Source organism: Cupressus sempervirens, chromosome 5 (assembly GCF_028749045.1).
Source record: "Cupressus sempervirens isolate cs-2001-9-10 chromosome 5, ASM2874904v1, whole genome shotgun sequence".
NCBI classification, from domain to species: Eukaryota; Viridiplantae; Streptophyta; class Pinopsida; order Cupressales; family Cupressaceae; genus Cupressus; species Cupressus sempervirens.
In genome coordinates, this window is record NC_143122.1 from 701,155,200 (window position 1) to 701,227,288 (window position 72,089).

General features: G+C 36.2%; 1 protein-coding gene across 2 annotated transcripts; it reads right to left on the reverse strand.

Moving 5' to 3' along the window:
* Positions 1-28,513: 28,513 nt before the first annotated feature.
* On the reverse strand, positions 28,514-38,054 carry LOC149557924 (disease resistance protein Roq1-like). Of its 2 annotated transcripts, none has more exons than XM_089832378.1 (6): positions 37,366-38,054; positions 36,081-37,278; positions 30,829-31,023; positions 30,515-30,706; positions 29,617-30,411; positions 28,514-29,271 (listed from the first exon to the last, which is right to left on the reverse strand). In XM_089832378.1, the coding sequence occupies exons 1-6, from the start codon at positions 37,875-37,877 to the stop codon at positions 28,759-28,761; spliced, it is 3,405 nt and encodes a 1,134-aa protein (XP_089688504.1). In that variant the 5' UTR covers positions 37,878-38,054; the 3' UTR covers positions 28,514-28,758. The 2 variants fall into 2 exon arrangements, with proteins under 2 accessions (XP_089688504.1, XP_089688505.1); XM_089832379.1 differs by having other exon boundaries at positions 28,514-29,391; positions 37,366-38,048.
* Positions 38,055-72,089: the final 34,035 nt, after the last annotated feature.

Here is a 72,089-nt window from a genome sequence, read left to right on the forward strand (position 1 = left end):
GTATAAAGATGATCTTTTGTCCTAGTGCAACTGTTGCTGAATGTTTTCACTTGGTGCTTCGAGTTCCAGAATATGCTTTCTTGTGATTTATGCTTTCATTGGAATGCTTGTATATCATGTTTAGATGATGTTAGTGATTGTTACATTTCATTATTATGATGATTAGCATATGATAGCTGATGTTATCAGGATTCATAGGATTACTTATGTTTTACTCCTATCATGTTAGATTTCCTTATGCTTATGTTGTAGCATGTTCTAGTAGTAACGTCCTTATATGATAGTACCAATGATTTGATTGGTAGCTTGGGATGTTATGCCTGGGGGATGGCTAGGGTCCATGATGGCTTATGATTCCATTATGGTTGGGAGCAACTAAATATTTAGTTTAGTTGAATTGTTCATTGCAATACTATTTCTATTTATTGCAATGTTTCTTTAAGTACAATGCAATGTTTCCTTTTGTACTTTCCCTTTATGCTTGGTAGATGGTTATATTACATTTTTGTCTTTCTATAGTATGTTTGAGTGCTCTCACCTCAAATTGTGGATCTGGTATTCCCCAGTGTCGAGGTTCTGAACCCTATTTTACCCTTTTTTTTTATCCTTAGTTTTCTTTCTTATTGTTCTAGATGACCATGTGTCAGCATGGTGTGATACAATAAAGTGTCACATGCACATTAAGGTTCTGTCATGAGCTCCCTTATTGTGTCACATGCCTCTTTGAGAAATATCATGCAATACTTTCTAGTATCACACACCCTTTGAAGAAGTATCATACGATACTTGTATTGTATCATATGCCCTTAGATGGAGTATCACCCAATCCCTAAAAATGTTGCCCCTCTTCGAGTAATATTGCATGATACTATAAAGTATCACCTAGTGCTGATTTAAAGTATCACTTGGAAATTGTGAAAACTTGTGCAGGAAAATAGTGGGCACTTTTTGGTAAGACCCAAACTTTTTGGGAAGTGTTTTGGGTACCCTCTTTGGTGTTCTTCAATCCTATGGTGTCACATTTTGGATTTAGAATGTTTCTATTCGAATTCACTTCTACATCTTTTCATTGTCAGTTGTTTTGGTCAGTGGTGGCATTTGGAGATCCATTGGTGTTAGGATGTTTGGTTAGTCTTTTGTTGTGATCTTTATGATCCTTGTATGTTGCATGTCGTGTGCATTCTTCTAGTTTAAATTTTTTTTATCTTGGCTTATATTCATCCTTGTTTCCAAGGATCTTCAAGCAGGGCATTACAATGTTCATCTTAATCTCACCTCCAAGATCTCTGCAGAAACTCCTACTCAATAGCATCTCACAATTGGCTAGAATATCAGCAACCAAAATATTTAATTTTAACTTCTTTTCAAAATGTGAGGCAAGAGATAATTGAGCATCTTTTAATTGACAAATAAGTGGGACTTGTTTTACCTCCATTGAATACACTCTTCTAGACGATTTGTTCAAGGGAAGCCACAAAGAATGAGCAACTTCAAAATGCATCACATTATCAAATGCACTTGAATCAATAATACAATTTCTTAATGTGCAAACAACCATATAGAGAGAAACATAGAATGGGTTAGGCTTATCTGATAAAGAGGCTGCAAAAAATTATTCTTCTTTGGTCATGAAACCTTCTAAACTTTCCCAAAAACTTGAATCAATTTTTCTAACTGATGTGGATTGGCTTTCAAGTATTCCAACTAAGAAATATGCACTTTAGTCCTCTTTTAATGGTCAATAAATCAAAAGAATCTTCAATAGCAAGGGAATACTTGGCTTTATCTATTTCTTTTGATTGCAACGGATCTTCTAGACTGTGATTTTGGGAATTTCATCAGTAGCCTTTTCTTTTTCCTCCTTTCTCCATTTCTCCTCTAAAATTTGTCTCCAATTTTGGGTGGATGCTACATTACAAGAATGGTTGTTGATATCTTCATCCTTTTCACCATCTAATTCATACTCCAAAATATTTATTGAAGATGTTCCAAAGGTCAACTTTTTTGTATCTTTAGGGGTCATGTACTCTTCAATCTTCTCTCATATCAAATGTATTTTCATATATATGGTCATCTTAGGGCCGCTTGCTCCATCATGATTTTTTGTTAGATGAAAATCAAACATAGTTGTTTGATGGATGGATGAAGCGGGATGTTCAATGACTTGCCTTTGTATTGACAAAAGTGACAAATTAGGTTGTTTGTTCTAATGCTATGGCATATAATTCCTCCATGGAACATCTTGATATAAGGAAGGTGAATTTTGAGGCAACTACTTCTTATAGCCAACTTCTGATATAAGGGTTAGTGTCGGTAATGGAGACTACTTGTCTTTTTCTTTTCTGCATATTTTGGCTCTATTTACCTTATCTAAGCAATTCATCTTCTACTTCAATAGCTAAATTGTGTACAATGTCTAAGTTAGGGACTCTTGCTCTTTGTATTTGGAAGCTCACCTCAGAAGGTTGGGTGATGATGAAGAAAGACATTTGATTTTCCTCAGTGGATCTTTTATTGACAAGAATCCAATTCATAGTCTTGTTAAAGTAAGCAATGAATTCTTGCATCAATTCATGGATTTATTTCTTCATTTGAGTAAACTATGAGAGAAGAAAATGTTCATCTTTAGTAGTCTTGAATCAAAATCTTGAATCAAAGTCACTCATGAAGTGACTAAACTAGGCAAAAATTGACCAAACCACTTAGCCACAGCATAAATGAATGTCTCCCCAAAGAAGCAAACTGAAACATTCTCATATTGAATTCCAAGAACTCTACTTGATGTAAAGAATGCACTGGTGTGTTTATTAGTGGTGACTTTCCTATCTCCAAAAAAATTAGGGAGAATTTTATGAGATCTAGCGAGCATATCATGTAATTAATTTCCCAAAGGTAAATGACTAATAGTAGCTCCCCATGAAACTAGTGGTTGTGCTTCTTGATGTGCCATGGTTAGAAGGATGATATTCAAAGGTTGTAAATTGATGGTTATAGGAACAAGCATTCCCGGTAGGATTAGAGCTTGAAAAGCTAGAGGAGGAACAAAAACCTTTGGTGGAGAAGATGGTCTACTGATTGAATTAGTCTTTCTTTTCTTTTTAGGGGTTATAGGCTTGAAATCTATCTTTCGAAGAGCCACAAAATTCTCATCTAGTAGACCTTTATGTCTATCCACTTGGAAGTACATTTGTCAGCCAACTTATTAATTATTGTTCACCTGACCTTGAGTACGACAAGGATTTTTTCTTGTGACCCAGACAAGTCTTTCTACGGCTTGTTCTTTCTGCCCAATAGGTATTCCTCTCAATAATTTTCCAAAGTCTTCTTCTTTTTCTAAGACTTGACTCACTTTTTTATATTATTAAACATTTCTTCTACACCTTCAAGCAAGTGTGTTCAAATCTAGAATTATGTCTTCTTGGGTGTCTTGAAAGCCAATATTTGGTTGGAGAACTGGAAACATGTACTCATGTTGTAGCATCATCTTGCTTCATCATATGCAATTGTTAATCTTTCTTATCTAGGTCCTCAGTGGAGTCACCAAAATCTATTGGTAAATAGATTTGTCACTTTAAAATGATGTAACTTAGCCCAAAAAAGTGCATGTGGTAGTTTTTTTTTCTGACAGTTGGTTAGGACCTTGATATGCAACCTTCATATGTGTTTAGAGGGCAAGCTCATGTTAGAAAGTAAAGTCCACCAAGATAACTAAGAGGTGAGATCAAGAAATTATCAAATAAATATAACTTTTATCAACCTTATTAAACATTAAATATGTGAGAAATATAATCAGCAACCATAAGAAGATACACACACATAATAATACCAAATATGTTAACTAGGGAAACCCTTGATCAAAGGGAAAAACCCAGTGGGCATGGTATCCACAAAATGATGTACTAATATAAAATTTCCTTGTAATAGGATGGACTTTGTTAGGAGCCAATGAAATACATTCAGTAAATATCAGTCCTTATTAGGAGACTTTGAATCCCTCTTAGGGGATTCCAACCTTGTTAGGAGTTGTGCCAATCCTATTAAGAGTTGTAGAAGGAAAATGGACCCACTATCCAAATAGCTTCAAGGGAAAGATTAGGAAAGACCACCAAACTCATTGTCCAATTGGCCTCTATATTATTCCTTTCAAAATAATAGAAATGAAATTGATCTTTACAACTCAAACTCTTTCTTTTCCCTCTTATTGTGCCAATACCGCACCAAATACCTTTCAGATCTCAATACCATCTTTTCAAATTTGCATCACACTGATCTCTTTGATCACTTACTGGCATTTATCAATTTCAAATATTCAACACAAGTTCACTTTCTTGCATTCATTTCACACTTTATCACAAGGACTATTACCTTTCTTTGTAGAATGTCCTCAAAATAATTCTTTGAATCAGTCTTGAGGCTTTCCTAATTATTTATAATAGGACCTCATTATTACAAAATACTGTCAGCTCACAGTAATTGAAAATTTTGTACATGTACAAACTCAAATCTCACACACATGGTGACATCATCATCAGGTTTTCTACTATCATTATTTAACTTTTCTCATCATGATCTTATCCTTGTTAAGAGATATAATCCAAACACCAAAAATAACTTATCAGGTAAACTATCTACTCATTGTCTTCTGTAAATCATGAATAACTCTCACATTTCTTCAACTTTCTATACATGCACTTGTCTATGCCATCAGGGCATACTATAGAAAGTATCCTCAATTACACTTAACCTCATTATATATACATAGTATGTATGACCTTATTCTCTATCTACTAATTTGTCAAACTTTACATAAACAATACTATTTTAACATCAATGAAAAACATAGTCATGAATGCAACATGGAAATCATGCTAAAAATCTCCACAACTATTCTAGAAATGCTTAGGATACTCCCCCAAAGGAACACCATCAAAATTCATGCTAACAATCCCCCCATTGGCATTAATGGAAACACAGATGAAAAGCATCTAAATTTCAAGAATACCAAATCCAACTCTACTCTCGTTGCTCTCATATTTTCAAATCCTCTTCTTCGATTGAATCTTAAACTCATAGGAACAACTCTTCTTTTGTGCTTCCTCATGCTTACATGGATGGCATCAATTTTTCACACTTCTCTCCCATTGATATAACTCAATGTGATCATCTTCCTTTGGTACGTCTTTATCCCATCACACACTCCCTCATTCATAAGAGATGTTTTTCATGCACTCTCTCCCCCAATGACATCAATGACAAAAGCATAATTATGTCAATCAACTACTCAAAGTCTTAAACTAGCTCAAGTTTCTGAAGACATTGTTTCATACCAACTACCAATATTTTTAGTTGACTCTATTGAGCCACAAATACTCCCCCATATAGGAAGCATCAACATTCAATCCAGATAAATAATAGTGCTATGTACTACTGGATTGATGCAATTTATGCATCATTTACTCAGAAGTAGGTAGAGGCATAACCCCAAGCATACCTCACAAATACTCAAATGTATCCTTAGGCAAATTTTTTGTAAAAATATATGTAATCTAATTTTTTGTATTAATGTACTCTAATACGATTACTTTCTCTACAACTTTCTCTCTTAGAACATGATACCACATGATTCCTAGACATACTCATTGTACTTGTGTTATCATAATGTATGATAACATGTTCTAAAAACTCTATCACGATATCCTTTAGCATCTATTTCATCAAAAAGGTTTGTTTTAAAAAAAAAATTATTGCTATATACTTTGCTTCTATTGTACTTTTTGAAATACAATCTTTCTTCTTGCTCAGCCAAGAAACTGATCTTCCCCCAAGAAAAAAATGCTTCAGCACTTGTACTCTTTTTATCATCCATACTACCTTTCAAATATTTGAATATTCTTTTTAATGCTACATAGAGTGATTCCTTAAGGTCTACTTGAAATCTTGCTATTATACCAACTACATTTGCTATATAAAGTCTTCTGTGAGTTAGATATTACAAACCTCCAACCATGGATCTATACCTTTTCAGTTCAACTATACATGTCTTATCTTTGCTACATAACTTGTGACCAATTATCATAGGTGTACCAATAGTCTTATGACTTTCCAAGACAAATATCTATTGGCAATATGGTCAGTTGGATGTCTAGTGAGTTATCATTTATGACAACATGTATTCAACATTTCATTTATGCAATTACATATAGAAAATTGTCTAAGTGTTAAGTAGTTTGTAGCAGTATAGAGATAGATGTGATGTGTACGGATCACACACTTCATGTAAGCTCACTCACCATTGAGGATAGCTTTATGACAATGGCATGATGACATAGGTAAGTGTGCAGATGTGTACAACTAGTATGATGCAAGTTACAGATAAAATATAAGTTTAGGTATTTGATAGAACAAAACAAAGTATATCAAAAATATGAGTTGTACAACTTAAGGAATTATTTTGGTAACAAAATAATTACTAAGTCATGATGAGCCAACTTTGTGGATATTAATCCATAAGTGATTTTATATTATGTCAAGTGTGTGAAGACATGAAGGCTAACTGAGCAGAGAATTATTAATGTGTGAGATATAAGTAAAGATCTTATCTTGCACAGATAATGTGTAAGTGGTACAATATGCAAACTATTGTACAGATAGCTTGAAAGATATATGAGCCTTATGTGATATGAGATCTAATGATCAAAGAAAGTGTGAATTATGACAGTGAGAAAGTATTATATGTATACCTATACTTGTGAAGAACTTAATTGTATAATTGCATGTTATGGAAGTGGGCTCTTGCATACATTGTATTTGTTCCACCAACTCCTAATAGGATTGACGCTTATAAAAAGGCCTAGTCCTCTAAAAAGGATTCAAGACACTATATGTAATTCATAGACTCCTAATAGGTTCAACATCCTTAACATAATTCTTTTGTTTAGTGGATCATCTAGTGGGTATCATCCCCAACAGGATTTTCCCTTGGCCAGGGTTTTCTAGTTAACAAATAATGGTGTTATGAGTTCTCTTTATGCAATGTTATATTTTTTGTTCATCATTGTTGGTTTACTTTCATATGCAAGTTATAAAGTAATTAACAATATTTAATTATGGACAAAAGTTTGTAGAATATTGATTCACCCCCCCCCCACCCCACCTCTTGGTATTATCTATTTCTAACAATTGGTATCAAAGCATAGTTACTATGAAGAGGCTTAATAGCTTGAGTAAGATCTCTATGGATATGGAACAATTAAAGAGGAATCTTGAAGAAGCTCTTGAATAGATTGACCTTCTTATAAAGAAAGAGATAACCTAAAAGATAGGTACAAAGATGCAAAAGTTTATATTGGCAAATTGAAAGACAAGATTGATGATCTAGAATATGGTAAGGAATCAAATGTGCAGACTAGTGACAATGATGAAGTAGGAAATCTCAAGAAAGAGAATGATATCTTGAAACATGAGTTGAAAATTGAGGAACTTAAGTTGAGTCTTAAGAAAGATGGTAGTAAGAGTGAACTTGATCTAAAATCTAAGAATATAGACCTTAGATCCTAGTTGAGTCAAGTAACATTTGAGTTAGATTCTATCAAGATGGAACATGCTGAGTTGGAAAAATGAAACACTATTATCAAAGGAGATTTGACACAAGCTAAGAAAACAAGAGAGACTTTATTCTAGTAGTGAGAAAATTGATGAATAAATATTTCACTAGAGACCTTCTTATGATAAGACAGGTCTTGGTTACCTTATTGGAGAGAAATCTACCAAGAAATTTGAACTTAGAAAAGAACCAAATCTAGTTGTTGAATCCCCTAAAGAGTCTGATCTGAGTAAGATTGAATCAAGCATTACTACCGAAGTATCTAAAGAGATTGAACTAGTTGATTTGTCTACAAAACATGATGAGCTTAAGAAAACAAAGAAAGTTGATAAACCTAAGCAAGATAAACAACCCATTGAAGTTAAATATGATTTTAGAGGTAGATGTTTCATATGGAATGAAACTGGTCAGAAAAGAGATTGCACAAGTAAGACTTTCAAACCTATTTATAATTTCTATTGCTATAATTGGCATGATTATGGACATTAAGTAGTAGATTACAAGAAACCTAAGTTTGATAGTAATAATGAAAATAGTAGAATTTTTAGGAGCACCAACCCTATAGGTAATGAAAGAGGAAGATCACAAAGCATTTCTAATGATGGAGGAAGATCTGATGGAGAAAGGAAACAGTTTGTATGTTACAAGTGTCACAATCCTAGACATATTGCAAGGAATTACAAAGCACCTAATAGTTAGAATAGAACCAATCAAAGGAGGAATGCACTTATGTGTCAATTATGCAGTAACTTTGGACACATGGAAAGATATTATAGAATGGACAAAAGAAATTTCAATAGGAATCTGAATCATGGAAGAAACAATAACAGAAATGAGAGAAGGAATGATAATAGCAATGATAACAATCAAAAGGAAGAAAATAAGAAATGTGTTGATGAATTCAAAGAAGCATTTGTGAAAGATAAGGATCTAGAAAGCTCTTATATGGTTTTGGAGGAACAATATTTTGATGTACCTAATGAGAGATTGAAGTTAGAAGTTGTTTGTGACTCATCCTATTTGAATTAAGTAGTTTCAAAAGAGGCAGAGCATCAGTTAAATTAGAACTGATGTCACAAAGAGAGTTAGAAGTTGTGTAGTTAATAGAAGGTAAAGGACATAGAGAGAAGGCTATGGTCGAGTGTGCAAGCATAGATATGGTTGTAGTAAGTTGGAAGACAAAAAATAAGTTTATTGGTGAGAAATGACAATATTTGAATTTGTGGTGGATACACATTTAATGTGGAGTCTAATTTGAAGTGATTTAAAGATCACGAGAAAGATTGTATGTACCATTTGATCATGCAAAGTTTCTAGAGTGACTTGAAGATCGATTTGATAGCAAATTGAAGTGCAAAAAGAAGTTCTTGAAGCACAAAGTTACAGAAGCCCTAAAATACAACTTTTAAGGTATTTTACAAAGCTCAAACTAAGTTTTTAGTTCATACAGTTAGAGATTCAATCACCAGTTAGACAGTATATGATGTTACTGAAAGACCAAGGTACAAGTTCACGAAGCATTCATTCATTTCTCTTATGGATGACCTGTTAGGTGCATTTTTGCAAATCTTGCATAATGTGTTTCGCATAGAAGATGTAAGGAGTTATATCCATTGAAAAATTAAAAGTATATTAGATGAGGATATACACAAGGACTTCGGATTCATGTGTAATAATGATATATCTTTGAAATTTGAGTATGCACCTAAATGAGTTAAACCTAGTCAAGTATGTGTTTATACTGAGTTTGACAATCATGACTGGACTAGAATCATTCTAAGTAGGGTTCATGATGAAATGTTGTGGTTAGGTGATGCACATGTCACAATTAACAACCTAATTCATAAGGTCACAAGTCTAAGTAATGAGGGATGCAACCCTATAAATGATAGAAATGGAAGGAAGTTGGTTGAGAAAAACCTATTTACTAGCTTTGATGGAAGAAACATGAAGGTGAATACAATCCAAGATAAAGGGATCAAGCTATTGAGCAAGATTTTAGAGTACAAGTTCAACCATGGTTCAAGGGTTAACTCAGTACTAACCAATTTTTTGCATACAACCTATGTAATGGCAATTGAGAGGAGAAAATTGAACTTATGTGAGATAATCAAAGTATAGTTATTGGATAACATTGCAAAATAGAAGAAGACTAAGAAGGAAGTCTTCGTGTTTGATTCCTTACTAACTCATTTTTTTTCTATGCAACAAAGAAGTCCTTAGGGATAACAAATTGGGAATGTAATGAGTGCACAATGAAAATGGTAACACAATGCTATAAGGAAAAGCTAGAAAATATCAAATATAGTGACATGAAAAAATGATGAAAAGTTTTCAAACTGAGATGAAACAGAGGTATAGAACACCTACTTCCATGATAGAGAAGTACAAAGATGATTTATGCTTCATGGTGGAAACTAATAACACATGCATGGAAGCAATAGAACCCAAGGTGAAATTCATTGAGCCCATGGGATATGAGATGAGTGCATAACTCATAGAAGGGTATGTGTAGATCATACTTCAGTCAAAGAAGGACACTAAGTGCCCTAGATGGGGTACTTATGAAGAGAGAGGAAGAGAAATTCATTTTGAACTTCATAGAAAGGAAAGAAAGAAGAAAGTGGAGAAAGTGATCGATTCTATTCTTAAGGAATCTGGCATGACTGGAGAGGATTTCAATGAGGTTAAAGGAATTGCACTAGAAATGAAGGCAAGTGGGAAATCTAAGGTGATAGAAACAACTCCTATTGTTGTTGCAACACCTTGTGAAGGTGTAACTATTGCTAAACCAAGTGCACAAGAACCATATGTAGCAATTGTGCAAGTCCAATTAGTAATAGTTCATCTACCTAAAAGGCAAGCATAGGTTATCACACTTGTTGCATAGAGGAAGTTAGAAAAATTGGTAAAAGTAGAACAAACACCCACACCACCTACCAAGAAAAGAGTCAAGAAAACTACCAGTGGACCAAAAAAAGAAGAAAAACTCTACAAATCAATGATTATGAGGAATCAAAGGATGAAACTGAGGATAGACTAGTAGAGCAAGTAGCACAAGAACAAAGAACACCAATAGGGGGAAAATGCATAGAAACCAAAGGTAGAAAACCTTAACATGAAAATTATAAATGATGAAAATTTTATACAGTTAAATAAGTATTATAGCTTGTATAATAATATTGATAGAAGGCAATGAGAGAATGCCATAGTGAGGAATATGATTTTGAGGAACAAAAGATTTCATGAAATTCAAAATAAGATTCCAAAGGACCTATATAATAGGTTATTGAATAGGAAGAAAACTGTGACAAAAGAGGACACTAAGTTAGAGAAACAATGATTAACAAATTGTGTGAAGTTAACTCTAAAGAGGACATGGACAGAATTTTGAAGGGTATTAAGCCCTTGTTGAGGAACAAAAGAAGATAAATTCTTCTCATTGGAGGTAATTATGAGGATATAAGAAAAGAAATAGAGGGGGCCATAGTGAAACATATGACCTCAGTACCTTCATTATTAAAGGAGAGCATGCAGCCACAACCAGAAAGCTCAGTTTATGTGGAAGCCAATACTCCCACTGATGATGAAGAAGAGGTTGAGGAGACATAACAAGCACCCTCACCACCTCATATAGTTATAAGTATTGAATAGATGCAAGTGGATAGTACAAATATAACAGTGGATACAAAGGAAAATCTATTTGTAGGTTTTGGCACATCTATTGTTGGCAATATCATAGCCTACACTAGCTTTGATGAAGAATATGAGGAAGAGGAAAAGAAGAAATAGTAGAGGAGAAGAGGAAAGAAGAAGTAAAAAGGCAAGAAGAAGAAAATAAAGAAACAAAGAGGTTAGAAGAGGAAAAGAAAAAGAAATAGGAAGAAAAAGAAAGAGGAAGAGGAAAGAAAGAAGAAACAAAAGGAAGAGGAAAGGAAGAAAGCAAAATAAAATTCAAAGAAAGAAGCTAAGAGACTAGAAGAAGAGAGGAAGAAGGTTGGGGAAGAGAAGAAGATTGTAGAACTGAAATCAGTTACACTCATTCCAACAATAACTCTAGTAGCAATAGAAACAATAACAATAACATCTGATGATGATGAAAATCAAAAGGGATTGATGAGTTCTTTGAGTAAATTACTCCAAAAGAAAAAGTCAGTTAAGTCTTTGGAGAAGATGTTATCAGAAGTCTCAGATAGGATGCAGAAGATAGTTACTATAACTGTAGCTAATCAAGACTTGTTGTTGAAGGCTAAAGAATTGGTGAAATTCTTTGATGAAGAATTTACAACCTCATCTGAAGTAGCTTCAGCACAAGCTCAAGCAAAGCATGATGCAACACTTTTTGACACAGTGTGCATGAATGTAAGAAAGGATTTGAAGGCACTTGATGTATGCATCAAGGACTTGAGGAAACATATTGATGAGGAAAATAAGTTGTATGGGTAGTGTGTTTTTTCATACAAGTACTTAATAGATTTTGAGAATAAAAAAAAGGATCAAATGAGTGAACTTCATACACTCACTGCAAAGTTACAGCTCCCTAAGGCTAGCATTGAAGACTGTGGAATAGAAGTGGAGAAGATCCATAATACAATAAGAGGTTTGGAGTCTAATAAGGAAAAGGTAGTAAAGAGGTTCTCTACTCTTAGAGAAATCCTATTACCTAAGATCAACATTTGGTAGAGGCAACTAGAGGAATGTCTTGTAGTAAAGACTTCCCATGATAAGTTTGCATATATTGATTTGAGCATAGTCGAAGTGCCTCCTATGCACTATGTGCATTGATTAGTATTTATGATACAATTAAGGAGAACTAGAAGAAGGAAGTGGAAATATTGAAACTTGTATGTGCATTTTATTTTTCCAGGATATCAAGTTGATCAACAATAGGCTACATAGTTTTTGTATATAGTTTTTGACACCTTTGTCATTGATGTCAAAGGGGGAGTAATATATGTAAGGAAAATTGTATGTACTAAGGAGAAGAAATAGTATATGTGAAGAAAATTATATATGTACATGTAAGGGGAAGTACACTTATCTATCAATGTAAGGAGTGATAAGGAATGTAATAATCCATCAAAACATGAATACAATGGTTTTTTTTTAAGGTAACTTTTTGTAGTTACTTTTTTTTTTTTTGTACGACAGCATTTTGGGACTTAGCCAATTTTTCCAAGTATTGCCATCAATTCCAAAGGGGGAGATTGTTGGCAATACAATTAGTTAGATGTCTAGTGAGTTGTTATTTGTGGCAACATGTATTCAACATTTCATTTATATATTAACAAATAGAAAATTGTTTAAGTGTAAGACAGTTTCCAACAATACAAAGATAGATGTGATGTGTAAAGATGACACACTTTAATTTAGCTCACACACAATTGAGGATATCATTATGACAATGTCATGATGATGTAGGTAAGTGTGCAAATGTGTATAGATAGTATGGTGCAAGTAAAGGATAAAATACCAGTTCAGGTATTTGACATAACAGAACCTAGTATATCAAAAATATGAGTTTGACAACTTAAGGAAATATTTTGGTAACAAAATAATTACTAAGTCATGATGAGCTGACTTTGTGGATATTAATCCGTAAGTGATTTTATAGTATGTCAAGCATGTGAAGAGATGAAGGCTAACTAAGAAGAGAATTATTAATGTGTGATGTATAATTAAAGATCTTATCTTGCACAGATAATATGTAAGTGGTATGACATGTGAACTATTGTATGGAAAGCTTGAAAGATATATGAGCCTTATGTGATGTGAGATCTGATGATCAAAGAAAGTGTGAATTATAGAAGTGAGAAATTATTGTATGTATACCTATACTTGTGAAGAAATTAATTGTATAATTGCATGTTAGGGCAATGGGCTCTTCTTGTATACATTGTATTTGTTCCACCAATGCCTAATAGGGTTGAAACAACTCCTAACAAGGTTGGGGCTTCTAACAAGACCTAGTCTCTAATAAGGACTCAAGACTCTATATGTACTTCATAGACTCCTAATAGGATCAATATCCTTAACATGATTTTTTTTTTAGTAGATCATCTAGTGGGTATCATCCCCATTGGGGGTTTCTCTTTATCAGGGTTTCCCTAGTTAACAAATAATGGTGGTATGAGTTCTCTTTATGCATGGTTATATTTACTTTTTAGCATTATCAGTTTACTTTCATGTGCAAGTTATAAAGTAATTCTTATTTTGTCATTTGTGCCTACATTATGTCATCTATGTTTTTACTACTGATAGATTATTGATTTAAAAATTAAAATTAAAAAAATTAAAAACTATTATAAAATAAAATTTGACTTTTAGTGGTTCCATAGGATATGGGTTATTCTAAGTTGATTTACGTATATAATAAAAAAAAAAGTTAAAATAATTTTTTCCATAGTCAGGCATTCATTTTGGGGATTTTGGTGATGCTAATCAAGTTGCTTATTTGTGGCATTAAAAATTGGAGCTTGCTAGAAACAACTAACCATGTGTCTTGCATATTTTTCTTAAAGTTTTATTATTCTTGGGAATAAACTTGAATGCTTAAACACTTTTCTTGGAATGTATGTTGCAATTAATTTGATAAATCCAACACACTCTTGAATGTCTTGAAGCTAAAACAATCCAAATTCAATCTTGAATGCCTTAAGGAAATTCACAAATATTTTTTGGAATGAATGCTTAGAAGTCAAATACAATCTTGAATGTATAAAGGTCAAAGAACAATTCTATGACACACATTTCAATTTGGGTTTGCAAATAATCTCATCAAATCTTGAATGCTTAAGGTTCAAAGATCATTGCATTTTGATTATGTGCTTAAAATGAAACTAACTCAATCTTGAATGCAATAAAGGAATTTTACTCTATCCCTATCAATTTTTTTATGTTGACGCCAATGGATTTTTTTTTTTGATGAACTCTCAATTTATTATGTTGATGAAATTGTCAAGTTGAAAAGAACATTGTATGCTATAAACACAAGTGTCTTCAAGAATAGATTACAAAACTTGAAGCTCCATTGCGAAAGAACAAGTGTCTTTTAAACCCAAGACCACTTACATATTCACTCCTCTTGTGCCTTTGGGTGATCTTGAGTGCATAAGAAATAAGTGGTCTTATTTTACACTTTTTAGGAGGTCTACTTGGGGATTTCATCACCCCTTGTTACGACCTCAACTCTAGCATTCTAGCTGAGTATAAATATCGGGAGGTAAATTGAAAGACACCTCTCTTGGAAGTAAAATCTTGTCACTATTGGCTAAGCCCCAAAGAAAGTTATACCTTTGGGAAGTGAAGATGGAGATTTGGGTTACAGTCTCCTCCTGACTATGTGGCATTATTTTATTTCATTTACAGATTTTGGCCCTATGTACCTTGCATATATCAAGGAGACCCCTAGTTGAGCTTGTATATCCTACTCAAAACCTTATAGGATTGTTGGTGTGTTCGATGTGTTTGAGTATTCAAAACCCTCCTCATTTGAAGGGGACACACCATCTAAACTTTTCTTTTATATATTTAATTGTATGGTTTGCATGTTATGTTTCAAAAAATCCAAAAACATTGAATTTTTTCAAAATCCAAAAACAACATTAAACTTTTAAAATCCAAAAAAGCATAAAATTTCTTAACTCGAAAACATTGTAAAACTTCAAAATAATCCAAAAACATCATAAAAGTTCAAAATTTAAAATAAAAACATTTCAAAAATAAATAAAATAAGTTTTTGTTTTCCACATAAATTCCAAATCACTTCTTCTAACCATTCATCTCATCATCATCATGCATCTCTTGTCTTAATCACCTTCTTAATCATTCCTCAAAATCTTAATCATCTCTAATCATCCAAATAATTTCCTCATCTTCTTAATCATTCAATTAAATTCGTAATCTTCATCCTAGTCATGATTTGTAATCCACATCAAGATCCAATTCCCTCATTCAATGATTCATCCTCATAATTCTTAATCTAATCCCTTGTCAAAGTCATTCCTTTCTAATAAATTCCTAATTCAATCCATTTACATCTTTATCCAAAATCAATCTTTCTAATTTCATCTATTCAAATCTTCTTATATTTCAATTTTTCATAAAATATTCCACTTTGGACATAGGAGCACCATCATAAATATTGGACTTCAGTCCTAACTATCTTGATTGACTCAAATCAATATCATCAATCATCTTTCTCATTCATCAAGATTCAATCCAATCTTTAGGAAGAAAGATTTATGCAATGTGTGATATTAGAGCTTCATACTTAAGAAAACTTATCATAGTTGTACTCGCTCGCTTGGGATCATTTGTCCATCACCAAGTATTGAGTCATTAATTGTATATCCTATTCCAAATTGGGATCATTTGTCCATCTCCAAGTGGAAAAATATATCAACCTCCAAATCCAACATCTAATTGTTTGCAATATCATAAGTCTTTATCTACATCAAAGTTATCTAAAACCTTCACCTAATATCAAATAAAATCAAGTCCAATCAGATCCAAACAAAAACCAAAATTGCACCTAGTCCTAAGGTCATATTTCATCCATCATCAAATCTTTCACCACTCCTCATCTAAGTTCCATAGATACAAATTGTCTTAACCAAATAGTTGAAGATCTTCAAAGGCAATCTGGAGTTATACCTCCCATTCAACCTACATACCAAATCAATCCTTAAAATTGCATGTCCAGTCCTAATCTATCTCACATTCCTTATTCTTCTACCTTTAACAAGGGAAATCCACCTCATTGTCCTTCATCTACATATTATTCACCTCACAGCCCACATAATTCCTCAAACATAAATTTCATTGCCCAAGAATTTGAGGAACTCAAGAATTATGTCTTTAGCCTATCAAATGGGGGTCAAAAGAACAAATCTAACTTCCAAAACATATGTCCTCTTCCCACATGTTTCCAAGTCCATAATCCTCATGTTTCATCCAACCCAAATCCTCCATGTAATTCCCCATACTTTGAGCTTAATGTCCAAAATGATCATCTCAGTCCCCTACCTAATGCACCCAATTGCCACGCAATCCTAATCCTCCAAAGTCAACATCATCCCCACCTTGTAATAATTATATCTTTGTCCCACAATCATTGGTAGAAAGCTTGTCTAAATACAAAACTAAAAATGCAGTGGTCCAATCACCTAGATTCATACACCCAATGCCATGTCAAGAACTTCTTCCAAAGCATCCCATTATGGATTCCTACTCTTCTTTAGATCCAAGCAATTCCCTATACCATTATTCGCTTATCCCTCAAGATTCATTTATCCCTCTTAATCCATCTCAAGATCCCCTTCCTAATCAAGATCAAGACATTCCCTCTACCACACCCATTAATGATTACATTCCATCTCAAGAGATAGCATGCATAAATCCTCCACTTCATGAAGATGTTCCTTCCACTCCATCCACTAACACTCCTCCATGTCAAGATAAAATCACTCCATCTCATGGTTCCATCCCCTCCACTCCATTATATGATTCTATTCCATCTTGCGATCCATCATTCAACCACATAATCCTCTTATAAGCCAAGATCAAAGTACCCCTTCATTTGTATTTCATGATCACAATCCATCTCAAGATCCTATTATCCCTCATGATCCCCATCGTGGCCATAATCATTCACGTGAGCCTATCACACCTATCCAATCCATTCATGAACCCTCTATACATGGACTCACAACTTGCATTGAAGAAATAATGTCTCAAGATGTTGGTACACCTTTAACTCCTTCCAAATCTAGAATCCCTTCATCCAAATCTAAATGTTCCCATCATCCATATTCCAAGTCCATTTTGGGCCCTTATATCCATATTCCCATTCCTTCCTCATTTCCATCCATTTGATCCAAATCTAAAGCCTTTATACCATCCATCCATTTTGGGTTTCTACATACATCCATCCACCATATCCAATTCTTCCACTTCATCCCCTCATGGTCCTAGTAAAGATCAACAAAGGCACACATCCTTGAATTCCTTCCCATGTTCACCATTTGTAATTTCATCCATAAGCTCTTCATCCCATTTATCCTCATACACCCATGCCATGGCTAATGGAAGCCAATTGGGTGCCAAAGATAAAGTGAATCAATCAAAAAATCTGCAAAAATCCAAGGATCAATGTGTCCCCTCTAAAAGACATTTTCAAGAAAAGAAAAAATCAGAAGGCCACAAAGGTTGAAAATAAAAAAAATCAAAAGCTACTTAATGAAGCAATGAATCTCAAAGAAAACTTCAAAATGGCATCCAATCTTACTAATTCAAAGGTTTCCTTCATTCGTAATTTTTTCAAACTTTCATTTTCCAAATCTATTTTGGGTCTTTATGTACCCAAATCCACTGTTCTAAATCCATCATCTCATTCATCATCTGTATATCCCAAAATTCAAACTTTCTCCTACATATCCTCCAAGATTTCCTCCTTTCCATAACCCTTCAGGGTGTGTGCCAATGAAAATCTTTCCACCTCCTTCATCCACTCATTCACAAGTTTTTCGACCTAGCATCCATCAATCATGTCTTCCTCCCAACCACTCCACCCCCTTAATCCAGACTCTTTCATAAGTCCTTGAGCTCTATTTACCAACCCATTTCATCCTTCTTTTCACCATCCTACCAACATCTATGAGAAAATAGTTAAAATTTCTTGAAAATATCAAAGAGGAAGAAATATCAAGGGACATCATCCATGTAAATAGATGCTCGATTCCTCCCTCCATTTCCCTAACATGTATCCACCATCTTATTGAATTCATATATTAAGCCATTCACTTATCCTTCCACTTGCACTCTAAATTGGGGGCAAGCTTGATCCATACCATATGCATTGCCTTACATATCTTCCATATTTCCATATATTGTTAATCACCCTAAGAAAAAATGATTTGAGAACCTTGTTCCTTTCACGCAATTGCCAGTGAACAATCATAAACATTTCAATACAATTCAATCAAACAGTCAATTTTTTCCTTATAGGATGCATCCTTCCTACATAAGCTTAACACATTCACCATCAAAATAACATTCATGGCAAGAACTGTGGGTTAAATGAATACTTGATCATAAGGTCTTTTGTTGATTTTATCTTTGTGTGTCAATAATAACATCCCCAAGTGTGCCTCAATCTTCAATATATTGGTATCATTTGAACGACTTAACCTAATTACATGGTTCATTTTGCAATATGATCTATTTTCATGATTCTTTAGCACATCTCTGTCAGTTTTTGAGTTATGGTTATACATTGCTCACTGGGGACAACGAGTTAGCACACTTTCCACCAAGATCCCTAACAAGACTTTAGGTGTGCCCATACCTCTCTAGTGTGTATCTATCATTTGTTCCATCATAGTTACGAAATCTACATTGTGTTTTAAGAGTCTAATCCATGCAAAGGAACCTTTTCATCTATGCTACTATAGCATTGATGCATAACTCCTCTTGCAATATCAAACTAGGGTGTGCTCTCCCATATGAACACAATTGAATCCCATGAATTCATGTAGTCAGGATGTATTTAGATTCATTATCTAGTTAAATCATTATCCAAATCACCCTGTTTCATTCTGGTCTTACCAACAAATCATGCAAGTTCATCTTTTGAGCCTTTTTATTTCCCTTTTCCTTCCTGTGTCTATTTTCAAGAAAATGGGGCAAAATATATTTCTTTTTTCATCCCATTTCCTCGAGGGGGCACCCTCCTCCCTTGACGTCACAATGGCATGACTCTTGTGACTCTTCTCCTTGCTAGGGCAACCTATACTTTTTTCTTTGATGCAATGTTGTCCTAACACTATGTCAAAGAGTGACAAAATGTAGACACTTAAAATTGTCCTAAACATTGCATTAATTGATTTAATATCTCCCTTGACACTATAATTATTTATTTATTTATTTATTATATTTTGTCATATTCCTCTACTTTTTTAATTAAATTTATTTAATTAAATAGGTTCACATCCCTAATGTATTTAAATTTAATTTGAATACTTCCCCCTAATTCAATAGTTGGTTGTCTACCTATGTAATATCACTTAGTAATATCTCGGGAGGAGAAAAATCATCAGGAGAAACTACTATCCAAGATGAAGAAGCAACTCGACCATATTGTTTACAAACTCGAGGAGAGTTTCGAATATTCTCATTGGGTCCATTTTCTCCCTAATTCACCTTGTTAGTTTTACCTTTCAACTTTGTTCTTTTTGTCTTAACTGTAAATTCAACCTCACATGCTTTAGATAAATTAACTGGTTGATTTGGGTCTTCATCATCACCATTATCATTTGCATTTAGTTGTTGCATTTTCTTATTTGAGGTCACTACAAGGGTCATACGAGATGATTCTCCTTGATTGTTGTTTCTTCTAGTAGGATTACCCCCCTACCTTGAGGTCTAGTAGTTGTATTTTCTATCCTCATTTTACTCACCCATTATTTTGTTCTTTTGATGATGTAGCCATTTCTTTCCCTTAGATTTTTTAATTCCTGAATAGATCAACCAATGGAAGTTCCAACAGCTCAATCTTCTTGTGGTAGAAAGGATCAACCAATGAACATTTGTCATCTTTTATGCCTGTCACATCAATATCCAATTTGAAATATATCACTTGTCTTACAGTGAGCCTCATCTAGTCTCATTTCTTGACTTCAAAATCACTTTCATAGTCTTCCCAAAAGTCTTCTAGAGATGGAAAGTGACCAAGGTCAAGAGTTAGCTTTAGTTCGTTGACAACATAGCCTTTCCTATCATTAGAGAACTACATGGTATAAGGATATAAATTTATTTTGGAAATGGATCTCTCTATATTTTTTGTATCCACTGACGTATCACACCTGTAATGCTTGATGCCAATAGGAAAGGGGATTTCATCTACTCTCCTATTTCTACAAAGCTTATTAATTTGACTAATTTATCTGCACATTTTGATCATCAACAAACCTAGGTAGCATAAGGGGGGATCCATCATAAGTTGTCAACCAGATGTAAGTGAATTCAGGAACTCTATGAAGTAACTTCCATATTTTTGAATGGCTACTACTGCTTTTAGTGAGATTATGAGTCATATGTTTCCTTGAAGTTCCCTTGTTGTCAACATCGTGAATGCATCATTCACTCTCCTGAAATGGTGTAGGCTACTTTTGTACTAGAGTTGAGGGAGGTGATTATAAATGATACTTGCATCGTCATATATACCCTATATGTTAATCCCAAGCTAATTGTTTGTACTCACCATAGAATAGAAGAGGTAAGAAGACATATAGAAGTAATCATTAGCTTTAATTATGAGTTGTTTATGAAGGGTATCACTGATAAGGTCTACCTAATCAATGTGTTATTTCCCTTCATAGATCATGTTGATAAACTAAAACAACTAGCCTTCAAACTCATGCGAGTCCCTGAGTCCCATAATTCTACATAGAAGGATTACCATATTTGCTACATATTCCTTCAATGATGAGTTGTGGATGAACTTCGCTAATTGAGATTTACCTTTCTTCGACTACAAGAACCACGACCTAGAAACAATGTTCAAGCATTGAGTTTGATTTGCAACATAATACTCCCTTACCATCCTTATGTCTATGTCAGCATATTGTTCTCTGATAGGAAACCGAAAAGTTATGATAATAGAAATAGGATCCAACCAAACTATCACCTTATTACTTGGTGTAATCACTTCTATGGTATTTGGGCGGTAAACTTTCATACTTTCCAACACCAGATCGGGACATTGTGCTAAGACGGGATGACCCCTTGGTCGAGCTAATCCACTTTCTAGTATCTTCGTAACTAAGGGGGTCCTATCACTACTTTCAAGAAATGACCAAAAATCTTGTAGGTTGAAGCTTCCTATGATGGTGTCACCAATATTAGAAAGAGTACTATTTAAAATAGGAGCACAATTGAACCTCTCATATTGTATTTCATCTTTCAAACTTTTTAATCTAATTTCTCTAACCAATGGGATCAACCAAACACCCTCTAGTGTACCTCAACTAGTCAAAAATTTCATATTTGTAACTGTCACTGTATCCATTGGACATGTTGGGTGAGTGCCTTTATTCTTTGGACAATTTTGTCGAATAATTCATGAGCACACCTGGTAAGGAGAAGTATTAAACGATTCTGCACATATCATGCAGGTTCCCTTGAAGAGGCATTTGAAACAATAAATTTTCATCTAGGCAAATTCCATATCTGTCACCACTTTATATTTCCATTGTGATTTTTACCATTCCCATAAAAATGTTATCAATGACTTGGAGGTTAAGTGGTTTCTCTTAAACACTCAACACCCTCTTACTAATGTCAACCAAGATACACCTTATTGATGCACCAGGTAGGAAAAAAATGAACATGTCTCATGCGCATTTTGTCAAAAAAATCACAGTCGATGTTGTCTTCATACTAATAGCCTCCGAAAATACCTTCATCTTTGTGGTATTCGCTACAGACAACAGTCACTGACTTCTCACAAACTGATTGAAGGATTGAAGGTCTCAACTGCCACAAACAACGATACCAATCTCTTAAGGATTGAAGATTTTATTTTAACCTTTTCAATGCTTGTAAGTTGTGAATCTTTGCAGGTGGCCTTTGACATATTTAAACTAACAATGCATGTATCCTTTCTCATTTGGCTCGAGCTCACCATTCGTTGCACTCACATATCATCGAACTCTTTGAAGAAATGAGTTTCAAGTCTATGACATCCATTGAAGACTTTAAAGACTTTGAAATTGCACTTTTCTGCCATTAGAATGGCATTGGATTTGTAATGGCTTCTGAACTTTAAACCATTGATTCCATTCTTTCATGTGATATGTGATTTTTCATCATACGCAAGCCTTGGAGATGATTCACCTTTCAGTCTTTAACCTACTTTCAATTCTTAACGTTTATCAACTAAACAAAGAGGTTGAAAATTGTCTCTAAAACATGTGGTTTGTGCTTCAATTTTAATCCTTTTAGGTTTTAGAGGTTAAGGTTTAGTTTGTAGAGGTTAAGGTTCAGGGTTCGGAATGCGTGTTTTGGATGTTTTGTTTAACTCTTTTTTGGGAGGAGAGGTTAAGATTCTAAATGGAAAAATGTATTTTGAACTTCTAACCTTAACCTCTTAAAATTTTGAAGGTTAATGTTGCCATTGAAAACACGTGTTTTAGCACCTTTCATTAACCTACCACAACTTTTGACTCGAGAGTCAATTTCCAAAAATTCAAAGTGTTGGATGGAATTGGGAATGAGTCAAAGAAATTGGAATTGCAAAATCAGTAAAATTTTGATAAAGATGTGACCATTTTAATGCTCATTGTGAGGTATGTTTCGGCTCATTTTAGCTTCAAAATGATGGAATTTCATACACTTGATCTATACAGACCACAAGACATATTAGCCACAACTCAACTACTATTTCTCCAAGACTAACCTTAGCTAACATGATGAAAATTTTAAAATTTTGGTGTAAATTTGATACCTAGGCAACAAAACATAATGATAAAATAATTGTAGGAATCCCAGATTATGTAAAAGAAGGTAGGCCCAAAATTGATAGTAAAAATGGACCTTTAGCTCATATGTTTCTTGATTCACATGCCAATGAAAGGTGTGACGGTGTTCCAACTAAAGCAAGTGATGTGGAAGCTAATGGGATTGTTCTTGAACCTCATATATATATGATGTTGTTGATGAATGAATTGATGAGTGTTATAACTTTATTTCTAATGAAGAATTCATTCATAAGCCTAATTTGAGTACATTTCTATATTAGTTCAAAGGAAAAAAATTGAGAGAGAAATATGGTGATGAAAAAGATAAGGAAATCTTCCTTAAAGAGATGTAGAAAAATATTGATAAGTAAATAAAAATCATGACACCACAATGGGGTAGATAATTGTTTAAAGAGGTAGGGACATTGGTTTGCCCTGGATGAAACATTAGAGGAGCTCTTTTTTTTACCATTTTTCTAAGAATTATAGCCTTGCAAGTTTGAATCTACCTAAAAATATTGAGGATGATTTTACTAGATCTGAATATGATCTTAGAAAACAACTATATTGCAATGGCCCATCTATTCTAGGGATCTAGAAGGCTCATCCCTACTGATATTGATAAAGCATTTGGACACATAATTATTCAGCAAGTTTGAAAAAATGGCCTCGTGGAGATTGCACTACTGAATATGGATGTAGCAAGAATGAACATTGACCAAGTGGATATCCTCATAAGTAATATGAATAACATTAAAACTTGTATGAGAGTGCACAAAAAGGGAAAAAAAAATAGAGATGTAAGGATATAGCTTTCGAATCCTGATCCTCTTAGAGACTAGGCTTCTATGAAAAATCAATTAAAATTGAGGACAAGTAGGGAGTCAAATCGACTTCCCCAGATGTCACCTACTGGAAATATTAGGCAAACAAGTTGGAAAAGAAACTAAAGAATGATATTAAGAGAAAGGAACCTTATCTAAATGAATTAGCCATTGACATAATCAAATTCAAGTATGATTTAATGATAGTTAAAGTTATATTGTTCCAATATCCTTATAGAGGCACTTTCTCAACCTTGGAGAACCACGAAGTCGCAACAAAAGTTGACTGAAAAAATTGGGTTGTAGGGTGATATTGATGTTCCAAAAGAAAAGAAAGGTTTACTTGATGGAAATGAACACTTCTATAAAATATTAAAGAAAGATGCAGATATGTTGGAGGAAATAGATACATTACGAAATCTCATGACACACACAGACACACACACACACACACAACCTCTAGAACAATGGAAGATGCAGCTAGGTGGGAACATGAGCAATGCCCTTTCAATGTTGAAGGAAGGAGATGATCTAGCCCCTCATTATTCCATAATTACCAACTTAATATATTAATGTCCAACGAGAGACCACAATGCGAGTCTATGGGATTGGTAGCTTACAACCTAGAAGAAAACAACAAATGGAACACCAAACGATGACAACAAAAGAGAAAGCACATCCCTAAAAAAAAGGAAGATGAAGAAGAAGAGAGTGAGAATCGCCCCAAACATGAAAAGGGATCTATCTTTGAAGCGAAGAAGAACAAAAATGAATGAGAAGGATGGGGGTGACCTAGGGCTTTGTTTTGTCTCTGAGAGTTGTTGGAGGCATGCCATTGGCAAAGAGGAGCACTGCAGGGTTTCACTGATCTAGAGTGGTTGGTGTCAAGGAAACTAAATGGTTGCTTCATGCCCCGAGCAGGAAGTGAGGGCAAGAAGAAGGTTGTGATAAGTTGTACCTAGGTTTGACCCATGGGGAAAGATAGTTGCAATCTGTGGTCGTGAAGCTATATAGATTCACGAAGATAGAGTGCAAGACAATATTGCTCTATGTACCTAAAGAAGTCCGAGAGGGATCTACACTCTCTAAACAAACAATAGAATCTACCTCTGATCTCATAACAAATGGGGCATCTGAAAAGGAAATGGATCTCACATTCAACCTCAACCATGGTACGAAGTCTACAAGTCTGATCCTCTCTATTGATATGGTGGTTGGTCTAAATCCGCATTCGATGAGAGCCCACTCTAAAGGAGTCAAGAAAGATCCACAGGGCATGGGTCCACTATTTATGCAAGTATTCAAGGTGTCTAATGATCCTAGCTCGAATGTCTAGGATGTGTTCAAAATAGAATGTCATGCTCAGGCGTAAACCCCCTGGAGGATCAACCCAGGTTCAAATAATATATTGCCTATAGATGTCAAGTCTGACATACTTTTTCAACTCCCATTGAGAGGGGAGGAGGTGAGTTGGAGCATCCAATGAGAACTAGTAGGGAGGGAGACAACTGATATCTATCCCAACCAATCTCAGAAGGATAGTAGCCTAAGCATACCAACAACAGAGAGGCAGAATCTGAGACAGTAATAGTGACTGAAGAGTAATATGCCAAGTAAGGGTATCTATGTTGGCCTTCAGCAGAGTCTGCAAAGCCATGAAGGCGATGGAGGAACCAAATCAGGTCAAAGATGGCTACCAATCTGAAAGGGTGGGAACCAAACTCAGCCAAAATAACACTGTGGGGGGTGGATCTCTGGCATCTGATAATCTAATGGAGGAGCAAAATCTAGATACGCTTAATCGAGGCCCAATTTGAGTCTAAAAGGGATTACGCTATGTACAAGGACCCTAAATTTGTGGAGCATACTAGGTTAGTTCATATCACGAATACAACATGAAGAAACTTTGTCGAGATTATGTTGTGTACAAGGACCCTAACTTTGTAGAGCATACTAGGTAAGTTCATCTATTTCTTAGAGATAACTAACCAATGTTCTTGCTTGTGTGTTAAGAAAAAATAGTTTGTTTATGTTTCCAAATGAAAAGATGTAAATTTTGATTGTAAAGGACATGTCTATTCAAAGTTATGGATTCTAATGAATATATAGAATCTATCGTTTGGTAATGTAAAGGACTAAATTTTATTTTTTTTAAATTAGTTATAAATAGACATTTTCTATCTTCAACATAATGTCATTATTTTTCTTCTCTTTGAAAGTTGTTAATTAAAATTTTCAATTTGATTACTTCACTTATCTATCTGAGTCATCATATGAAGAAATTATTTTGATTGTAGTGTAGTTCAAACATATAAATTGTATCAGAAGTATTCTCCATGTCAATTCTGTCTTATTGTTCTTCTCAAGCATTAGTTAAATTTAATAGGCCTAATTGTGGTACGATTTAATAAATGAAGGAATAGAAGGTCAAAATAGTTCACATATCTATTCAAGAAGTGGGAGGAAAAAAAATCTTGTAGGGGTTATACGTAGGATCAAGAAGGAAGTTTGACTTTGCTTCCCAAATAAGACAAAGGCACTGATCTATTATTGAATACTAAAGTTTTTGTTAAAAAGAATAATCAATAAAAGAATTCAAATATAAAGAAATCGATACCATCAATAAAAAATTAATATAATTAAATAACATAAGTAATAATTGTGAAATACATAATTTTATCTTTCTCAAGATATCATTATCATCTTGATAGATCACTTAAGATTGAAGTTCAATTATAACTAAATCTACTATTACAAGCTTTAACTAAGAAATATAATTAAAGTATAGGCTTAACAACTTTGGTTTTGTAGAACTTGAAGAGCGGGAGAAGAGGATCATATTGGTGATTCTCATTAGTTGGCCAAATCATTTGGAAGATTTGAGAATTGAGTTAAGCAATCTTATAGATAGATAAGATAAGATAAAATTATTAAATTTTTCAATTTGTTGATTTGGGAACCAACAAGGGCCAAGTGAAGAAATAAACTATTGGATTAGAGGAAAAATAAAGAGGAACACACAAAAAGATAAGAGATTGCCTCATTTTTTCACAACATTGAAGTAATAGACAACTTATATTTGAATATAGGTGTCGATTAATGCCATAAGAAGTCCTATATTGCATGATAAAATGAAAGCATGTAATAAGGCGTGTACTATACAATCATGAAATTATTCATGCATTTAAGGTACTTACAATTTATGATAGTACAATATATAATAGTGTTTGACACATTTTAATCTTTATGGAAATTGTTCATGCCTTACCACACCTCTGTTTATAATAGGGGTGTCTATACTTTGTGTTTATCCCATTCATGTTTATTCACTTTTGGTGATATAACTTATCTCTCTCATGTTGCTTCTCTTGGTGATTGTAAAGATTTATTTTGGTCTATAGATTGTTTGTCTAGTGCTCTAACAATTACTACTACTATAAAATAATTTATACCTAGATTTTTAAAATTTGGAGAATGATGTTGCTTCCATACTAGATTGAATGCTAGAAATGGATATAACAAAATGACTGGCATGGAAAACGTGTGATGTTGCTCATTTGTGATGGGAAGGAATTTGAGCAACAAAAAAAATTGCACATGTTGCAACTTTCCTTTCGGATACAAAAATTTCAAATTTATTGGGTGGAAACAAGGCTAACCCCTATCCACTAAAAACTCTTTGACCTACTCAGAGTTCACCTTTTTCAAAAAAGAGATTAAGAAATTGTGACTAAATTAGTGTAATTATTATTCGTAAAATGAGATTTTTTTTGTGTAAGTTTCCCAAATCATTTGTCAAAGTTCACATTACATAGATTTTAAAAACAAAAGTGGATATTTAATCCCCCATTTGAGCCTCTCATCTCAATAGCATAATCATGACTTGGCCTTATAGCATCCCTCATTAGATGAAATTAAATGATAGAATCTAAATTATTTTAATTTAGACACAATAGTGAGTTATTATTTTCTACAGCATTCACACAAAAATTCATTAACAAATATTAACAAAAAGAAACTTTTATAGAATGAAAATTGAACTAGGTTAAGTGTAGAGTTACTTTATTGTCATTTGGGATTGTATTGTAGAGAACTACATGAAAGAACGCACCTCCAAGTTATTTCTAACACCCTTTCTTATAGGAAACAATGTCTACCTTTAAAATAAAATGAACATCTTGTTAATTTAATTGATCAAATATGTATAATAATTGTAGTGATGTTGAATTTACTAGAAATGCAAAGAGATATAGAATAGTAACTTGCTCCCTAAGAAGTGTAACTCTCAAGGACTCAGGAAACTCATTGTTGTCTAAAGAGAGGAAGTATGAATTCTAAGGAGAAGAGTGATTGATACTTCATGTTTTAAAAAAGAAAACATAATTCATCTTAAATCAACAAATCGCCTAAACACTTCAAGAAAGACCTTTTCAATTCATCATAATTGAAGAAAGATAATCATTAGTAACAAGATGTAAATAAAAATAACATAATGTAAAAATATTGTAGATTAATATTTTTAAATATATGAAAATATAATAAACTCTTGTTTTTATTTTCAATTTAGATTTTATAATAAAAAAATATATAACTATTTATCATGAGAAAATATTTGAAAATATTATTTAACTTATACAATTTATGAAAGAGTGTAGCTTTCCTCCATAATAAAAGTATCTCAAAAGGATATTACTCTTCCAACTTTCTTCCATCATCATTTATGGCCAACATCTATCTTAGCCAGCCAAATCTTAGCAAAAGGACTTAATATTCTCTAAAGGGGACAACAGTTAATGATTTTGTAAAAATATCCTCAAAAGGGGGCAACAGTTGATGATTTTGTAAAAATATCCTCAAAAGGGGGCAACAGTTGATGATTTTGTAGAAATTGTCTTGCACTTTTAGAAATAGCTTTTTCTTCCAAGGCGAGAAATTCCACTTGCCTTAACAACACATGATTCCCATATTGTGATGGCCGATCATGTACAGAGTATGAACAACTCGCCGTACCCTCTTTAATAACTGATTCTGTATCCCAGATGCATACTCGCATGATATTCTCTCCACTTTCATCTCCTTTCATGCGTGAAGGGACGTGAAAAGCCTTGGAAACTAGGGATCCATCAAAGTCGTCCAAACATGTCATTAGCACATCGATCTGAGGAAGATGGGCAGTCTCCCTTCCTGTTACCTCCAAGCAAAAGAAAATTGCTACACATAAATTGCAACTGTGCAGCGTGAGATTCTTTTGACCTATAAGAGGTTGAGACTCACCGGCTACTTCAGATGATAGTGACAAATCCAGTCGCTCCAAACGAGGAAAAGCCTATCATTCAAACAAAATCTGGAGATTAACCTCACTATCTACGGGAAACTGTATTTTTCTTTGGAAAGCTCGTCTACATATTTTTAGATTATAAATTTTGCGTCGACAATTGCCCCCTCTCTGCAAAATAATTAAATCCAATATTTGCTAAGGATATTATTTTAGTTGTGCAAGAACAATTAACGAATTTAGACACCATAAAAATGGCTAGAGCCATCAGATTTAACTTTTACAAAAAGAGAGTTAACAAAAAAAAACCAAGTTTCCAAACTGATGCCTAAACAAACATTGCCATAAAAAATGAGAGTCAGAAAATCGAAGAAAAAGCCAATGCCCAAAACGTACCTTCAGTAACTGGTAAACATTTAGCCGAATTTTCTCGCAGCCTATCATGCATAGCTCTTTCATCTCAATTTTGGAAAAATCAGTTTCGGCAGGAGCAGAACAAAACCCGGCACCTTCAAATAAAGTATCCGGGGAATAAGAAGCCTTCTGAGGTACGGATAACGAGACAGACGTCCTATTGAAGTTAATTGTCTGCAACTTTGAGCATCCAGAAGTACGTATAGAGGCGAGAAATTCGGGAAGATCCTCTAATTTTTCAAGTTCCTTACATCCATCTAGTTTTAGATCTCTCAAAGAGCGGCATGTGACCGGTACTGAAAGCCCAGTGAGACTTTTGCAATGAGATAAATCCATAGTCTTCAAAAGCAGCAAATGTGCTGTTAGGGATATTGTTTGCACTTTTGAGCACCCTTTGGCACCGAGAGTAATGAGGCGCATTGGAAGCGTAGGAAATGCTACAAGTTGTTCATTCCAGGCCATCTCTAGATTCCTTAGAGATTTCAGACGTCCAAAACTCGGTGGAAATTCTGACAAGAAATTCTGACTTACGTCAAGGATTTCTAGCTTGATAAGATTTCCAAAGGCTTCAGGTAGGGCTTTTAAATTGCATCTGCTTAAATATAGTTCTTCCAAGCACTGAATTTCACAAATTTCTTCAGGAAGACGATTCTGTTTGGTGCCGCTCATGTCAAGGTATCTCAAATATTTGAGTTGGGCTATGGAGTCAGGCAGGACAGAGGAAAGGGCACTTGCAGGGGATTCAGTACTGTCTCTGCCGCTACTATTTCCAGTCATCTGTCAGAACAAAAGGAGCTGTGAGACGTCGTTCGAATTAAAAATCGGCGCAAAGACAGAGCTAACTTTATATTTTTCCTGATTGTTGAGCAGAGTAACTAACCTGTGGATCTCTCTGCTTCAATCGAGTCTTCGATGAGGCCATATGTTTTAGATTTCTAGCTATCCTTTTTATTTGCAACTTTACCAGCGAATTCCTGTCACCGCGACTCTCTATACTGGCTGCAGATTTTGGCAAAACAGAAGGAAGAACAGATGATCCATTGATGTCACTACCGCTCTCTGTTCCAACCATCTATCAGAACAAATAGTATGCTGAGATCCATGTACAAAATTATTATCCCTGCAAACCAATGAATAATTTGCATACTACTTTGTCGTTTATTTTTACTCTAAAATTTGAGCAGAAAAATAGACCTGGGGATCATAATCCTTCAATTGGCAATCAGATAAGACCAGATATTTTAGGCTTGTAGGTAGTCTTTTAATCTCAGTCTCGACCTGCAATTCCCACCACAGCAAGAATCCCAGCTTGTGCAATGGGACCAATGCATCTAAATGTTCAAGCTCCATACGCCTTCTCCACATTAGACCCTCTACACTTGAATTTTCCTGTTTAAGATTGAAGGCACCGCATCATTTAGCAAAACCAAATGGAGTTTATGACAGTATGTACTCAGATCTGCAGAAGAGACCCAAAGTTGAGCACTAAAAGCAGAAGAAAATTATACGTGATTCTACAAAAACTAAGCAAGGTTTTAACTGTAGTAAATGAAACAAAATGCACTCTTTTGTCCCAAAACGTCTTTCCAGACATACTCAAAAAACTGAAACGGTTCTATGCTTGGAAAGTACTATGAAAAACAATATGCTGAAGCTGCAGTATTGTAACAGAGATTAAGTGATAGAGATATCTTCTGTTTGAAGAGTGGAGGTAGTTTAGTTTTCGATGAACCACTATAAATCTTGTGTTCTTTGTCTGTGTAAGATTTCTGGATAAGTGTGTTTGTGTTACTCAGATTTCACCTTTTTCTGCCTGCAATTTGTAAACTCAACAATTGGTATCAGAGTTGGGGAGCTCGATTAGATTTTCTTGTAATCGGTGAAAGCTTCTCAGCCTCATGGATGAGGTTGACAAATGGAAAATTGAGAAAATTCTCAGCAGAATTTTGGGTTATGGAAAGTGCAAATGGAATCAGTGCTCATGAGCAGGATCTGGCACCCGCAATGCTTGGTAAAGCAAAGGGTCAAGGTTCCTTAATGGACGACAAGTGAAAGAAGCTCGATCTAAAGGCAAGAGAAACAATTTGTCTATGACTCTCAAGTAAGGTGTTATTTAATGTCTCAGCAGAGAAGACAATGTGAGAGTTTTGTGGAAATTTGTTTTCATTATATGAAATAACATCAGCATCGAACAAGGTATTTATAATGAAAAAGTTGTACAATCTGAAAATCAAAGAAGGTGGGGTTATGTCCAATCACCTTAGTAAGTTCAGTACTCCAGTTTCTCAATTGATTTCAGTCTGCATACCTCTAGATGATGAGATAAAAGCTATTTTATTGTTACGTTCACTACCAAACAGTTGGAAAGGGGTAGTAATGGCAATCAGCACTTCAGTCACTGCCAAAAGCATATTCAAATTCGATGAGGTTACAACGACTACACTTCTCAGAAAAGTCATGCAAAGTTAGAATCAAGAATCTTCCTCCAGTGATGCATTAATTCTATGAAAACAAGCAATCGAGATAGAAGTCGCAAAAGAGGCAAAAATAACAAGAATGGCAGGTCCAGTTCTACACATCATTCAAAAATCTATAGGCAGAAATGGTACTTGTTGGTTTTCTGATAAACTAGGACACACAACAAGGCAATGTTGGAATTATAAAAAGGCCCAAAAATAAAGTGATAGATGATGGTGTAAATATCGTAGCTGCTAAAGATGATGGGAGTTTTGGTTCTCACAAGTAGTGAGAAAAATGCAAGTATGTGGGTTCTCAATTCGAGTGCTTCCTTCATGCTACTCCATGTTGGAGTGCTTTCACAAATTATCACGAAGGTATGTTTGGCAAGGTTTTCCTTGGAGATAACAAAGAGAATGTGATATTGTTGGTAAGGTGAAACATACATTGAATAAGATAACAGAGGTCTTTTCCAAATTCAAAAGTTTGAAGGCTATGGCTGAAAATCAGATTGGAAAGAAAATCAAATGTCTATTAACTGATTATGGTAGCAAGTTTTACTCTTCGGAGTTCGAGATTTTTGTGCAGATAATGGGATTCACAAGATTAAAACAATTTCCTTTACAACTTAAAAAAAGGGTGCAGTTGAGAGGTTGAATCGGACTATTTAGGAAGGAGCTCGGTGTATACTCTCCAATGCTGGTTTGGGGAAAGAATTTTGGACAGAAGCATGTAATGTTGTGGTTTATTTAATCAACTGTGCTCCTTCATCTCATCTCAATTTTGATATTCTGGAAGAACAGCAGCTTGGGAAAAGAATTTCACTCAATCACCTACGTGTGTTTGGTTGTGATGCTTATGTTCACAATCCTAAAGAACAGCGAATGAAATTGTAATTAAATCCTAAGAGTTGCATTCTGTTGGGGTATGGTGAAGATCAATTCAGTTTTTGTTTGTGGAATCCAATTTCTTATAAAGTGCTTCATATTTGGGATGTTGTCTTCAATAAGAAATCTTTCTTAGGTCTAAAAACTCAAAGTCTTTCTTCAAATGACTCTTATTCAATTTGATACGTTTGATAATGGCACAATTACAACCCCTGGTACTACTGCTTCTAAGAGAACCACTATGAGTTTTCATCCCTTTACTATTGGGCTTTTGTCTTCTCATACCTCTTATATTACTACTTCAATGCCCCTTCCATTAATATCCCAGCCCCCTCTAGTTAATGCACCATCAGTAACTCATACACTGCTGACCACTTGTGGTACCTCTTCCTCAGCGGTATCAAGAACAAAGGATACTCCTCTGTTTACTATGTCCCCCATTTGTTCTCCCATGCAGCAGAGCATACACATGCCTGCAGTTTCTACTTTTCCACACCCACAGACTCCACCTTTATCCTGCGTGGTCTCACCCAATCAACACTCTGCCCAACCTGTTTTTGGACCATATAGCTGCTACAGAGCATGATGCTCTGTTTCATCCACACCCCTCACACTCCCTTCAATGTAGACTAAGTCACTCTACCCAACCCACGCACCCAGCCTTCCCACTCGCATATGCAACCTCTTACAAATGCTGCCACACCTATTCAGCAACTTATCATTGTTGTTCTTCGGTCATTGACCAAAACCTCATTGTTCCTCAAGGTCTTGATAAAATTTCCTACAAATGCAGCCCAACATATTTCTGCTCCAATTCCACATCCACATCGAACAGTTGAACATACACAGGGACTTGGTGACATTCGCACATCAAGAAATTGAACAGGGAATTCAGCTACGAAGCTCTACTAGAGAACAAAAAGGCCTGTGTAAATTTGATGATTATGAGTTGTTGTTTTCTTTGTGTTATGATCAGGCAGAGCCTCAAACATTGAAACAAACATGTAACGATGTTAAATCAGTACATTGGATGGATGCAATGAATAATAATTTGGATTCCCTAAAAGCCAATCAAACTTGGAATTTGGTTCCACTTCCACCAAATTGAAAAGCTTTGAAAAATAAATGGGTTAACCGGTTAAAAGAGGAAGATGGAGGATGAAAGAGATACAGAACCAGATTAGTGATGAAAGTTTGTGCTCAACAAAAGGGCGTTGATTGTAATGAAATTTTCTTACTAGGTGTAAAAATACAAACAATTTGTTTCGTTTTGGATATGGCAGCTGCTTAGGATCTTGAGCTTGAGCAACATGAAGTCAAAACAAAGTTTTTCATGGTGATATTGAGGAATCATATATGGAGCAGCCAACAGGTTTTGTCAAACAGAGACTAAAGCATTTGTATTGCAGGTTGAAGAGGAGTTTGAATGGGCTTAAGCAAGCCCCGAGATAGTGGTACTTAAAATTCGAAAGTTTTATAACTCAAAACAAAATTTTAACTGCTGCGAATCAGATCCATGTGTCTTCAAAATGATGACTTTGTAATTCTTTTACTTTATGTCGATGATATGTTCAGAAATAGTGTGCAGGTTATCCATGATTTGAAAATGCATTTGGCTCTTCATTTTTCCATGAAAGACATAGGGGTAGCGAAGAGGATTCTTGGGATGGATATAATCAGAAACAGACAAAAACAGGAAATCGGATATCTCCAGGAAAATATATTTTAAAAAGTTTAAGACAAGTTTAATATGTCATGCCAAATCCATTTCTACTCCATTGGCTGCTCACTTTCGGTTTTCTTTTGTGATGTGTCCTTCAACTCCGGAAGAAGAGAATGAGATGGATAGTGTTTCATATTCCTCTGCAGTAGGCAGCCTTATGTATGCCATGGTTTGTACTTGTCTGGATATCACTCGTGCATTGGGAGTTGTGAGCAGTTTTATGAGTAATCTAGGAAAATCTCATTGGCAAGCAGTTCAGTGCATTCTTCAGTACTTGTAAAGTACTTCTTATTATGTATTGCACTTTATTGCCAAGGATACTCATCTTTGTAACTATGTTGATTCTGATATAGCTAGAGATTTAGCTAAGAGATCTACTACAGGCTGTGTGTTTACTTTCATCAGGGCAGCGATCAACTGGGCCTCTCATAAGCAACAAGATGTTGTTATTTTCTCTATTGACACTGAATACATTGCTCTCACTGAGGGAGCTAAAGAGATGATATAGCTACAACAATTGTTCAGAGAGTTGGGGCGTAAGCAATCTAATTTCACTCCTTCTGTGATAGTAGGAATGTCATTCATTTGGCTAAATAGTAAAAATTCAGCTTTCCATAGTCGCACAAAGCATATAGAGACTAGATATCATTCATCCATCATTCTTTTGAGAAAAGTGATGCTAAAGTTAATCAGACAGATGCATTAACAAAGGTTGTATCTAGGGATAGGTTTGAATTATGTAGAGCTTATCTTGGAATCGTGATGACATAGCCATAAAGATCAAGTGAGGGATATCTCTGTGCAGCTCGCAGTACTGATTGGACTTACAAGTGAGAGATTGTAAAGGTTCCGTTGGTAACAGTTCTGTCAGTGAAGTCCAATCATTTTATTCATTTATAAACTGTTAACTGTCAATATTCCACTCGTTTCTCTTCCATGGTATGTGCTTGGAAAGTACTGTGAAAAACAATATGTTAAATCTTCAATATTGTAACACAGATTAAGTAATAGAGATATCCTCTGCATAGTCCAGTTTTGGATGAACCACTATAAATCTCATGTTCTTCTTAGTCCGTGTAAGATTTCTGGATATGTGTGTTTGTGTTATTCAGATTTCTCTTTTCTTTTTCTGCAATTTTAAAACTCAACAAAAACCTCTAGACCCAGATAATTATTTGGACAAAATAAATTCACTTTCTAAAACCCTGCAGTTACAAAACCCAAAAGAAAAAGCAAGCACAGCCAGACAAAAAAGGTGGGAGTTATTCCGTCGTAGTTCTTCAGTTATATATCAGTTTAGCTTGCAATGTTAAATGCAAATCTGAAAAACAACTTAGTCCTAGAGAGTTCGAAACAGATGATGAACCATTGAATATTACCTGGATGGCAGTAGCAGCCATTAGAGAGCGTATATCCTCCTCCCGCCAAACTCTACTGCGTTTGCTTGGATCGTTCAACGACTCCTCTAGAATAATTCGTCTACCCATGTCTCTTATCTGATCATGCATGGAAAATTCACAAAAGTAGTGATCAGTGTGCTCCTCTTCATTTACATCATCATCCTTGCCCTCAATATATCTGTGCTCGTGCATTACAATGAGTCCCTTCTCTTTAAGTGTTTCAAGACTTGCAAACACAGAATCATAACCAAAAGCATTCCAGAATCTAACATAAAAAACCTTGCTGAAAGCCCTATTCGAAACGAAGTCCCTACTCTTAATTTCAACGAACAAGCAAGCTATGTCTAAGAAGATGTGTTGCTCTACAGGGCCCAGATTATCGTAACTGATTCTGAGGGTTTTAAAGACAGAATCGTGGCCGACAGTTTCGAGTTTGTGCATGACTTCAGGCCAATACCTATTCTTGTCTCTACCAAACAGATCTGCACCTGCAATCTCCAGAGCCAGAGGAAGACCCGAACAAGTTTTCACAATTCTCTCTGCCGTATCTTCATAACCGCTCTTCGGGTTCTCTCTGCGAAAGGCATGCCAACAGAACAACTCCATAGCCTCAGCAACCTCAAGTCCTCTCATGGGGTAAATCACATCAACTTGTCGCACCTTCAACAAACGTTCATTTTGTGTTGTAATGATTATTCTGCTTCCCTCTCCAAACCAGTCACCCATCAGAGCATCCAACTGTTGCACATTGTCAACATCATCTAAGACTACCAGTGCTTTTAGGGAAGCCAAGCGAATTCTCATTGCAATTTTTCCATGGTCTAAATCATTAAGCTCTATCTTAGTTCTCAAGAGATCCTTGAGGATCTGTTGCTGCAACTTTATAAGGCAATGGCGGGAGTCCTCAAGCTTTACCTTAGATACAAAAGAAGCAGCGTTGAAAAGGTGACGGACCTCGTTATAGAGGGCTTTTGACAAGTTTGTTTTACCCAGACCGGAAATGCCCAAGATACCAAGGGTAAGCCTACCAATTTTCTCATCGCCCAATTTCAGCAACTCTCGCAATTCCTCTATGCAGGGTTTGAGTCCAACAGAGTATTGGGCCACATCTTGCATTCCCAAATCCAAAGAGTGTACAACATCCTCCACCACTTGATTCACAAGCTTCCCTTCGTACCTGCCACATCCCACAACACATGAATTCCGTATTTCTTACATAGCTATGATTCATAAAAATGACAGTAACAGGAAATACGAGAAATACCCGGAGAATGTTTCTAGAGACCATCCAGATAAACAAGCGACTTTATGCAGCACATTTTTCCAGTCTCGAATCACCTGTGGGCTACAACGACCTTGAGTGTGATGTCTATCGAAAGCCTCAGCATATGAACCTAGTGCATGCCTGACATGTGAGGGTTCCACGTTATAAAAGAGAGGTATCATAATGTGCGCTCCTGTACAGTTAAGCTCCAACATAAGAGAGACCTCTCGGAGACACCACACTGAACTGGCATAATCAGGGGAAAATATGGGTATATGGATGGTAGAGTTTTGAATGGCCTGCTGCAAACTCCAACCAATATCTTTACCCTTTTCCAATTCCTCACTGTCTGTAAAGACACGCAATCCTTTAGAGCACAGAGATTGGTAAAGATGATCAGCCAAGGTTTTCCTCACATCGGGACCCCGAAAGCTCAGGAAAACATCGAATATTCTTCTCTCGCAGAGGGAAAATTGAGATGACTGAGGTTTGTAGCGTCTGAACTCCTCCATAAGCTGCTAAGCAATTCAAGGTTGCATAGAACTAGGCAGCAAAGACATAGCAATATAAAGTGACTCGAAGGGCAATTCTCTGCGACATCGGAAGGAAGCAGCAGAGCAAGAGGTCAGAGAGATGGAATTCCCAGAAGAAGAGAGGAAAGTTGAGTGATGTATTCATACTTTGATCGTAGTTACAAAATGTATTTTTATAAATTAGATAGGCGAGAGGACCTATGCTTTAACTTTACGCTTATCAAAATATTATATATAAATTTTAAATCACTCAATTTTTTACAACAGTCCACATCATTCATTATGATGCCACATCAACATTCTTTTTGTCAAGTTTTCCAAAAAGGCCAAATAAAAAGGGAGACCAATGGTCGTGCATAGAGGGTACCCATATTTGCATAGCTGATGTGGCATCACATCATTGGTTAATTTTTATAGCTAAAGGTACATTTTATTCAATTTTGAGTAGTCATCATTGTACTAACAACTTTATAGTCACAAGTATTGGTACAATGTTGTCAAAAAAATTGAGCATTAAGTCAGTAAGTGGAGGTATCAAGTCAACAACTCTTATCACAACTATTAGAACGCATTCAAGTATTGGGTCCTCTCCCCTAAGCTAGAATTTTTTTCCTCTCTCGTATATTGAATAAAGTGTTAAGGTACTTCTAGGTAGATAGAATGGTCTAAACAACCCACAATTATAATTACTCCAAAGGCATTTCATATTTGATATGAATGACCTCTGATGAGCGATAGACAATTGTCGTAGCTTCTTACAAGTGCAAGACAATTGGGTTGATCCGGCCCTTCAATTTTAACCGCTCACGAAATCATATAGTTTATTTGCATACAAAGGGATATGACATGCATGATGTAGACTGTGTGCGCAATTTGTCATATGCCTAACTAAGAAGTCATTCGCTAATGACACAAATCATTCCAAATAGGTATATGCCAAAATTGAATTGTGCAAGAATCAAAAAGTTGATGAAAAAAATTGTGATACAATTAATTCCAAAAACATTCAAGCTTGTTTGGTTGCAGGAATTAGGCGGGAATAGGAAAATCTAAATACTCGTCTTCGCCAAATTTGTACTATACATAGAAACATCATTTTACATCTCTATTTTCAAGCTTAAACTACCACAATTTTACACTCAAAATTTACTAAAACCTATTTCCTATTTTACTCTTCCAGCAATCTCTAAAGCACATCATGGTAGAGGTAGTTCGTGACATTTTAAATTTAATATTGATTCTCTATCTTTAAAGGTTAAAAAATAAATCACAAACGAAAAGATTTACATAACTAGGTGAAGTCGATTTTGTCCACAAAAGAAAAAATAAGAAAAAATGTTCTAATACCTATTCAATCTAATTTCATGCACCTAGATTTACTAAGTTGTAAGTTTTGATTTTGTCAATTTTTCTGGCGAACCTTCACAAGTGAGTAAATAGCCTTTAGCTAAGGTTTTAGTTTTTGGGAATTCACATATTTCTCTATACAAATCGTGGAGCACAAAGTGGTCCAAAAATGTCATTCCAAAATGCTCGCCTGATACCCACTATGTTATGCACCAATAGTTACTCACTCAAAAACGCCAGTACATGTGTCTAAATGTCCAAGTAGTCTTTATGAAATGTCCCAATAGTGGTGCACAAATGGGTCAATCACCAACTGAAAAAGCTAAAAAGATCCACTATTAGTGCATATGTGATCGACTATTAGTCCACATTTTCTCATTTTTGGGGTTGTAATTGGTTGGTATCTAAATGACAAAAACAACAACATTTATTGGGCCCCCTATCGATAATGGAGTCTTTCCCCCCAAATGATTGCTCAAGTTTATGTGAAGGGTTACACTTATGAAACATTCGTTGTAATGAGTTTGAAATTTTAAAGAAAGTAGTTGTTGAAATTGTAAAGAAAATCATTGTCATGTTGAGATTTTGAACACGGGCATTAATTCATTTTTTGACATAATAAAGGTAATTTAATTTTTATATTTAGAAAAACTTTCAAAAGTTCATTATGATAGATGACCTATAATATATAAAGGTTCTAAATCAAAATTTTGAAGAGATTCCTCTCTCTTTCTTTGTGTGTGTGTGTGTGTGTGTGTGTGTGTGTGTGTGTGTGTGTGTGTGTGTGTGAGAGAGAGAGAGAGAGAGAGAGATAAAAATATTTTTTAACAAAGACTTATGAAGTGTATAGAATTAGAGAGAGGTTTGAATAGGAGATTCTTGTACTTTTAACAAACATAGTTACCTTTATTCTTAAAAATATTATTATTAGTACAGAGGAAAAACTCATATATACACACTATTAAGAAATTATCAAAAAATTGTAAGGGTGAGACTAAAAGCGTTCTCAAATCCAAAGTTAAAGATGTCATTGAGTTATACACCACATCAATACACAACCTTTTGTACCCAAGATTATGACATTGTGACAAGGGAACCTAATCATAATAACCAAGATTATGAACAAGGGACTAAGCCACTTCCTTGGCGCTCATCTTTCTTCTAATCATGTCACAAGCTCATAGGAACTTGTCATGCTTGCGGTTAGTACTATATGACATATACTTGTAATCCCACCTCAATAATGAAGGTTTTAAGACCATCAACACTTCATGTTATTGCATTCGCCCCTTAATCTTCCTCATATCTTACTAGAGAACATTATAAGGCTATGTTGAGACCATTGCTTTCATTACATCCACTAAATCACACTATGAGTTAAATTTTATAGCATCACATGTACAACATCGTCTCCTTGGTCTGATTTTCCACATTTTCCATCATATATAAACTAAAAGTCCAGCTAATACAATGTGTGAGACACAAGTTGAGAAAGAGTAGGCGATGGGAGAGGGAGTGGGAGAGGGAGAGAGAGGGGGGATGGGAGTGTGTGTAAGAGAGAGAGAGAGAGAGTAGGGGATGGGAGAGATTGTGAGAGTGTGTGAGAGAGTAGGGGGTGGAAAAGAGAGAGTACAGGATAGGAGAGAGAGAGTGAGAGCAGGGGATGGGAGAGAGAGCAGAGAGGGAGAGAGTGAGTGAGAGAGTGAGAGTGAGAGAGAGAGAGTAGGGGATGGGAGAGAGAGAGTAGGCAGTAGGAGAGGAAGTGGGAGAGGGAGAGCAAGTGAGAGAGAGTAGGGAATGGGAGAGGGAGTGGGAGAGAGAGAGAGAGAGTAGGGGATGAGAGAGAGAGAGTAGGTGGTGGGAGAGGGAGTAGGAGAGGGAGAGGGAGAGCGAGAGAGAGATAAGAGATGGGAGAGAGAGTAGGCGATGGGAGAGGGAGTGGGAGAGCGAGAGCGAGAGAGAGAGAGGGGGGATGGGAGTGTGTGTGTGTGTGTGTGTGTGTGTGTGTGAGAGAGAGAGAGAGAGAGAGAGAGAGAGAGAGTAGGCGATGGGAGAGGGAGTGGGAGAGGGAGAGCAAGAGAGAGAGGGGGATGGGAGTGTGTGTCTGTGAGAGAGAGAGAGAGTTGGGGGTGGGAGAATGAGAGAGAGAGAGAGAGTAGGGGATGGGAGAGAGTGAGAGAGAGAGAGAGAGAGAGAGAGAGTAGGAAGTGGGAGAGGGAGAGCGAGCGAGAGAGAGAGAGAGAGAGAGAGTATGGGATGTGAGAGAGAGAGAGAGAGTAGGTGGTGGGAGAGGGAGAGTGTGAGAGAGAGTAGGGGATGGGAGAGGGAGAGGGAGAGTAGGGAATGGGAGAGAGAGTGAGAGAGAGAGAGAGTAGGCGGTGGGAGAGGGAGTGGGAGAGGGAGAGCAAGAGATAGAGGGGGATGGGAGTGTGTGTCTGTGAGAGAGAGAGAGAGTAGGGGGTGGGAGAATGTGAGAGAGAGAGTAGGGGATGGGACAAAGTGAGAGAGAGAGAGAGAGTAGGAAGTGGGAGAGGGAGAGCGAGCGAGAGAGAGAGAGGGAGAGAGAGAGAGAGTATGGGATGGGTAAGCGAGAGAGAGAGTAGGTGGTGGGAGAGGGAGAGTGAGACAGAGAGTATGGGATGGGAGAGGGAGAGGGAGAGGGAGAGCAAGAGAGAGAGAGGGGGGATGGGAGTGTGTGTAAGAGAGAGAGAGAGAGAGAGAGAGAGTATGGGATGTGGGAGAGAGAGATTGAGAGAGAGTAGGCAGTGGGAGAGGGAGTGGGAGAGCGAGAGAGAGAGGGGGGGGATGGAGTGTGTGTCTGTGAGAGAGAGTAGGGGATGGGAGAGGAGAGAGAGAGTAGGGGATGGGAGAGAGAGAGAGAGAGTAGGTGGTGGGAGAGGGAGTGGGAGAGGGAGAGTGAGAGAGAGAGAGAGAGTAGGGGATGGGAGAGAGAGAGTGAGAGAGAGTAGGTGGTGGGAGAGGGAGTGGGAGAGGGAGAGTAGGGGATGGGAGAGAGAGTAGGCGATGGGAGGGGGAGTGGGAGAGGGAGATAGATAGAGAGAGAGAGAGAGAGAGAGAGAGAGAGAGAGAGAGTAGCGGTGGGAGAGGGAGAGTGAGAGGGAGAGAGAGAGAGAGAGAGAGAGAGAGAAGGGGGGGGGAATGGGAGTGTAAGTGAGAGAGAGAGAGAGAGAGAGAGAGAGAGAGAGTAGGGGATGGGAGAGAGAGAGTGAGAGAGAGTAGGTAGTGGGAGATGGAGTGGGAGAGGGAGATAGATAGAGAGAGAGTAGCCTGAGAGAGAGAGTAGGGGATGGGAGAGGAGAGGAGAGAGAGAGAGCGAGAGAGAGAAGAGAATGGGAGAGAAGAGAGAGTGAGAGAGTAGGGGATGGGAGAGAGAGTGAGAGAGAGTAGGCAGTGGGAGAGGGAGTGGGAGAGGGAGATTGATAGAGAGAGAGAGTAAGGGATGGGAGAGGAGAGAGAGAGAGCGAGAGAGAGCAAGGGATGGGAGAGGATAGAGAGAGTGAGAGAGATAGTAGGGGATGGGGGATGGTGGGATATGGAGAGATTATTTTTCACATAGTGCGTAAACACTATAGTGCGTATGCACTATATGAAAACACCAAAAAAGGGTCATAACGCAAGTTTGGGTCCTTGCTGATCCATATTCTACTTTTTGTCTGTTGTGTATTTTGTTGTTCTGATAGTAAACACAGGTTTCAAGCTATTGGAAGTTAGCAAACACTATTTGAAGGCTTTTTGAACATTCTTTCATTGTATTTGAAGCTAGCAAACACCAAATTCAATCATTGGATATGCTATTTGAAGGCTTTTTGAATATTCTTTCTATAGAAAAGGTTAGTGCACTCCTTTTTAAATATTCTTTGTTGTTATATAGAGACAAATTTGATTATAATTTGACATGTTTAATATATAGTGAATTCGTTGAAATTTGTATGTTTGAATGAATTGTTATTTGAAAATGGTTAGGAATTAGACAAGTTGTTTAATATGTATTGTGTATTCATTGAAATAATTGCAATTTGTATATGTATTTGAATGATTTGTAATTTACAAATTGTAAGTAATTCAAATGTTTGAATAATTTGACATATAGAAATCATCATCATGCCAAGGAAGAAACCAAAAACTCAAGCAATGGAAGAGAGGGAGAGAGATTTGGAAATTAAAAGAAGTAAAATGAAACTACTATGTGAATAAAAAAAATTGCAAAGCAATAATGAAGAATTGACTTTCGAAGAGGAACAAGAACCACTGATACAAAGAAACAAAGAGGAAGAATTGGAAAGACAAAGAGAACGAATGAGATTGTTATGCTTAAGAAGACAATTGAATTTTGAAGCTACACCATCTTCCAATGTTGGAGTCATATCATCATCTCATGTTGAAGAGATGCTAATTTGTAGATCTAATGATGTACACACTCCATCATGTCATGTTGAAGGCACAACATCAACATATCAAGTAGGTGATATTCCATCTTTTGCATCTTATTGCCAAGGCACATCATCTTCGGTTCAAGGTACGCAAAGCACTCAACGTTATGTTGATGTTCAAAATGTTGAGGGAATGGATGAGATTATAACACCTTCTATAATTCTTTTTAGGAGACCAAAATATTTGATTGATATTGATATTAACATTTTGAAATCAATGCCTAACAAGATTAGCAAGCGTTCTTGTCAAAAAAAAGTTAATTGTACATGGAGATTATTCTTTGAAGAATTAAATATTGCTGGTCAATGCCAATTATTTGTTAAAATGATGAAGAATTTGAAATTTAGGCCTATCATGAAGATTCTTGGGCTAAGAACGATGGACGATTCAAATGAAAAAAACATTGTAAAGAATCTAATGAGGGCTTATAACAAAGTGGGTTCTAAATCATGCACCAAAGATAGTAATATCACAAGACAAGTACTTACATCGACAATAGTAAGTACCCAAATGAAGAAAGATCGACTTATGAGAAAGACAAGAAAAATATTGAAAATTGGTAGAGGTACTCTAAGGAGAGCCATGCTAAGGCGTGAGAGATTGGAAGATCAGCGGTAGACTACTGCAAAAGGATAAAGAAATTAGTGAAGCTTTGAAATCACTAATCAAATATTTTTGGACAAATAACACATGTGTTTCCCCTAATCAAAGAGATTTTGTAAGGAGTATTGGTAGCCAAAATCACGAGCCACATGCTAAACATTTTTTGGACTCAACTCAGACACAATTTTTTGCAAAATTTATTGGTATGTATCATCAAATTCTAATAAGTCAGATTTTTTGAGATGGGTAAACCTTTTTATGTGAAGATAAATCATGCATGCACAACTTCTTGTTGTAGAATACATATTGAATTTTCTAACCATTTTGATGTTCTTAGGCATATATGTGTGTTTTTGCATTCTAAGTTTGTTTTACAGGATTGTGACATGAATGAGCCACCTAGATCTTCAAGGGAATTCATATCCAACATTTTATGTGAAATAAGGGACGACTAACAATTTTACAAGACATCATGCTTGGATGGTACATGCTTATTTTGTGGTTCTTTGCAACTTTTATCAACTTGTGAACATATGGATAGTACACATACAATTGGAAATGAAATAGTAGATTACAGAAAATATAAGACAGTGACATATGCTCTAAAAGATGAGAAACAAGGTAAAAGATGTGATTTAGTCATTGAAAAGATTCCAATGTATGAGTTCATGAAGATTTTTTGTGAAAATATTATTTATGAGTATGCAAAGCATACACATAGAGCTCGATGGCTAGATTTGCAATTCAATTTGTGCAAGGATACGTTTCCACTGGATACCATTGTTTCAGTTGTAAACTTTGCAGAGAACTACACACTACAACCACAAAATGAGGTGCAAGCAAAGTATTATACTTCTCAACAAGTTTCCATATTTGTTCACATAACATTCATGCATTCACCTACAAGTATAAAGGATGACAGGAAGATTTTGAGGGAGTACCATTTTTAGATCAGCAATGATCGATCACATTCTACAAAGTTTGTACATGGTTGTTTTAGACTATTTTATGAGATTTTGCTAGCATGGGCGTACCATATCATTAGCACATTATTTGGTCAGACAATTACGCATCTTAATTCAAGAATGCACGAATGTTCTATTGATTGAGCAAGATGCATAGGTTGTCTAGAATTCAATATATGTGAAATTTCACAGAGGCTGGTCATGGAAAGGGAGAGCACAATGGTGCAAGTGCATGCATCAAAAGAGCCTTAGCTCGTGAAGAACTAAAGTACAAAGATGGAGCAATATTGATAGATACAAAATCCATCGTCCAGTGCTGTAATGATACAATGGGTCTAGGTAAGGAAGGTGAATTTATGGTTCATAGATTTTTTTGGTTGATAGATAATACTAACATTGCACCTTATGAGGATTGTTGCACACTAATAGGATCAAGTGAGTTGCACTCTTTTAGAAGCTCTGATGTAGGTTCATGGAGTATCCACACACAAAAAATAGCATGCTATTATCGATCATGTGTAGAGAAAAATTGGGATGACTGTAAGTCGACTGAATGGGTGGATAAATGGGATATATAGGTTTTTGACCTAATTGAAACCTATTGTCCCCCACAAGCACTGGAAATGGTAGAGATGGATTTCTCTATTGACTTTGACCGCTTGTCTGATCTAGTGCAACCTGGTAATATATATATATATATATATATATATATATATATATATATATATATATATATATTTATTTATTTATATTTATATTTATATATCTTTGTAATTTCAATATGTAACTTTATAACTTTTATCTAAGTATTTTCTAAATTAATGACCACATTTTTTACATTTATCACTATAGGCCATGTTTTTGTTGTTATTGCACTTGAAGATAATGAAGAAGGGACATATTATTATTTGTGTCATTGTGTCCAAGCCAAACAAAAATTGGATCACTTAGTTATAGATGGTGAAGGTTTAGAGTACCATATCAGTGTGGTAGTTGTAATTGGCACATGGCTTAGACGATATTCTATGAAGAACCTTAACTTGTGGTTATTCGAGGATTGGCAAACAAAGAGGAAGATTCTTCATTATTTGAACCTTGTTGTCAAATCAAATGTACACTTGATAAAATATGGTGGAAAACCACATAATAAGACTCCTCAAAAAGTTCATAAGTTAGACCACGAGGCAATACTTGATACATTAAAATGTAGAGTAGATCTAGATGGTTCATTAGATAGAATAAGAGGAGAGAGAGAGAGAGAGAGAGAGGTGTAGGGGCATCTTGAATCTTAGGACCCTCACCTTTTCATTTTTGTTGTGTTATGCTCCAAGTGAGCCTTGTAAGTAGAATAAGGGTCATTGCACCTAGGTGTGGCAGTTAGGGTATTGTTGTCACTTAGGTTTGCACCCTTGTCCAAAGCCTATGCATGAGGACAACCTAGTGAAACATGGAAACAACCTCCAAGCTATGGGACTTGAACTGTGAGGTTGAGTCTCCGGAGAAGGCCAACTTTCTCTTACTATCAAGATGCACCTAACTACTCTTGGAGAGGAAAAGGGAAAAGGAGAGCATGAAAGCAAATCTACCTAATCTAATCTAAAGAGGTGATGCACCAAAATAGAGTGTTTAGACCAATCTCTGCCCATATATGCACTTTTGAACCAAAATGAAACTAAGGATATACACCTTCAGACTTGCTTTAATCTAATAATCACATGCAAATCAGAAGACCAAGATGAATGACACAAGGAAAGAGAGATTCACTTATACTACCATTCATAGGCCAAGGAGGTACAATCATGCAGATTACAGAATTTCACAAAACACTAGTGTAGGCAAAGAGTTCTTGCACTTCACACCAATGGCTGAAAGAGATAAGACATAAATCATGCAGTTCAGAGGCACAAGGAATTTTATACTAGAATTGCAGAGCAATAGCAGAGAACAACAGAGAATGATCGACCCTTACAAAATTTACAAAAATTGCCTTTATAGTTCACGCATAACTGAGATTTTCCCTCCAAAACTATCCTGCAACCACCACCATCAAGGCTCTGCCAAGAACAATCATGGGGATCTGAAGAAATTTGATCTAAGTATAGCTTTAGGTACCATGAAATCTGACTATTAACTAAAACAAAGCCTCGAGAAGACAGAGGCAGTGCCATAACTATGCTCTGACCAAGTAGATAGATTAGATCAAGGTGGTAGAGTGTCTCTACATGCTTCACATTCACTTCTAGTGGTTGGAATTGATCACAAAGATCAAATTGCATAAAAAATCCAGATTCTCTTCATTCCTAAGCACCTAAAATAGTAGGGTCAACAAGTCAACTAAACTTTGTATCCAAAATGGGCTACATGGGCCAATAACCTCCTTTTATCTTGCCACCTCACAAGAGTCCAACGTGGTTGACCATCTCTTTTCATTACTAAATACACCAACCCTCAAACTCCAACTGCGACCGTCACATTAACTGACAGCCGCATCTAACCGTTATTGCCTCCACCGGACCCACTGGGACACATGTCACCGAGGTGCTATGTCACTATGCCTATCCTCCGAGCAATTTCCCATAGCAAGATAGCCCCCACCGTAGATCCAGACTGATCTAACGATTGTGAAGACTCGTCGTATTACTGCACTATCTCCCTAAAACCTCTGGGCCCACAAAACACTTGACAACCACCTGGCACAACCTGGCATCCTTATCTTGGTGAGACCTGGCCCCACTGATCCATGTGGCACAATGGCACTATGTAACTATAGGTAATATCCTCGTAGCTTTCCATAGAAAAATAGCGCCTACCGTTGATTCAGATTGATCTGACGATCGTGAAGACTTGCTATATTACTATGCTTTTTCCTTTAAAACTTCTAGGCCCACGAGACAACTCAGCACACCTGGCATCCAACTTAGCCCGAACTGGTACCATCCCTGCGGTTTCATAACACTCAACCCCACCTTGCTACATGTCGCTGAGGCGCTATGTCGCTATGGATAACGTCCTCGCAGCTTCCCATAGCGAGATAGCGCCTATCGTCAATCTCCTTAGGTCTACGGTGATCAACAAATTTGTACAACTACACATCGAGTTGGCTGAGTGGACCAACGAAAAACCACCATTGTACTGTGACCCACTTGACAACTACCACCGAGGATGGGTCATAATAACACTTGGAGAAGGGTAGGCCCATTACGTCATCTGTGCCATGTGTCACTGAGGCACTATGTCGCTATGGATAACATCCTCGCAGCTTCCCATAGCGAGATAGCTCCCACCGTTGATTTTCTAAGATCTGGCAGTGAGCAAGATGGATTTGACCTATCAGTATACCGACTAATAGAAACTGGCCACGTGCCAACCTGTCTGACAAATTTCCTTACTAGTATCTGATGGGGCATACTTGGGACCCACCTTCCTTCTGATGTCGCCACAGTATCACTTTATGTCTGGGCGCTATGTCGCTAACAGCGAGGAACACAAATTTTCTGATAGCGCCATAGCGCCCGTCGTGGATCTAGCAAAATTCGATGTCGGAGAAACAACGAGGCAAGGGAGGATCCAATTGACACGCAGCCAAAAGGCGCTATGTTGCTATGGATAAACAACGTGCAACTTCCCATAGCGAGATAGCGCCAATCGTAGATCCAGACTGATTTGATGATGGGGACTTGCGAGCTCGCAGAAACACTAAATTGCGTAGGGAAGAAATATAATAAGGTTAGATCATTAAAAATTTTTGATATTCCTGGGATGTTTAAAATAGCATTAAACCAAGAAGTGACTGTTGGGCGGGCAAGTATTTAAAATTCAAATATTTGGCACGGGGCACAATATGTAACATTTCTGGTGACTCACAGGGGATGCTAGCCTACTATGCATAAGACTAGTGGTCCAAAGCATCCATTGGGTTACAGAGTCAAAAGATGTAGATCCTGTGTATACTATGAAACCCTAACCCTACCTCTAAGAGGAAAACCCTGAAACCCCTATCTCTGCAACTGGAACCAGAGACCAAAACCTCCTTTTGCAACCTTCAAAATTTCGAGAAAACTGGCTATCTCATAGAGAGATAGCTGTGCTCATGCACTTCTTAGAAAATAGGAGAGCTGAAAAAAAAGAAACTACTCTACTTATATACATGAAACCTTCAACCTTCATCAGAAGCATGGTTTGAGATAAATCCCATTGATTGGGATGGGCAAAATTTGACCACTAGGCCTGCTTAACTGGAAAGCATTGGCCTGCTTGCAACTGACAATCAGATAGGGACCACTCCACAATGCATCAAACTTTGAGTGTCTTCCTAGTTTTGCCCTATCTGCATCCCATTTCAGAACCAAATCTCCCTCCCTGAAGATTCTGACCTTAGCCTTCCTTTCAAAACTCTTTTTTACCTACTGTTGGTGTGTCTCTAGGGTCTGCACGGCTTAACTTCTCTTCTCTTCCAGCTCCATTAGCTCTGCTATTCTTACTATCATGGCATCATCTTCAATCAACTCCAGCTGATGAGCTAGCTCTAGGGATGGGAACTCCAATGAAATTGGAAGCCTTGCTTCTCTACCATAAACTAACACAAATGGTGAATTCCCTATTGACCTTTTAGGCATTATTCTAGCAGCCCATAGTGCAGTCTTCAATTTTTTATGCCAACACCTCTGGTTATCTTCTATTGTCCTTTTCATGATTCTGATTAGGTTCTTGTTGGATGACTCATCCAGGCTATTACCTTGAGGATAGTAGTTTGATGATGTGCTCAAGTAGATGTTATGATCCACTACCCATGCACAAATCTGAGCTCCAACAAAAGACTTTGCATTATCTGAAATAATGGTTGAAGGGGCACCAAACTTGGTCACAATTCCATCAAGGAACTCAACAACTAAAGATTCAATGGCATCCTTCAATGCAACTGCCTCTGTCCATCTAGTGAAGTAATCTATAGCAGCTAAAATCCATTTATGACCTAAATTGGAAGAAGGATTGATAGGGCCTATGAAATCCAATCCCCATTGAGCAAAGGGTTGATCCACCTGGATAGGATGAAGGGGAAGAGCTGCAAATCTTTGTTTGCCAAAGAAGAAGGCACATTTTTCACACTTCCTCACATACTTATGACAATCATGAAACAGAGATGGCCAGTAATAACCAGCCCTCATGATCTTCATTGCAGTTGTCCTTGCTGAGAAGTGGCCACCATCAGGACCATCATGAAGTTCTTTGATCATTCTTTCAGCATGGTCTGTATCAAGGCATCTTAATAGGGATCCATTAAAATCTTTTCTAAAAAGGACACAGTCAACTATGACATAAGGAATTGACTATAATCTATACTGTCTCCTTTTAGTTCTATCTAATCCTTGAGGGTATCCATTGCATAATAAGAAATTCGTCATATCATCCATCCAACTCCTTGGGTCACTATTTCTTACCTCTTGTTGCTCTGTCAATATCATAGCAGCTTCCTCATCAGGTTCTTGAGATGATAACATCTATTTACACAAACCCCTCCCTCTTACCAGCTTGATAATCTGAATGTCAATATCATATTCCATCACTTTATTAATCCAACTAGCTCTTTTCTCACTAATATCTTTGCTCAAAAGAAAATCCTTCACACTGGCATGGGGTACCAACAAATGAATCTTATTATGAGATAGGAGGTGTCTAAATTTCTTTAAAGCTCTGATGACTACAAGGGCTTGCTTCTCTACATAGTTGTATTTATCTTCATATTCTTTAAGCCCTTTGCTAAAGAAAGCTATGGGTTTCTCGTCACCTTTATCATTTCTTTGAGTTAGGACAACAGAAATGTTTGACTCACCACCTAGGGTATAAAGGATTAAATCTTTCTCAAAATTTGGATTCATGAGAGTAGGGGCTAAGGCTATGGTTGTCTTGATCTCTTCAAAACTTTCTTTCCCTTCTTTGGTCCATGCAAAGACCATACCTTTCTTGAGCATAGTTGTAAGAGGTTTCACATGGTAGCAAGATTAGGGATAAATCTTCTCACAAAATTTATCCTACCTAAGAAACTTTGTAGCCCTTTCCTGTGTTTAGGAAGAGGGAGGGCAAGTATTGCTTTTGTTCTCTCTGGATCAATGGTTAAGCCATCCTCAGATACAATGTGTCCTAATAATTTTCCTTGGTTAGTAGCAAAGACACACTTGCTTGGGTTAAGAGAAACCCCAAACTCTCTGCATCTTAGGAATACCTGTCTTAGATGATCAAAATGATCTTCCACATCCTTTGAATACATAGTGATATAATCAAGGTAAACTAAGACAAACTTGTCAATCAATCTTTTGAAGGCCCTCTCCATTGCTTTCTAAAATGTAGCACCTACACTGGTTAGTCCAAATGGCATCCTACAATAAGCATAGGTACCCCATTTAGTGGTAAATGTAGTCTTGTATCTATTAGACTCTTTAACCAACACTTGATTGTAGCCAAAAAATCCATCAAGGAATGAAAATCTCTTTGAACCACTGACCTTGGACAAAATATGCTCCATAGAAGGGAGAGGATAGTGATCTTTAAGGGAAGCTTGGTTAAGGTCCCTAAAGTCCACACACAATCTAATTTCTTCGTTCTTCTTCCTAACAGGGACAAGGTTTGCTACCCATGATGAGAGTTTGATGGGAAAAATTATATTGGACTCAATCAACTTGGATAGCTCTTTTCTCATTAGGGGTTCAATCTTGGGATTCATTGGCCTATGTTTTTGTCTTACTGGTTTTACATCATTATTTAAATCTATGGTATGCTGAAACAACCTTGGGTCAAAGCCCTTTAAGTCATCATATGTCCAAGCAAATACATCATTAAATTCTTGACATAGATGAATAAAATTTTCTTGTTCAATTTCAGAACATACCTTCCCCATGTTTAAGGACTTTCCATTAGCAATCATGACTGGAGTGTAGTCATCTTCATCAGTAGCTAGGTTCATGGGCCTACATCTTTCTTGATCATCAGGATTGAAAACACTTTCTAAGGTAATGAGACCCTTAGGCAATTTTTTAGAACTGAGATGAATGATCTGATCACCATACTGATCCTGCAATCTTGACTGGTTCCTCTCTGAAAATTCTACCTCATTCTGCAAGAAGCTCACAATTTTCTCATCAGACTCAAATACTTGCTAATGGATGTTTTTATCAAGGATGGAAGGCCTTACTACCACTCTGATTTTTTGTTTCTTCTCCTCCTCAAGATTCCCTAGCACATCATAAGATGCACCTATTGCTGAAAGTCTATCAGCATGTCTATTTTCTTTTCTAGGGATGCTTTGAATATTAAATGCATTGAAACCTTCAAGCAAATCCCATACCCTATTTTTATAAGACTTAAGCAAACCATTCTTGGTGGTATTCTGATTTCTCACTTGATTAACCACCAACTCACTATCTCCATACACCCTTAAGGCTTGAATTCCTCTTTTTTGAGCAATTAGGAGACCTTGAATCAAGGATTCATACTCGGCCACATTATTAGTGCAACTGAATTGGAGCCTAAAGGAGAAGTAGTACTTTACTTGTGCAGGAGAAATCAACATCACACCAGCCCCTGACCCAATCTTATTCCTTGATCCATCAAAGTACATACTCCATATCCCACTCATATCTTCTTTAGTCTCCACAAGATTGGGAACTAGAGCATCTTTCTCCAATATACAATATGTACTGAGACCTGTCTCAAGGGTTTCTAAAATAGGGTCAAATTGATATGCATTAGCCCACTCATCCAAGAAAAAATCAGGTATCTCTGCTAGGGAAGTGGTGGGCTCATTCACTACATCATTCTCATCCATCTCTAGGATAGGGCAATTCATGTTGATGGAATTAGGGGTGTAAGATTCAGTATGATGGAGGGCTTGAGGCTTTGCTCTAATTGAAGCATTGGCTCTATATCTTGTTTTGAAAGACATATATGACCAATTAGAAGATATGAAACCACCTATTTGGGCAGTGAAGTCTCTTGACAGACAGATGGCAAATTATGGCTTGACCTCAGCAACAAAGATATCTTGGGTTACAATACAACCAAGGCATGCATGTAAGGCCATCTCCACATTCCTAAGGATCCCTACAGTCTTGACAGTACTACCATCCAACTATAATACATCCCTAACAATGGGCTCATATTTCATTCCTAAAGCATCAACAACACACCTAGGCATCACTGAACTGCTAGCCCCATAATCAATCATGCAATTATGGACTAGTTTGCCCCCTATAATTAGAGAAACATAGAATGGAGGAGGTCTAACCTTTTTACTTGTTTCTACCTCCCTTGATGGTTGTACTAGGCTTGTGGCACTTTCCATACTGAGTGTCTGATCCTTTGGTTCAATTCTTTCCAATTCTTGCTGCAACAACCTCTTTTGCATGGGTATAGTAGCAACAGCATCCCATATGGAGATATTCACATTTGTCTTCTTCATTTGCTCTACCACACTGAATGGCACAAAAAGTGTTTTGGTAGAAGCTTTGGGAGTTGCAATTGTATGAGGTTGAGATGGAATAACCTGAGGATCACTTGAATCCTTTCTACCATGATTTTGCCTTTGCCATTGAAAGGTAATTGATTGATTATTTTCTGCTTGCTAATGAGATATCGCATTTGAAGTTGAGGCCTAATTGGGAGGAGGGGGGACAAAATCTTCCATAGCTCTTCTTTTGCTTCTAGTGTTATGAGCAATGGAGTCCTGGTTTACATTACAATGCTCCTCCATCTGATGATTCATAAAAGAGCAATCACCCTGTCTTTGCATATCTAAGGCATCTTTAAATTGGTCCTCCTTGTGTGATTGTTTTGCTGCAAGTTCTTGGACTGTCAAAGCCATAAAAGATTCAGCCTTCTGACACATACAATAGGCATAGGAGTAGTTACAGGAGGGACAAAAATCTTGATCTTGAGCCATATTGTTTTGAGGGACTATGGCCCTACTTTGGTTTACATTTGAGGTTGAAGCATGGCCACCCTGCCTACTCTTATCAAAAGAATTGTTCCAATGATTAGGATTTGGAGGCCTGCCACTGCTTGGAGTTTGATATTGCAATTGATGAGGCTTACTACCTTGAGCTTGCTATCTTTCTAAACTCACCACCTTGTTGTTTACTTTCTGCATCATAGAGGAGTTATCCTCCAGCTTCTTCCCATGATCTTGCAATCTTTTATCTAGGTTCTTTTCTTTTTTATCCATGTTCTGCATCAGAGATTGCATCATCTCTTTGATTTCATCTATCCCATTTGAAGATGTAGAAGCTTGAGGGATTGGGACAAGGGATTGTGATGTAGAAGTTATGGGAAGAGGAGCCATTGCTGGTTGATGATTTGGAACATCAAGGAAAAAAGGCATAGGAGGCCTTGGAGCTAGCTTACCTCTTTGTATTAAGATGTTCTCTAATTTTATTGCTATGTCATAAGCATTAGGCAAGGTATCTCCTCCCATAGTTTGGATTGTAGTGGCAATATCACTTTTAAAAGCTCTAAGGTAATGCAAGAAGGCATTACCAGGGGTAGGCTTCACTGAAGTAGGTATTCTATCCCATGTATTTTGAAATCTATAATTAAAATCAGTGATACATTCATGGGGGGCTCTTTTTATAGTAGTCAATTGTCCTAAAAGTGACAAATAGTCACTTTTATCCTCAAAATGTTTGCACAATCCTGCTCCTAATCCATCCCAATCTATTATAGAACCATGAGCTAAACCTCTATACCATTGTAGTTCTTTTCCTTTCAAGGATGAGGCTAGGAGCCTAACTACAACATCATCCTCTATAATACCATGGATATTGCAGACATTTGCAACCTCTTGAATGTGTTCTAAGGGAGAGATAGAAGTTTCACCAGTAAACTCTGGTATACTTTTGAGTGCAGCTATTGGTATGTCATGTCTTTGGGCTAATAGGAGAGGGCTCCCACCATTAAAGGTGGAAAAAGTATGAGCTCTAGGCAATGCCATATAGACAAGTGATCTATTGATATGCATTGATGGCAGTCTAGGCTGAGATCTAATAGCACGAGGAGTAGAGGTAGATCTTGTAGGTGTATTTGTTACTATTACACTTCTGACTGGTGATAAAGATATTCTAGTCTGCCTTCTTTAAGGGTTTGAAAATGAAAGTTCTTGATACTGAAACTTACCTCTAGAAGATGCCCTTGTTTCAGCTCTGGGCATGAATCACTTCAACTTTGGTCTGGAACCATATATGTATTTGAAGCTCAGAGTTGCCAAGTACTTTGAAGAATGAGCCTCTTGAAGGCTTAAACATTGAAACCAATACTATCTCCTCGGTATTGATCTTGAAATCTTCCCTTTTGACACCAGTAGGCTTGAAATCTTCTGAAAAGTTGTCCCACCGGGTGTGCCAAAAACTATTGTCACTTAGGTTTGCACCCTTGTCCAAAGCCTATACATGAGGACAACCTAGTGAAACATGGAAACAACCTCCAAGCTGTGGGACTTGAAATATGAGGTTGAGTCTCTGGAGAAGGTTGGCTTCCTCTTACTATCAGGATGCACCTAACTACTCTTGGAGAGGAAAAGGGAGAAGGAGAGCATGAAAGAAAATCTACCTAATCTAATCTAAAGAGGTGATGCATCGAAATAGAGTGTTCAAACCAATCTCTACCCATATGTGCACTTTTGAACCAGAATGAAACTAAGGATATACACCTTCAGACTTGCTTTAATCTAATAATCACATACAAATCAGAAGACCAAGATGAATGACACAAGGAAAGAGAGATTCACTTACTACCATTCATAGGCCAAGGAGGTACAGTCATGTAGATTATCGATTTCCACAAAACACTAGTGGAGGCAAAGAGTTCTTGTACTTCACACCAATGGCTGAAAGAGATAAGGCAGTAATCATGCAGTTTAGAGGCAAAGGGAATTTTACACTAGAATTGTAGAGCAACAGCAGAGGACAACAGAGAATGATCGACCCTTACAAAATTTACAAAAATTGCCTTTATAGTTCAAGCATAACTGAGATTTTCCCTCCAAAACTATCCTGGAACCACCGCCATCAAGGCTCTACCAAGAACAATCATGGGGATCTGAAGAAATCTAATCTAAGTATAGCTTTAGGTACTATGAAATCTGACTGTTAAATAAAACAGGGCCTCAAGAAGACAGAGGCGACTCCATAACTGTGCTCTGACCAAGTAGATAGATTAGATCGGGGTGGTAGAGTGTCTCTGCATGGTTCACATTCACTTCTGGTGGTTGGAATTGATCACGAAGATCAAATTGCATAAAAAATCCAAACTCTCTTCATTCCTGAGCACCTAAAATAGCAAGGTCAGCAAGTCAACTAAACTCTGTATCCAAAACAGGCTACATGGGCCAATAACCTCCTTTTATCTTGCCACCTCGCAAGAGTCCAATGTCGTTGACCATCTCTTTTCATTACTAATTGTGCCAACCCTAAAACTCCAACTACGAAGATCACATTAACTATTGGCCACATCTAACTATTACTGTCTCCACTGGACCCACTGGGACACATGTCACTGAGGTGCTATGTCGTTATGCGTATCCTCTAAGCAATTTCCCATAGCGAGATAGTGCCCACCATAGATCCAGACTGATCCGACGATCGTGAAGACTCATCGTATTACTGCGCTATCTCCCTAAAACCTCTAGGCCCACGAAACACTTGGCAACCACCTAGGACAACCTGGCATCCTTATCTTGGTGAGACTTGGCCCCACTAATCCATGTGGCACAATGGTGCTATGTCGCTATAGGTAATATCCTCACAGCTTTCCATAGCGAGATAGCACCTATCGTTGATTCAGATTGATCTGACGATCATGAAGACTCGTCGTATTACTGTGCTTTTAACTTTAAAACTTTTGGGCCCATGAGACAACTCAACACACCTGGCATCCAACTCGGCTTGAAATGGTACCATCCCTGCAGTTTCATAACACTTGACCCCACCCTGCTACGTGTTGCTGAGGTGTTATGTCACTATGGATAACGTCCTCACAGCTTCCCATAGCGAGATAGTGCCTACCATCGATCTCCTTAGATCTACGGTGATCAACAAATTTGTACAATTACGCATCGAGTTGGCTGAGTGGACTAATGAAAAACCACCATTTTACTATGACCCACCTAACAACTACCACCGAGGATGAGCCATAATATCACTTGGAGAAGGGCAGGCCCATTACATCATTTGTGCCACGCATCGCTGAGGCGCTATGTTGCTATGGGTAACATCCTTGCAACTTCCCATAGTGGGATAGCGCCCACCATTGATTTTTTGAGATCTGGCGGTGAGAAAGATGGATTTAACCTATCAGTATACTGACCAATTGAAACTAGCCACATGCCAACCTATTTGACAAATTTTCTTACTGATATCCAATGGGGCGTACTTGGGATCCACCTTCCTTCTAATGTCGTCACAGTATTACTTTCTGTCTGGGCATTATGTCGCTAACGGTGAGGAACACAGATTTTTTGATAGCGCCATAGCTCCCGCCATGGATCTAGCAAAATTCGGCGCCAGAGAAACAACGAGGCAAGGGAGGACCCACCTAACACGTGGCTAAAAGGTGCTAAGGGACGACCTAAATAACAAGTTAGAAGTGCTAAGAAGAACAAGCAAGAAAAATCCAAAAGTTGTTATATTGCAATTTTGCAAGAAATTGTGGATTTTCCTTTTAAAACTTGAAAGATGCTGATGCAAACCATAAGGATGAAGGGGAAAGACCTAGGAGGAGATATAAAGACTCTCCAAACCCTAAAATGAGAGAAGTTAATATCATTGTGTACGGTCAGCATGCTATAGCATGATATTTGAAGGCAAAATTACTGAGTTTCTAAGTTTTAAGGCATTTTTGACATTGTTTTTGTAGAATGTACGATTGGGTTGTTTAGAACAATTTTGTTTTAGGAAGTTTGGTTTGATTGTCTTTCTTTTGACAATTTCTCAAAAAGTTGCTTGACAACTTTTGAGCAACTTCTTAAAAAGTTTTTAAACTTTCAAAAACTCTTCTCCTAAGGGCTAGTTGGTTCAAATCAACCTTATAACTATTGGGTACAACCTATATTATCTCTTACAGGTGGGTGATAGGTATGATGTACTAATTTTGGCAAGAAATCAATAAAATAAAATATTTTTCCTACAAAATTCCATGTTTCAGAGCATTGTATAGATTGGTACAAATGTTGGGACATGTGCCAATGACCCCAAGAGTTAGAGGGGTGAGATACCTTTCATTTGCACTTGGTTCTGTATTTTGATCCTTTGTAGTTTGCAAGTTATTCAAGTTTTGTTGAAGGTGCCTAGAAATCAACATTAAACCAAAGGTTTCACCTAGGGCCTTATTGTTTGGCACTTTCCACCATCAGAATTTGATGCCCCTTAGTGGAATGCAAGCCCTATCAGTGTACTTCATGATTTTTTAGGTTTTACAAATGGTCAAGGAAGGAATGAATTTTGCCACCATACCCTAGGTGTATGGCTCCATACCTACACCTTTCAACATTTCACCACAGTCACTATAACTTTTGCTCCAGAGTGATCCAATGTCTATAACTTTTCATTTGGACTTGTTTCACATGCCCCTAGATGTTCTAATAATTTTTTTTCCAATTGGAACATGTGAAAGGGTACTTGTAGTGTAACTACAACCTAATTAGGCCTATCAACACTTTCCAAATGTTGTTACAATAGTGGCTTCTAGTCTCTTCTAGTTTGTGAGGTTTACATATGTTTTATATGTCCTAAAAGGTTGTTTAAATATCACTTTAAACTATGTCTTCATGTGGGGTTTTTGCATATTATGTTCAATTTACAGTTTGAAGGGCTACTAGCCTTTTCAATGGCAAACTACTGTAACTGTATATTAGTGTTGTTTGGACACAATAGAATCACTTTATCTATTGTATAAAGACCTTAATAGGTATAAGGTGTGTTTATAGTCCATTACATGGTCATTTTTCTCTTTTCATTCATGTTTGGGGGTATGTTCCCTTATTAGGCCTTTGGAGAATCCTTATGTTTTGGTGCTTTTGAACTTAGGCAAACCTAGTGATTAGGTTCCCTGCCTTGTTTGGGTTGTGATAACCTATGATGAGATCATTATTGATGCTTGTGATAAGTGTCCCAACATTAAACACTCTTTTTGGGAAATTTGAAGAAATTCCAACCTTGTCTAATTGCCTAGTGGCTTGCCTTTTAGAAGCTTCCACCATGTACTGCTGCATCACAACCTATCCTAAGTGAACTATCTAGGATCCTTAGGTGTTTTCTTTGATGAGCCTAGAATGGGTGCTCCTACACTAGTCATCTACTTGACTGGGACATGTTTGGGAATTGAAAATCTCCATTTAAACTCAAGTCTCCATTTAAAGGTGGCAATGAGCTTTTTGTTGTTTTGTTAAGATCATTAATATATTTCAATGAGAACTTTGAGGGATCATGCCCAACGTGAGTATCTTGGCTTCCCAAATTCTGTAAATGCAAGGCCATTGATGAATAGGCATTTCTAATTGAAACATTTGTGGTGCTAGAATGAAGTGCGCGACTGAATTCTTTGCCTACTAATGAGCCAATTTGAGGCATCACTTCACATTGCTCCGTGGACAATTCTATAGCACTTGTTACTTCTCTATTTGAAAATTTTGTGTCTGTATACATGTGCACTCTTTTGCAGTAGCTTTAGGTTTTGTCACTTCATCCTAAGTAATTGGCATACCCTGGATGACACTAAGATAACCTTTTTCTTCTGAAATGTCCTTTTCTCTTAGATTAATCTCTCTATTAAGCAGGTTTTCTATATCTTCCTTTGTATATTTAATAGATGTAGTTGCAATTCCTCTATATATTAAGTTTTCCTTCATAGGAATGAGAAGGCATGGGGAGTGAGGCCAACTATTGGTCACTATATTAAAAAGGTAGTTCTTGGCCATGCCACTAATGGGAATCATTTTAATCTTCTTTTTAGAATCGATACCTCATTTTTCTTGAAAGAATAATATATATATTATTTTCAATGTCTTTGAAATATCTGTAGTTGATGGCCAATTGCTTATTCATTGCCTTTCAATATTCATGGGAAACTAAGATATTTGGTTACCTAATAGGTCCTAGGAATCTTAATTAGGGTCCTAGAATAGTCCTAGATAGACCCATTTGACCTAAATATGTAAAGAGCAAAAATTGCTCAAAAGTTGCAATGTTGCTCAAAAAGTTGCTTGAGCAACTTTTGCAATTTCTGCAAAAAAGTTACAAATGGAATTTTGGGAAGTTTTAACTATCCATGCTTGGGTATATGAGCATGGAAAACATTTTTTCGAAGGTTAGAAGGTTTCCAGTCAAATTTTCATTTTAAAGCAACTTTTGCAACTTTTGCAACTTTGCACAAAAGTGTAACTTTTGCAAAGTTCACTAGATTTCACTTCTAAGAATTGGGAAAAGGTCCCAAACTATTAAAAAAAAACTAAAAACACCTAATCCTAGCCTCTCTTGACCAAAAACTAAAAAAGATCCAATTTTTCCTAATTAGCAACTTTTGCTCATATCTTGCACAAAGTGGCCTAGGTATACATATCTCACTCATATATCTCTCACCATTCATCGTGGGATCAAACTATCTATTCCATTAGCTCTGAGTGGCTAGGAGACCCTAGCCCGAAGCTCATCCTATATCATTGAGCACTTGAACATTCTCAGGCACCCCGAACCAAAACCTCCCTAAGAGTCACTAAATGTCATAGGGCAATGATCTTTGACAGGGCATATCTCAAAGCTCGTGTGAGGTCTGGATGTGATTCTAGGTGCTATAGGACCATTTTGAAAAGACCTACAATAACCTCTCTCTCTTTTTGGAGATCTTAATCCATTTTGATTTTATGATGCCATCTTGGGTGATGCTAAAACTTGTAGTGTTGGCCAAAACAAAGTTGCCAACTGCCAAATCTCCCTCACCATTTGTTGTGGGATCAAACTATATGTTCCATTAGCTCTGAGTGTCCAAGTAAACCCTAGCCCCAAGCTCATCCCTTCCCTTTGAGTGCTTGAACATTCTTGGGCACGCCAAACTGAAACGTCCCTAAGAGACACTAAATGCCATTGGGTAGTGATCTTTAATGGGGCATATCTCAGAGCTCATGCGAGGTATGGATGTGATTCTAGGTGCTATAGGACCATGTTACAAAGAACTAAAATAACCTCTCTCACTTTTTGGATATCTTACTCCATTTTGATTTTGCGACACCATCTCGGGTGATGCTAAAACTTGTAGTGTTGGCCAGTACAAAGTTGCCAACTACCAAATCTCCCTCACCATTCGTCATGGGATAGAACTATATGTTCCATTAGCTCTAGGTGGCTGGGTAAACCATAACCCCAAGCTCATCCTATCCTTTTGAGTGCTTGAACATTATCGGGCATGCCGAACTGAAATGTCCCTAAGAGTCACTAAATGCCATAGGGAAATGATATTTAATGGGGCATATCTCAAAGCTCGTGTGAGGTATGGATGTGATTCTGGGTGCTATAGGATTGTGTTGTAGAGACCTACAATAACCTCTCTCACTTTTTGGAGATCTTATTATGTTTTGATTTTGTGATGCCATCTTGGGTGATGTTGAAACTTGTAGTGTTGGCCAGTACAAAGTTGCCAACTGTCGAATGTCCCTCACCATTCATCGTGGGATCAAACTGTCTATTCTATCAGCTCCAAGTGGCTGGGTAAACCCTAGCCCCAACCTCCTCCCATCCCTTTGAGTTCTCAAATGTTCTCAGGCATGCCAAACTTAAATGTCCCTAAGAGTCACTAAATGCCATAGGCCAATAATGTTTGACAAGGCATATCTTGGAGCTCATGCAAGGTATGGATGAAATTCTAGGTGCTATAGGACTATGTAGTAGAGACCTACAATAACCTTTCTCTCTTTTTGGAGATCTTATTCTATTTTGATTTTTCAATGCCATCTCAGGTGATGCTAAAACTTGTAGTGTTGGCCAGTATAAAGTTGCCAACTGCCAAATCTCCCTCATCGTTCATTGTCAGATTGAACTGTCTATTTTCTTAGCTTCGAGTGGCCAGATAAACCCTAGCCCCAAGCTTGTCCCATCCTGTTGAGTGCTTGAACATTCTTGGGCATGTCAAATCGAAATGTCCCTAAGAGTCACTAAATGCCATAGGGAAATGATCTTTGACAGGGCATATCTCAGAGCTCGTGCAAGGTATGGATGCAATTCTAGGTGCTATAGGACCATGTTGTGGAGACCTATAATTACCTCTCTCACTTTTTGGAGATCTTATTCCATTTTGATTTTGCAATGCCATCTCAAGTGATGCTAAAACTTGTTGTGTTGGCTAGTACTAAGTTGCCAATTGCCAAATTTCCCTCACCGTTCATCATGGGATCTAACTATCTATTATGTTAGCTTTGGGTAGTTGGGTAAACACTAGCCCCAAGATCCTCCCATCTCGTTGAGCACTCAAACTTTCTCGAGCATGCTGAACCTAATTGTCCCTAAGAGTCACTAAATGCCATAGGGCAACAATCTTTGATGGGGCATATCTCGGAGCTCATGTGAGGTATGGATGCAATTATATGTACTATAGGACCATGTTGCAGAGACCAACAATAACCTCTCTCACTTTTTGGAGATCTTATTCCATTTTTATTTTGCGACGCCATTTCGAGTGATGCTAAACATCTAGTGTTGGCTAGTACAAAGTTGCTAATTGCTGAATCTCCCTCACCATTCATAGTGGGATCAAACTATCTATTCTATTAGCTCTAGGTGACCAAGTAGACCCTAGCCCCAAGCTCATCCCATCCTGTTGAGCACTCGAATGTTCTCAGGCACACTGAACTGAAATGTCCTTAAGAGTCACTAAATGTCATAGGGTAGTGATCTTTGACGGGGCATATCTTAGAGATCATGCGAGGTATGGATGCGATTCTTGGTGCTATAGGACCATGTTACAGAGACCTACAATGACCTCTCTCACTTTTTTTAGATCTTATTCCATTTTGATTTTGTGATGCCATCTCGGGTGATGCTGAAACTTGTAGTGTTGGCCAGTACAAAGTTGCCAACTGCCAAATCTCTCTCACCTTTTGTCATGGGATCAAATTATATATTTCTTTAGCTCAAAGTGGCTGGTTAAACACTAGCCCCAAGCTGCTCCCATCCCATTGAGGACTCAAATGTTCTTAGGCATTTCGAACCGAATTGTCCCTAAGAGTCACTAAATGCCATAGGGCAATGATATTTGACTATGGCAACTGGATATGTCATCTCATCCAATGATGGAGGCTCATGATAGAAGGTAAAGGGGTGATCATACACTTAATTTTGAACATGTTATTTTGTTATGGTAATAAGGTAATCCTTGTTTGTAAGGTCAAGGAACTTGAGGTCACCTATAAACCCAAGTTGCCTTAGTCCTAATGACTTTTCTTTTTGTTGTTGTTTTTGTTAATAAGTTGACTCAATAAGTTTTTTGAGAGTCATTAAACCTTATATAGGTTCTATGTGTTACCAAAAACCACTTGGTTAAGTTCTAGGAAGAGTTAGTGCAAAAATTGCATTTTGCAATAAAAGTTGCTAACAACTTTTTGATAATTTTAGCAATTTTTGGAAAACCTTGAAATTAACCTCGTAACCAATTAAACTAACTGGTAATCAGTTGGAATGGATGTCAAACGATGAAAATACCCTCTTTGAATTTAGAGGAGGAATAAGGTGTTGGTGATTATTAAGTTTTTTTTATATGGCAAGGAATCAATGCTGATGTTAAACTTGTATATAGAATCATTGAGTTATTGTCAAATATCATTATTTCCTATTTGGTACAACAAACTCATACTTTTTTAGAATGAAACACCACTTTAGCTGCATGTTATCACTAAATGGAGTCAGTGGAACATGTTCAGGATCTTCTTGGTTGTCTTAATAGCCATTTCATGGGTTTGAAACATAATCACATTCCTTTGTGAACAGTTGTCCAAAAATCATCAAATTACATGTTGTTGCAAAGAAAATATAGTCATAGGATGTTGGAAGATTGTTTTCACTCATAGGATGTTGAAGAATCTCTTGGAAGGATGGAATAGATGACAAAATGAAGTTTGTGAGATGGTTATTAGGTATTCCTTGAAGTGTCCAAGATGTTAATTTGAAGAGAGAAGTTGATTATGATCTATTTCTCAAATTTGCTCATTTTTTCCTTATGGCTTCCGAAGTCTTGAATAGGGAAAGTGATCAAGTAGTTTTGTGAAGTTTGGTAGAAGTTTGTTCAATGTTGTAACCAAGTTGGAAAGATTTTTTGAAGATACTTACAAAGGTGGGAAAAGTGGTTTTCCTTAAAAGTGTTCTTGCTGGGAATCCACTAGCTTTTGGTGTGAGCACCTTGCATCATTTTGGATGCAATTTACATTAAAATGAAATACATGAAATGTACTTCAAATGTAAACAAGAAAAATAAGATATATATTATGATAACCAATAATATCATACATGAATGAACATATAATATATTATGATAACCAATAATGTCATACATGAACAAACATATAATATATTATGATAACCAATAATGTCATAAATTAACAAAAATATAATATATTATGATAACCAATAATATCATACATTAATAAACATATAATATATTATGATAACCAATAATGTCATAAATGAACAAATATATCATATATTAACCAATAATGTCATAAGTCTAATAATATCATACATCAAATATTAAATGTCATATATACATCAAATGCATATTGAATATGTCCATTGACATAAAATCCAACATATATGTCCACTAATGCTTATACATGTGTGCCTATCAACTATATCTTCTCCTTCTCGCGAGGAGAAGGAAATAGATCCCTAGAGGTCTTTGGTCGTTGTGTGGAGGGAGATGATGGGGATGATGGGGTCTTCCTCACATGCTCGCTCATCCTCTTGTTTAGGCTCTTCTCTAACTCAAGTTGATACAAAAAAAGTAGATATGAATCAATAATTATTATACATTGAAATAAAATATATGTACACACAAAATCAATTATTTTCTTACTACCATCAAATAGTTACTCTGTACATCCACCTTAAAGGCTCGCGAATGATTGGGTGTAATAAGGCCCTACAACAATTCAATGAATATAATCACTTATAAATAACATTAAAATTTTTGATACTAACTATTATACACCACAACTAAAACCAAAAAAATTCTTTCATACCCCGGTCAATGGCTCTTAACTAAGCATCGCTACAACAACTCCACAATCAATGGACTGGCGAAGATGAGGAGGGATCTCTGATCTCAACAACTACATGTCATATAATAAAATTTACATGTAACATGAAACATGAAACAAATGTACCTCTACAAAGCTCATATCACTCTTAGGCTTGGAGTCCCTTGTGAACGTCGATGGTCCAGTAGAGAACTGATGCACATGAATAAATTTTTTTTGTCAATCCTTCATATGATTACTTAATAAATATATGTATTAATTTAAATGATTAAATTGATACATACCTTTCAACTTGTCGACGAGACAAAAAATGGGGCTGGGGAATCTGTAGTAGGGCTGGCAACACTCTTACCCTAAATTTTAAACAATGTCAATACATGCTAATTAATTAGTCATTCACTATACATATGAAATGTGATCAAATTAGTTTATTATAGTTGTAATTTACCTATGTGTTAATCCCAAATGTGTCACTTAGGAACTCATCAATGAATAGCCCATCATTCATATTGTCTCCAGCATGATTGCCAAATGTGCATAAGGATCTACATGATATGCACATGTGACCGCAATGCACAAAAGGTTCCTCCTCAACTAATGGACTCGTGCAATGATTGAGGGTCTGCGTCGAACATTAATAGTCCCTAGAGTGCTAGTCTCTACATGTTCCTTCACAATTGAAGGAATAATCACATGCTTACCTTATGGCTTGACAATAGGTGCCCTAACTACATTAGGGTTACAACGTGCCCCCGACCTCTTAAATGATGACCCCCCACCTCTACCCTAAGATTCTAATATATCAATATAATTGGGGATCTCCCCAAGGAAAAATTCACAATATAGGGTAAAAGCACAAATTTGTGTCACCCTTTTGTAAAGGAAAAGGCTAACAAAAGTATAGATGTTCCCCTTTAATGACATAAAATTGGTATTATTATTTTGAACTTGGAAATGAAGTAAACTAATAAAATGTGTAGAAATGTATGAAGTTTAGGATTATAATTTTTAATAATTATTTGGAATAAGAATTGATATATTTTCCTAATTTTTATAGATATTTTTTTAGGTGCTGAAAAATGATGAAAATTAGGGGTCTAGTTCCCACCAAAAAACTATATGGAAATAAAATTGTTTCCCTTTAATATGAGACTATGTTATAGATAACATATATATCTAGAACAATCAAAAATAAAAATTGGCTTTACACCTATATTTTCTCTTTTATGAGGATTGAAATCTCAACTCACCTTAAATTGATAATTTTCATCTCCTGCCACATTTTTCAAAACAAACCTATTCTAACTAGGAGAAAAATTATACATTCTAGAAAAGGACTCTCTCCTCTAGAATGTCATGTAATTTTTAGATTTTTTTGATATGATCTAATATTTTATTCTTTCTCAAAACCTATATCTTTTCATGTGTTAAAATACGTGGTTGTAGAATTTTTTAATTACAATATACTATATCTAATTAAAATACTATAAAATCTATATGAGAATATTCTTGACTCTGAGCATTATAAAATGGTGTTTACATATTATTAAAAAAATATCATAAAAAATAGTTAGTCATTAAAATGCCACTTTTTCGAAATAATTTTATTTCTTTAGTAATTGGATACAAACTAGTATAAAATATGCATTTAATGGGCATTTTTAATTGGAAAAGTGTGAGACCACATATAACTTAGCTAGAATGAATCTATCTGGATCATACTCAAATTCAGTCATTCTAATAGGTCAAACTAAAAGATGACACAACTTTGTACTTTTAGCCTACTACAATTTCTTTAAGAAATAAATTGGAACCTCATGATTATTGCGCGGAGGGGCATCAAAGACCATCCACCATCAATCCCACAAGTTATTTCTAATACCATCATGTATGCACCATGGATGGGGAACCTTCTAGTTGTATGTTTAACAGTATCTTGTTCTCCAAGCTTTTTAAACAATGCACAAATGCTACCTTTTAGTATTTCTTTTTTTTTACATCTTGATATGATAATTTTTTTGCATAATATCTTCTTTGTTCATCCCTCTTAACATGCCAAATATCCAACTGACCACTAATAGAAGTTACATTGGTCATAATGGACTCAAGGGAGGATGCCAATTATGCTCTCATCAGATTGGTTTTTCCACAAGCTTTCAACCTACTGATGAGTGCTTCTAATTCATTTTCCCCTCTTTCTATTTCATTCATTATGTTGTTATGGGTGCAGTCAGGACAAGGTCTTCCAATCGGTGTAGGTTGTAAAATTTCTTGCTCTTGTTGTGGAGGGTTTTGGTTTTAATTTTATTGATCTAGTTGGGGATTTGGCGGTTCATTATTCATATTTCCTGATAAGAAACCAATTGCAATATAAATAAATAAACAAATTTAAAGAAAAATTGAAAAAAAACTACAAAGCAAAAAAACTTACAAAACAATGCAAAAACATATAAAACAATGTAAAAGCAAGAGTAGACTACATACAATGTGATCCCAATCTTGAACTTTAGTGACAAGGAGGCATTTTGAGGAGGCGAGTGACAAAATTCTTCAATTTCTTCAATCCGCGAATGTGCTATGAGGAGAAATGCAAGAAGTATAAAATGGGCCACAGGTTTGTCGCCCATTTATAAAAATTCTTACTTTTAAAAAGCACGTGCATGCTATAGAGCGTATGCGCTTTTTACAATTAAAAAAAAATTTATGTGTCATGATCTTGGCACCACAACTTGGTGCACATACCCTTAACATGAAGGGTAGTAGATAAGGAATTGGAAATTACATGACCATTGTGTGATTTTCTTATGAACTCTACTCCCTTTAATATCTCAAAAATGCATAACACAAAAGAGAAATAAATAGGGAATTGCAAGAAATGAGAAATTGAAAGAACAAAACACTTGATTTCTATTACTTCCAATAAAATGGCATTAAAATATTTAAAGAATAAAATTATATAGCCTCATAAGTTTGTTTATTGCAATAATTAGAAAGTCACTCCTCCATTTTCAACACTTGAATAGGACAGAATAATCATAGCCGCCAAACAATATAAGGTTTCTTATAATTGGGTAGCCAAACATACCAATAAAGAATGAGTAGAGATAAAAAAATTAATGACATAAAAGGAAGCAATAGAATAAGAGCATAGAAAGATATCATCATGAGTGAATGAGAAAGAAAGACCTTATAGATAAGTCATATATTAAATGCATCTAGATGTTATTGAGTAACGTATTCACTTGGAATTTGTTCTTAGTTTGAAAATGGTTTTCTATAAATTAGATTAAACATTTTCTTTTATATATATGAACAAACTACAAGAGTGAGAGTTTTTTTTTGGCAAAAGTAGACAAGTTACTGAATATAATTATAAAATAAAACTGATTCAAGAGCTCAATTGAGAAAGAATCAATAAGAAAACCCAAAATCTTTGTTGAATACAAAAGATTAAAGCATCGATACATACAAAATTACCATATCGATGGAATAAAAGTTCCTTATTTACAAGTTGGAGCTGATACTTCCTCCAAGACAAAAATCAAGCAAAGATCAAGAAGTTATCAAAATTTTAAAAAAATTGATAAACTACAAGGAACTAATTCTCACTCCTCCATTACTACATATTTGGACTTGGCACATGAGGTTGAAGAATCCACATCATGAACATTGCATCTCTAGCCAGATTTGGGTAAGGGTTGAGGAGAAGATTCTCAACTTGACCCATGAATCACACTCCAAGTGGAAGAAGATAAAATAGTATTTTCCACATTCTGCCCAAAATCGAAAGCATCTTAAGTAGACTGCAACTAATTCGAACATAGAAGATCATTGGAGGAACAACCCCCCAACAAACCCGAGACAAAGTGTTGACCCTGCAAGCCAAAAGCATTTACATCCTAAGACCCATTGAAACAATTTTGAGAGTTAGGGGTCGGCGGAGATGGAAGCTAGAGACATTGCGATGATGAGACAAATTTATTTGGAAGCTCCATCAAGTCAAGAATAGCATGCCCTATTTGCTTAACATACTCTTCCAATTAGAAGCCCAATGCCCTCGTAATGACTTGCAAAGTGTTCTTCATAAACTGGGGACTCTATTTTTCAAAATATTTTTGAAGGGCCTCGTAAGTTGCCATGAAATCATGTTTTTGTATGAGCTAGGACTGCGAAAACAAACCACTCACCAGAGCATTACCCACCTAGAAGTCATAATGTTGCATTGTGACTTTCAATTTATGATCTCCCCAAAATTTGTGGTGAACAACCTTAGTAGCAAGGATCTCCAAAGGAGAGGCAGACTATAATAAATCCATTGCATTTGACAAGAAGATTGACACCATGTTGGACGGGAAGAGGAAATGCCTAGAGGAAGGGGAAAGAATATTGTCCCTAATTACATGTTTGATTGCTCATCGAATAGAAGGAGAATGAATGCAAAACATGACATCCATATCAGAATCAACGACATGCAAAGGAAGAACATTTTCGTCCATGTTTGGTTGAAGCCAAATCCAATAGTTTTTGGGCAAAATTGTTCTATGGAACTGAGAGAAAGAATCACATTTGACACAAACCTCCATGAGAGACGACAACTCCAAGCCACCAACAATGAAATGCACTGAAAACAGAGGCTTGTACAAGTTCGAAAGATATTGCCAGAGTGAGAGTTATTTTTAGGTATGTAGAAAGATAATTCTAATTAAAAAATAAAAGTCAGAAGTAATTGTTCACATTTAACTATATTTATATGAAGGGTTACAATTTACACCTATCAAAGATTAGTTATAATTTTGAAATTTTAGAGGTTGTTTTTAGAACATTAAAACAAACCAGTAATATGTTGAAATCTTAAATAGTATAATTATTAATCTATTTCTTGAAATTGTAAAAGTAATTTTATATTTGAAACTACTTTATAAACAAAATTAAATTGGGTGGCTTAGCAAAAATAAAAGCTCTATATTTTGAAAGAAGGCTAGCAATTGGGCAAAATAGGTTATTTATTTTGAAAAAAAAAAAAAATCAAGCCCTTTTTAACAAAGAAACTAAAGCGTATAGAATTAAAGAGATGGTTGAATAGGAGACTCTTGTAGATTTCAACAAAAAAATGTTACTTAATTCTAAGCATTATTTTTGTATAGATAAATTTATGGAATATAGAGAGAATTTTTTTAATAGATTTATTAGATTATTTTTATTTTGTAAAGAGTACATATTTTTTATATAAAGCCTATATAGATATATCTTAATAAATATAGGTGATTATATAAATAAAAGGGAGAGTGAAGCTTTTATTAGCCATAAGTAGCTATCCAAGTAGAAGCATAGATACATGCCTAACCTAGAAGGGTTGATTACATCCCTAGAAAACCAAAATGGTACTAGACCATATGAGTATTTTGACAAAAAGGGGCTGAAATTCCCAATAAGCAACAAAATAAGAAACACAATCACAAATGATGGAAAATCATGATCTAACCATCCTTTCATTTGTAATAGTCATCAAAATTTTGTATAGTAAAGGAACCCCTCCCGGGAATATTTATCAAATTGTGGTGAACCCAACATTTTATTTTTTTTGGGGTGGGGGGGTTGGGACGGGGGAATTAATTTTTATTTGCAATTTATTTTTTAACATAGGAGAAACTTTAATTTTATTGACAATTTTATTCCAACCATAGTAAAATTTCATAAAATCAAGGTGATTAACACAGTAATTTGGGGGAAGCTATATAATGCATAAGATAATTTTTTCCCTTCTAATGAAAAAAATAAAATGTATGAGGCAATAATATATTAAATTTTAAGAAGTGATAGAAACTGCAAAGAATATTCATAGAAATGAAAGCATAAGAAGACCAAATGTAGATCAAACCATAAGGGAAAAGCCAATGAAACCCTTGTATATTTTTTAGAGCAGATCAATCAAATTGAGAGAATGAAAATTAAAAGTCTACCTTATGCATTCAAAGCTTTTGTTGTTTCCCAAAATAAGACTACAAAAGTATTATCCAATGCATTGTTTCCATGGTGACTTTCCCTCTTCAGTCCAGTTTGTGTGCAAGTAAGCTAGTGTATCGACTGGAATATTTTGTTTTCATTAAATCTTTACCCTGAATCAGGTTTTTTATACGACTTAAGGTATTTCATATATTTGGTTTGGGTGAAATGTTTTAAAGTTATGAGGGGGTGTATTTTGAATATGATTAAGGGGAAATATTTTATGTTCATAATGCCTAGGGATGAGAATTTATTTCTATAGTCATATGGGCATTGTATTTAAGAGAAGATGGAAAATGTAATCATAAGGGAGATTTTCATTTTTGCATTTGGTATTAAATGTAAATATTTAAATGGATGATGTTATTATAAATCATTCTATTTAAATATAATTTTAAAATGCAAAGATTGAGGAGGTGATTAGATTTGATCATGCCCAAGTCTTGGGGCCTTGATTATTAGTTTACCAAGTTGCATTCACCTACTAGCTATAATTTGGGAAAAATGTCAATTTTCATATTTTAGCATGATTCACGGGGATGATAG

Bases quoted from the DNA above. Each gene is read 5' to 3' on its own strand.
- LOC149557924 (XM_089832378.1), bottom strand. From the start codon at position 37,877: ATGGAGGAGTTCAGACGCTACAAACCTCAGTCATCTCAATTTTCCCTC. The intron at 37,279-37,365 runs GTATTTCTCGTA...GGGATGTGGCAG, and splicing joins TCTCTAGAAACATTCTCCGG to GTACGAAGGGAAGCTTGTGA. The intron at 29,272-29,616 runs GTACGTTTTGGG...TTTGAATGATAG, and splicing joins ATGTTTACCAGTTACTGAAG to GCTTTTCCTCGTTTGGAGCG.